At 35.6% G+C, this 72,089-nt stretch overlaps 4 protein-coding genes and 1 long non-coding RNA gene across 9 annotated transcripts in view; 2 read left to right on the top strand and 3 right to left on the bottom strand.

Annotated features, from left to right (window-relative positions):
• The window catches only part of wu:fj42b12, a 37,304-nt gene extending 33,433 nt beyond the window's left edge, over positions 1-3,871 (bottom strand). Inside the window, 1 exon segment of the mRNA NM_001366697.1 lies at positions 3,068-3,871. Within this exon segment, the coding sequence (NP_001353626.1) occupies positions 3,068-3,197 (130 nt within the window). The 5' untranslated portion in view covers positions 3,198-3,871.
• A 170-nt stretch (positions 3,872-4,041) lies between these two features.
• On the bottom strand, positions 4,042-17,250 carry rab38c (RAB38c, member of RAS oncogene family). 4 transcript variants are annotated; one of them, XM_685900.8, is made up of 4 exons: positions 16,879-17,250; positions 16,608-16,805; positions 12,866-13,146; positions 4,042-5,989 (listed from the first exon to the last, which is right to left on the bottom strand). In XM_685900.8, exons 2-4 carry the CDS (start codon positions 16,798-16,800, stop codon positions 5,822-5,824), a joined length of 642 nt encoding a protein of 213 aa, XP_690992.3. In that variant the 5' UTR covers positions 16,801-16,805; positions 16,879-17,250; the 3' UTR covers positions 4,042-5,821. The 4 variants fall into 4 exon arrangements, 3 of the variants coding, with proteins under 3 accessions (XP_690992.3, XP_068072211.1, XP_005161365.1); XM_068216110.1 differs by having other exon boundaries at positions 17,040-17,250; XM_005161308.5 differs by having other exon boundaries at positions 16,608-17,250.
• A 3,983-nt stretch (positions 17,251-21,233) lies between these two features.
• Positions 21,234-25,847, top strand: rab39ba (RAB39B, member RAS oncogene family a). Its single transcript, NM_001098741.1, is given in 3 exon segments — positions 21,234-21,533; positions 22,139-22,365; positions 25,051-25,847. Coding segments are annotated over 2 exon segments (642 nt in total). The 5' UTR covers positions 21,234-21,533; positions 22,139-22,150; the 3' UTR covers positions 25,478-25,847.
• A 3,053-nt stretch (positions 25,848-28,900) lies between these two features.
• Positions 28,901-64,448, bottom strand: slc7a3a (solute carrier family 7 member 3a). 2 transcript variants are annotated; one of them, NM_001007329.2, is made up of 12 exons: positions 64,369-64,448; positions 49,440-49,856; positions 46,394-46,555; positions 44,822-44,993; positions 44,580-44,698; positions 44,231-44,453; positions 40,693-40,832; positions 39,880-39,982; positions 36,301-36,527; positions 33,902-34,068; positions 33,201-33,309; positions 28,901-31,438 (listed from the first exon to the last, which is right to left on the bottom strand). In NM_001007329.2, the coding sequence occupies exons 2-12, from the start codon at positions 49,804-49,806 to the stop codon at positions 31,293-31,295; spliced, it is 1,935 nt and encodes a 644-aa protein (NP_001007330.2). In that variant the 5' UTR covers positions 49,807-49,856; positions 64,369-64,448; the 3' UTR covers positions 28,901-31,292. The 2 variants fall into 2 exon arrangements, with proteins under 2 accessions (NP_001007330.2, XP_073790588.1); XM_073934487.1 differs by having other exon boundaries at positions 46,394-48,362; positions 48,772-49,856; positions 64,369-64,436.
• On the top strand, positions 56,151-59,129 carry LOC141380017 (uncharacterized). Its single transcript, XR_012397244.1, has 2 exons — positions 56,151-56,921; positions 57,235-59,129. It is a non-coding gene; the product is annotated as an uncharacterized lncRNA (long non-coding RNA).
• Positions 64,449-72,089: the final 7,641 nt, after the last annotated feature.

The raw sequence follows: 72,089 nt of genomic DNA, 5'->3' as shown, positions 1-72,089 counted from the left end.
TAGGCTGATGAGCTGAATCAGTTGTGTATGTTTAAGGAGACATTGTAAATATGCAGTGCTGGTGGTCATAGAGGAACGTGGTTGAGAAACACTGCCCAAGACATTTCCAAAAACAACATAGACTAAACAAAAGCTTTTATTCACGTATAAAACTGGATCGCCAAACAATGTTCACAGCATTCACTTCTGATCAGAGAAGCTTAGCCATGCTTGCTTGATACGCAAGAACCAATGAAGTTCATTCTTGCATGTCAGGCAGGTTTGGATGAGCATCTGTTTATGTTCACTGATTAATGTTTATGTGAATAAAAGCCTAAATGAAAAGCTATAGTTTGTAATTTCAGCTGTCATGTCTCCTCAGAATTTGTTGTATGTAGATATTTTTTGTATCCTCTTACGCATGTTTTGTAGAGTGTATATATTTCAGTATAGGAACAGAAGTGTTTCAGATTTGATTAATAATATGGACAGAAGAGTTTATCATTGGAACCATGTGACAGTGAGTCAATAATGACAAAAAAGCAAAACATATTTCATTCCATTAATCTAGAAATGAATTATAATGCTTATCAGTTGTCTACTTCAGTGGCTTACCATTATATTAAGATAAAATGTGCAGTTTCACTGTGAGAGAACAATCCGAAATGATTCCGGTCTCTTATCAGACATGACATTGCTTTGAATAGCAGTTACTCAAAAGTTACACTTGATTTCTCACTAATTAACAGATAATATTCACTGTGTCGGTGAATGCTAGCACATATTTCGCGAACACCTGCTACCTTTATTACTGTGGATGAGCCTGGCAGTTTATTAGATCTGCAGGCTGCTTTCTTTATGTCCCCCACAGGACATCTGCTCCGGACTCATTAACTGACAGCTCAATTGATAACCAGCTACATTAATCAACTTTACGCTTTAGTTATTAATAGTGATGTTACTTGTTTTTGACCTGCACAGAATACAAAAGTGAATCCTAAAATTGTGTGCAATGTTTCGAAACACATACGAGATGAATTCTGCCAAAGCTCACATTCGATAAATTAATTAATTAAATAAATGAATAAATAAAATCAGTTAATCCGCTAACCCTATTGAGATTAGTGTGTTCTTTTGACAAAAGTCTTATTCATAAGGCAAGACCCTGCAGATTAATAGTGTAAAAACATCTTATAATTATCACCCAGTTACATTAAGAACATATTTGGTATTATACGATTTCTATAATGTTGTTTATGTTGGCTAATTATAATTTTTTTTAATATATATTTGTATGATTATATATGTGTTGATGTGTTGAGCAAAGATGCTATTTTAAATTGTAAAGATCAAGAGAGCAGCCTGACATACTGCTTCAAAATATTTTAAATGTTTCTCAAAATAAAATATATTGAGTTTAAAGGTGGGAAACTTTTTCGTTTTTTCAGGGTGTCTGCGGGGTCTCAAAATGTCCAAAAATTCAAAAATACAATTTAAGGCCTCTGAAATATGCTGTTGTTGGTCTTAAATACTTTTAAACAGGTTTTAATTTATTTTTGTAAAATTGTCCATGTAAAGCTGTAGCCAATCAGTAAAACCAACTAATCCATCTAAAAAAACGTTTAAAACATTAACATTTATTAACTATTTAGCAGTATGGTTTAATAGTCTTCCTTACATCCTTACAACAACATTTGTTTAAAAGTTCTCCATGTTTTCATGGATAAATTTATGTTGTGCATAAATGTTGTTTATTATAGCTTTTAAACTTTGAGACATTCTGGTCGTCTTTAATTTAATATTGTTTAAGTTAAATTGCATTTTTGAAAAATATTCTGTTTTGCTTTGATTTTCAGAAGACTTTTAGAATAGTATCTCATTGTGAATGTCGATTCAATAAATGACACCAAAAAATTACTGTTTGTTTATAAAGCATTTTAAAATAATCTAGAAGTTAAAGGAGTAGTTACACTCAAAATAAATATTAACCTTGATTTAGACAATCACAAAACCATCAAACCGTTTAATTTTTACTCAAGGTTATGATGCCATCAGAATCTTATACCGACCCATGTCTAAAATGCATGCACTTCTTTGCTTTAAAAATTCTAAAAATTGAATGGTCTAAAATTCTTGGTCCATGTTAGATTTCAACAAAGGGGATTTTAGGAATCTTATTTTATCAGCTCCATAAATCATAAAATATACACAATTTGGTGTAGGTAAGTGCTGCAGAAGTGACTTATGGAGGTCATTAAAAAAAAACGGCCTTTAAAAATAGACTATAAATGACATCCACTGACATTTAAAGATAGAGTGCAGTAAATAAAAGTATTGTATTGCATTCAGGGTGGCTTTCCCCATTAGACTAAATATATATATTTTTTTGAAATTGCTAAAATTGTCAATAATGACAGGTTCATGAGCAAAAGTGTTTTTGTCTGCAGTGTCTCGCCCTAACAAATGCAACGTAGCAAATATCTTCAAAATAACCCATATGAAACACCTAAGCTACAAAACATCACTGCATTGATATTGCTGTCACCTTCAGTGACTCAGACCAGAACAGTGGAAGTCAACAGAGAAGAAAAGCATGAATACCGGGTCCACTCACAAGCAATCTGAGCCTATGTTTCGTCATGCGATGCCCTTGACATAGCATGTTTCCTATAATAATGATGATCGACATAATAATCTGAGTTATAATGATTCTCTGTTGTGGAATGCATCATCTAGACAGAATGCATTGCGAGCAAATGTGTAATTAAATAAATAAATAAAAATGTGTAACGCCTGCGAGTGTGAGCTCCCTGTCGTATGCAAATTGGTCAGCGTGTCAATCACGCATTCAAATTAGCATTAACCGTGAACGTGCCACGGTGACCTTCAGTTAATTGATGAAATGAACTCTATAATGGCAGTCCAGAAGTCATCTGCTGTAATCATCTGAATTAGGTAGTAAATACCAGCAAACGAGCGGCCAAGCAGAGAGAGAGAGAAAGAGACAGACAGAGAGAGAGAGAATCTAAATGACAAGTGCACAACACAACGGGTGACATTTCGCAGCGTTTTTTCTGCTTTAACCTACAATCAAGGTGCTTCTTCTTGGGCGCGCTGACTTCGTGCGTCGTGGCCTTGCACACGGCTTTGCTGATCGCAGATCCGGTCATGCTGTGCTGAGCCGCGGCGATCCGGTCCGTGATGGACTGTCCCGACATATTACGATTTTCAATAAATCGTCTCTCAAAACAGATCTATTCACTGCAGGGGTGTGTGGGAGCCTGCTCCGTGGCTTGAGTCGGTCTTGCGGAGAGCGCTACCCTGATGCGAACCGGACACGGGCGAGGATGCTCTGACATTCAGATAACGGCAATCACCGCGCGCTGAAACGATGGCAATATAATGACAGATCGTTATTTAAATAGGCCTACCGTTCAGCACGCGCAAAAGAAAAGGGACACCGTGTTACTCGCTAGCCTCCGGTGTTGCCGGTTAACCATGTAATTGCTGCTTGAACGGACGAAAACGGAGCGAACCCGGTTCGATTGGAGTGAAATCGATAATTCTAGCCGCGGAAAATCTCGCCTTGATTCATTGCATGCGCGGAGTCGGTGCATCACGGAATTTGATACCGAGCATCATTTTCCAAATTCCTTCAGCGCGTCAACGTGAATGAATGCATGCGCCACGGACAGGGGGAATATTCAGACGGATATCCCAGATGGAGCGGAGGTCCTCCTAGACGTGGAAATTCAGCATCTCGTCGATGACATCTTTGATGAAGCAACAATTCCAATTTCCTATAGTTAACAGTCGGACGCTCCGCGCAAAATGGCAGTATCAGAATCAGGTGACTGGAGAGGGGGGCGATTGGCCTGTGTCAGAATATCTGGGGTGGGCACCTTAAGGTGGAATTTCCGCACTGCTTTAAAACCCCCTCTGTATGTACATGAGAATGCATCAGACGGCCATTTCAGAGTCTTTAATGGTGCGTCTTGCTTCTTTTAATCGCACAGCCACCGAATTGCGCAGGGCTACAATAACATATTCAAGAGCTTACATGGAGGAAAAATACTGCATGCTTTATTTTTAATGCAAGAGGTTGCATGGAAACGTTCTAGCTCGGAGCTGCGTTTTACAAGATTACAAATGACACTTTTAATCCATTCAATGCATCTTTGCTAAACACAATTATTGTCAAATGAATATGAAGAGATCAGAAGCTAAAAACTCTAAGAAAGTTGCTCCTAAAATGAGCATTTTTCTCAGCCTCCTGTGTTTATTTTCCGTTCTTTTACATTAAAGGTAATGAAAATAACATATTCTTAGCCACAAAAGTGACACTACTGAACCTAAACATACGGAGACTGAGAAAAATGCACATTTTAGTAGAAAAATCCAGATGGCACTTCTAGGCTTTTGCACTCTGCATATGTATATTTTGAATCAGAATCTCAGTTTTGTGTTAAATATTATAATGTGCATACCCTCAGTGGACACTTTATTAGTAGACACATTGTAGCTTCTTGTTTACACAAAAATATAATCAGCCATTTAGGCTGCTGAACTTTAAACCGAGCGTTAGATTTTTGCAAAGAAAGATGATTTAATTCAGTGTTTTTCAACCATGTTCCTGGAGGCACACAAACACTCCATGTTTTGGATGTCTCCTTTGTCTGTCACACCCATTACAGGGCTTTCTGTCTTTGCTGATGATCTGAATCAGATGTGTTTGATTAAGGAGAATTGGAAAATGTGCAGAGCTGGTGGTCCTCCAGGAACGTGGTTAAGAAACACTGATTTAAGTGATTTTCAATGTGATGTTGGTTTCAGAAACTGCAGATCTACTGGGATTTTCACGCACAACCATCTCCAGGGTTTACAGAACCAAATATCCAGCAGTTATCTGGGGGGCAATGATCCCAAGCTGATATAAGCCAACAGCAGTAACACAAAATAACCACACTTACAACTGAGGTCTGCAATAAAGCATGAACATGACACTGACACACAATGTCCTCCACAGTCAGCAGATCTCAGCTCAATAGAGCATGCCGTGGAACAAAAGATTCACATCATGTGTGTACAGCCAACAAATTTGCAGCATCTGTGTGACATCATCATGTCAATAATGGACCTAAATGTCTGAGGAATGGATCAGTGCCACATATAATTTACGAGTTCTGAAGGGGTTGAATGTGATCTCAGCTAAGGGTACCTAATAAAGTGGCCAGTGAGTGTAATTTGAGGAATAAGCCACTTAGTGGTGTAATACTGTGCATACTTTTTCAGAAAAACTCAACATAGCACAGAAGAAAGAACAGTGTATACAGCTTAGATCATGTGACGGGCTAAATACCATATTTAGGAGCATGGAGGGGAAAATACTGCATTTTATTTTTAATGCAAGAGATTGCAGAATAACATTCCTACATACTGGAGCTGTGCAAGCCATGCATTTTAATAGCTTTGAATCTTACTTAAAACTGGATCAGAGTTCACTTTTCATACAAGCTTTCAAACTGTCTGTACACGAAATACATTTTAACCTAGATTAGTGTCATAATATAGCTGATACCAGGCTAAAATCAACACGGTTCACCTGTAAACAAAACACTGATGAATCAAATCAACGCTCCGCCAGCACAGTGTATCTAATTATGTGAGATTTCACGCTACATATAATCAGCACAGTTCTTCTTCACAGTCCCCGCCATTTTGTTACATGGCTCATCTCTGGAAGATGAATCTCAATGTTTTGGGTGCCATATTGGATGGCTGAGTCCCCTTGAACCTATGATAACCTGTTATTTGTTTCTTAGTGATTTATATCTTTCTGTGTTCATGACTTGGAACACGTCATGCATCTGGATCGAACCCGCTCTTTGGTGTTGTTGTTGTACCCGGGCAGGGCCACCACATCTGGGTCTGTGTTGTTGACGATGTTTTCCTCGTGGGCCAAAATGTGATCCACCAGACATTTTGCTGCCGCCTCAATGTTTGAGTTCTCCTTAAGTCGGGCATAAAATGAAACAGAATAAAGGTGTCATTCAGATATTATTATTGCAAAGCATAAAAATTTAATTATTGCCACACACACGCTAAATAAACTCTCCGGCCACTTCATTAGGTACACCTGTCTAACTGCTTGTTAATGCAAATTTCTAATCAACCAGTCACATGGCAGCAACTCAATGCATTTTGGCATGTAGACATGTTCAAAATGATCTGATGCAGTTCAAACCGAGCATCAAAATGGGGGAGAAAGAGTGTTTAAGTCACTTTAAACATGGCATGGTTGACAGTGCCAGATGGGCAGGTCTGAGAATTTCAGAAACTGCTGATCTACTGGGATTTTTATGCACAACCATCTCTAGGGTTTACAGAGAATGGTCTGAAAAAGAGAAAGTATCCATTGTGTGCGAAAATGCCTTGTTGATGCAGGAAACTGGGGCTACAATTTGCACAGGCTTACCAAAATTGGACAATAGTACATTGGACAAGCGTTGCCTGGTCTGGTGAGTCTCGATTTCTGCTTTGACATTCGGATGGTCAGAATTTGGCGTTAATATGAAAGCATGGATCCATCCTGCCTTGTTTCAATGGTTCAAGCTGGTGGTGGTGTAATGGTTTGGGCATATTTTCTTGGCACACTTTGGGCCTATTAGCATCATGTCAACGCCACAGCCTACCTGAGTATTGTTGCTGACCATGTCCATCCCATAATGACCACAGTGTATCCATCTTCTGATGGCTACTTCCAGTAGAATAACGAGCCATGACACAAAGTGGGAATCACCTCAGACTGGTTTCTTGAACATGACAATGAGTTCAGAGCAAAATCTCTGAGGAATATTTCCTGTATCTTGTTAAATCTATGCCCACAAAGTATTTAGGCAGTTCTGAAGGCAAAAGGGGGTCCAACCCGGTACTAGTAAGGTGTGCCTAATAAAGTGGCTGTTGAGTGTATATAATAGTAAGAAATGTACATGTTTTTTTAAGTCTCATAAAAGTGAATTGAAAATGATTTGAAAATTGTCAGCTTTCCAATGACATACAATTTAAATGCAGTCTATTTCTTTAATGCCATTTCCAGAAATAACTAAAAAACCTGCTGGATAAGTTGGTGGTTCATTCCGCTGTGGCGACCCCGGATTAATAAAGGGACTAAGCCGACAAAAAAAAGAATGAATGAATGAATAAATTTTTCATAAGTAATGTTTCTTCATTTATTCATTTTCTTTTCGGCTTTGTCCCTATATTAATCTGAGGTCGCCACAGCGGAATGAACCACTAACTTATCTGGCATATGTTTTACACAGCGGATGCCCTTCCAGCTACAACACATCAATGGGAAACACAAACTCTCATTCTCACTCATACACTACTGAAAATTTAAGCTTACCCAATTCACCTATAGCGCATGTCTTTAAACTTGTGGGGGAAGCACTCGAGCACTCGGAGGAAACCCAAGCTAACACGGGAGGGGCATGCAAACTCAACACAGAAACGTCAACTAAAGCAGCCGAGGCTCGATCCAGCGACCTTCTTGCTGTGAGGCGACAGTGCTACCCACTGCGCCACCATGTTGCCAAGTAACTTTTAACAGAGCTAAATTTTCACAATGTCTCCTATCATACTTTTCTTCTTTTCAAGAGTTCACACTTTGCTGATGATTAATTATAAGCTACTTTGGCATGCTGTCCCGGGAGAGAGCCCTGAGCTCATAAGATCCTCGAGCCCGGGGCTCCCTCCCATTGCAAGTCGATAGGGGAGTTTGAGCTCAGGTAGATCTCAAGAACTCCCCTGCTGTACTAACAAATGAACAGATAGTGCTTGCTCTTAAGAGATAACTAGTTACTAGGAGCATGTCTATGGTGACGATTTGAATTAGTCATGTTGTTGCATGTTTTTGGATGGTGGGAGGAAACCAGGGAACCCATGTGAGCAAGGGGAGAAAGTGCAAACTCCGCACTGAAATGTCTGCTGGTTTGGTAAAGCCTGGAACCAGAGACGTTCTTGCTGTGAGGCAACAATCCAAGCACTGGGCCACCGTGTCACCCATCTAGGAAGAAGGAGGAGTAGGGGTGGAAGGGGAGATACTTCAAAACGAAGGTAGCAGTGGTACGTAACCCAGGGTATTTGTAGTAGCTTAGGAATCGTCTGATAGGTGCATTGGAATTGGATAATGCGGATCCAGACGCTAGCAATCATAAGCACGCGATCCTCTTGAAATTAATTTATAAATAAACTTCACTTAGTTTGGCTTGAATAAAAACATATATATATATATATGTATATAAATAATTTTTTTTAGTTGGCTACACAACAAACCACTGTTGTCCAATTACTTTTCAAATTAAGTTAACTGTCCTAGTAAACCATTAAAAATACACTTTAAGCTGAATAATTGCAAATTAGCTAGTAAAATATCATGTACTGTCATTGTGGAAAATATCGAATAAATCAGTTATTTTGAACTACAGTGTAAAAAAGTTAAATTTAAATTTTAAGGCAACAAATGTCAGGACATTTTTGAGTTTACTCAACCTAAATTGAGTCAAGTGAAGTAATTGAAAGTTGAGTCAACTCAAAAATGTCCTGAAGTTTGTTGCCTCAAAATTTTACATTTTCAACTTAGTTTTTTTACAGATTACATACTGTTTACAGAAGTATTGCTCAACTTAAAATGTATTATTGTTGCTCATACTAAAACAAATAAACCGTAGGATATCCTTGTGGAATCTGTGATGCATTTTGGTGAAGATTATTACCAGAAAGAACAATTTCAAAGTGTCTTGCAAGATCATAAATGTTCTTACTGTCACTTTTGATCAGTGCATATTTGTGGAATAAAATAATTAATTTACTTTAAAGAAATCTTACTACAAAACAAAAGTCCAATATTATTCTAATACTTATCTAACTAGAAACTCCATTCACTGCACACATACCTACCATCAGCATTTTGTCACATCAATTCAATATGGCACATTTTTGTTCAGTCTACATATAAAGAAACACTGTCTAAACAGCTCAGATCATGTGACATATTCTCTGTTATGAATGCAACAGTTGTATGGCACAACTCTATGCCAGATTAGGGTTATAAAAATGTATAGAGTCAGCTGAAAACTTCAATAGAGGATTTTGACTATGATAGCTAAATAAAAACTGAGTGATATGGAAATCAAAAAGCATACTCATAAAGTAGAGAAACCACTTTACAGCCCTATCAGCCACATGCACATCATTCCCCTTTCACACATAACTGTGTAATTTGTTAAAGCAGGCATGTAGATCATAAACAATGGCCTTCCTGCTAACGAGCACAATGCATTCTTGTTGTATTTGTGCTAAATGCAAACACAGCTAAACATACAATACCCCCTACATACAACTGAATCATAATTGTTAGCCCTGTATTTTTTATCCCCAATTTCTGTTTATTGGAGAGATGATTTTTCCAACACATTTCTAAATATAATACATTTTAATAACTCATTTTTAATAACTGATTTCTTTTATCTTTGCCATGATGACAGTACACAGTATTTGACTAGATACAAGACTCAGCTTACAGTGCATTTTAAAGACTTAGTAGGTTAACAAGATCAATTAGGCAAGTTAGGGTAATTAGGAAAGTCATGGTATAACAATGGTTTGTTCTGTAGACATATCAAAAATAAATACTGATTAAGGGGGATAATAATGTTGACCTTAAAAGAGCAACCCAGGCTCATTCTGATTACGTAGCCCTATATACTTTCATAAAGAGTGCAAAAATATGTCCCAGGAGCTTTGTTTTTTTTTTTTTTGTTTTTTGAGTTCTGTTTTCGCGAATCCACCAGAGGCAGCTGTGTATGCTTTTTGAGATCTCAAAGTTCTCTCGCGAGTGCTATTCGCGCCTGCTGTTCACGCATAAATCAACCAGAGGCCACTGTGTACGCTTTTTGAAATGTCAAATTTGCACCTTCTCTTCTTGTGTAAATTCCTCAAAAGCCACAGCATACCTGTCAACATTGGCATGTGGAAAAACAGATAGCTTATAAGGGTTAACAGTGTCCACTTTCGCTCTGCTTTAAATGGCGTGTACAGAATCCGTTTGGGAAACGGCATCTATTTATCAAACACAGGCTCATTCTAAAAAAGTAGTCCGATAGACGTTTCTGGAGTCTGCGAAATACGTCCCATATTTTTACGTATTTTTGCACAATATGTAATTTTGCAGTTTTTGATTTTGCAAAACCACGAGAAGTTGCTGTGGCACGGTCGTCTGTGTCTTACTCTGTGGGCCCTATCATACACCCGGCGCAATGTGGCACAATAGTCTTTTACTACTTTAAGCTTGGCACAAGGGTCAATTTGAGGTGTTGCGACACACTGTTTAAATAGCAAATGCATTTGCGCTCAAATGTTTTTCAGTTCATTCAATTTGCTTTTGTATAATGTTATTATTATTAGCAGTATTGATTGGTTTATTCTCAAAACACACCTATAACTCATTAAGAAAATTAACTAAACCCTTTTAGACCATGCGCCATGGCGCAAAGCGGATTTTCCCGTTCTTAAGTTAGCAAAAATGCGTTCTGACACGCCCTGAAAGCGTTTGCGCCCTGCGTTTTGCGCTCTGCGCATGGACCATCAAAATAGAGCCCTGTGTCTCAAGTCTCCCGGCGTACATGACGGGACAAACTGGTTGCAGGGGGTGAGCGAGAAAAGGAACGCCGTCATACTGGCCCATTGCATGCGTTTAAAAAACCCAAATGCAGCCATACGTACATCCGGCTATATAATTTACGTTCTCCAGAGATGTTCATGGGACTACATTTTCAGAATGAGCCTGTGTTGTATTTATCACTATGGAGCACGTCTGACAGTCACGCACTGCTACTTTAAATGAAGTTTATTCATAAACTAATTTCGAGAGGATCACGTGCTTATGATTTATCATGTCCAGTCTCGCATTTGCTAATCACTAATCTTCCAATCATATGAGCCCTAAGGCACCATAAATAGCCTAAGTTTTCAGTTCACTTTATCTTCGTTTGGAAGAAACCCCCCTCCTCCCCTATTCTCCTCCTTTACCTGCAATTGGGCGGCACGGCGGTCCAGTGGTTAGCACTGCGAACCACACAGCAAGAATACTGCCGGTCCTAGTTCGATAGGACCGGTGAGTGTTTCTGTGGGGAGTTTGTATGTCCTTCCCGTGTCCGCGTGGGTTTTCCCCGGGTTCTCCGGATTCCTCCCACCATCCAAAGACATTCAACATACTTAACAATCAAGCTTGTCTAATTCCTTACGTTCCCTTAGCTACAGCGGCAGGGGAGTTCTGAGATCCACCGAGCTCAGGCTCCCTTCTTGCTCTGCCAACGGGAGGAAGCCCCGGGCTCAAGGAGCCCTTGAGCTCGGGGCTCTCTCCCGGGACAGCATGCCAAATAAGCTTTGTAAATCATCAGCTAAGTGTGAACTCTTGAACTGATTGTTTAAGGACTGCATAAGAGGGGTGACAGCGCCTGTAATCGAAAGGAAGGAAATCCCACTGTTTTAACATTTATTTTAAAGTGTTTTTATGCCTATATATATGTATGGGTTGCATATAGGTAGGATCGGCTCATTAATGTTCATTGACATCCTTTATAGAAAGATGGAAAATATGGGAAAAAAACAGGAAAATACCTTTACAGTATGATAGCAGGATGCAAATAACAGTGTCCACTTTCGCTCTGCTTCAAATGCCGTGTAAAGAATCCATACAGAATCTGACAATCACACACCTCTACATGACTACACTGCACTACAACTAATTGTTTTGAGAATTGCATAGGAGGGGGGACGGCGCCTGTAATGAAAAGGAAGGAAACCCTGCTGTTTTTTGTTTATTTATTTTAAAGTGTCTATTTATTTTCATGCCTAAATAAAATGAAAGCACAAAACAGGTTCACATTTTTAAGAGCAAGGTGTGTCCCCTGGTGTTTGGCGGTATGGGATCGGCTCTTTAATGTTTTTTGCCATCTTTCATAGAAAGATTGAAAATATGCGAGAAAAACAGGAAAATACCTTTACAGGATGATAGCAGGATAGAATTGTAGGGGTAGGGTTGACAGGTATGGGCCGCTGACCAACTGACCGATCCCCACATGCATTCATCCCCTTCACTAAATTCAACCAATAGTGTTTTAAAAAGTGCCGATTGACCAGCGCCCACCCACTTCCCTAAACTGAAACCAACAGTGTTTTCAAAAGCAATCGAGAAAAAAAAGCCCTTGCGGCAGCCTGATTTTTACCATGTTTTCAGATTTTACCACATTCTCACTCTGTTATTAACTTGTGTATTTTAAGTTTTTGTCTTATCTGCTTTCTGAAACCGTTCTTTGCTCAACTTTACTCCGCGTCACAAGTTTGCCGACGTATGAGATAAGTCAAACTGGTAACAGTGGAAAAGCCGTACGGAGAAAAGTGGTCAGCTGGTAAGCGTGAAAAGGAACAGCGTTGCACCGCCCTGTATTGTTCCTCTTAAAGACAAAATGCAGCCATACGTTCCTCTGGCTACATAATTTGTGATCTCCAGAAATGTATATAGGGCTACGTTTTCAGAATGAGCCTGTGTTGCAACATGGTTTAAAAAAAAATTATTCAAGTCAAAATAAAATAAATAAGACTTTCTCCAGAAGCAAAAATATTATAGGAAATACTGTAAAAAGAAATCCTCATTTGGGAAATATTTGAAACAGAAATTCACAGGAGGGCTAATAATTCTAACTTCAACATGTGAAAACAGAGCAGAACTAATCTATCATGCTGAACACATTCAGCACCCACAAAATTCTAATTTCTCCAAAAAAACAACAACATGATACTCAAGGTCACAAAATAACCGGCTCACCTTTGCAGAGGTCTCAAACCAGCCCACAAATCCATTCTCTTTGCAGAAGGTATCAAGCTTTGGGATCTGGGAACACAGGCCTTCGCGTGATTGGTCAGATTTGTTGGCTAGAAGGACAGCTGGGACAGGCTTGCCGTTATTGAGGGAGACTTTCAAGTCGAGGTCGTCTTTCCATTTCAGCACTGCGTCAAACGTGGAGGATCGGGTCACGTCAAACACTATGAGGGCTCCCACGGCCTCCCGATAGTAAACCCGCGTCATGTTCCCATAGCGCTCCTGTCCTGTGACGAATGTGGGACGGAAAGCTGAAGGTTAAACATCATTTAGATATGAATAGAATTTATAAATAGCAACATGTTTTAACCCTCGAGTGTTAAAGCTTTATGTGAGCTACATTACCATCTACTGTATGTAAATATTTATATTAGCACCCACACCAATGCACAATACTGTTCTTTTTATAATTAACGCATGCTGTAATTTTGTTGTCTGCCACTTTAAATGCTATTTTTTTAAACTGGATGGATTCTGATTGATATTATTCATTGCTGAAAATGTTTTCTGGAGTGCATGATAATGATTGGTCAATCAAGCCATCCCTGATGATAATAAATGATCAAAAACTGACAACACAGGCTCATCCGGGCAAGTGATATGCAAATTTGAACGTAGTTTAACTTCTTCCTTATTATCTGTTATAGTTTTTGATTATACTTAAAATTAAAGCAGAGAACATTACAAGTAACAGTATTGTAATCTCTCAATATACAACGGATTATAAGATAAAAAACAGGTTAAATCAAGGTAATTTCAGCTGAATTTCAAATGTCTTTTGTCCCCCTAATGAGTTATGTGGTAAAACACAGCATAATCAGTGGTGTAGCAGTACCATTTTCATGAAATGTTTTGTTTAGTTTGAATTTGTCACTTGCTAGCAACTTCTTTTTTTGTGAAATAAAATATTTTGTCTCAAATCAAAAATTTTCATCAGTTTCGTTTCAGAATCCAGATGGCTGTTACTACAAAACAAACCCTTTCAGGGTGATTGAAGACACCTCTGCTTTTCATTCTTAATTGAAAACTAAACAAATACCACTTGTTTCCAACAATGTAGTTAGTCTGTGCTGTTAAAGAGGCAGTTCACGCAAAAACTGAAAACGTCCTCATCATTTACTCACACTCAAGTAGTCATGGGTAGGCCCACACGGAATCTGTGCGCGCAGAATTCGCAGATTTCTGCAGATTTTTAGGCTATTGTTGATTCTGTTTATTTACTTGGGTAAATGTGTGTAAATTCATATTTATTCAGTTTTTAATTTAATTTCAGTAATATTATTGACTAATATGAACATATTTATATGATTTATTTACAATATAGTTTGTAAAGTAATATTTTCTATCTTTTAGTAGAGATATTAAATGAGAGGCTTGCTTTGTTTACCAAATAAAGTGGATCTAATTGGATTTGCATTGTAAAAACTAAATACAATTTTAAAAGGTATTACTTTTTATTTCATACATTTAGTTATGATACTCCCAAAATCCTTCCACATAAATCTGCAGATTTTTACCAAAATTCTGTGCAGAAATAGCAACAAATGTCCACAGATTCCCTCTGGCCCTAGTCATGGGCCAGTATACGTTTCTAATAGTGTAGCCTTGGATAAAAATATCACGGTTTCACAGTATTTTGATTACTGCTCTAAAATATATTCTTTTTAAGTGTCCGGGTAAAAATTAAAACTTCTTTTCTCCCCTTTGAACACAATATATTTTATTTTGAGAAACATTTAAAATATTTTGTAACAGGAAAAATGTCAGGTTAAATAATTCAATGAATCCTTGACTTCTGCTGCCTTCATTAGTTTCAAAAACACAGATTTCATTACAATTTAAAACAGAATCTTGGTATATAGTTCCTGTTGGAGATTCTGTTGTCCTAAAAAAACAACTAAATAAATTTAAATAAAAATTCTTACATATACTGTAGGAAACGCGTTGGCAAAAAATCGCCCCATGCCTAGAAACACTCAAGTGTTTCTAAACTTGTTCTTTCTTGTGCAAAAGAAAATATTTTGAAGAATGTTGGAAACAAATAGCCATGGACATCGAAGTAGGAGTAACAAATACTCTGGAGGTTAATTGCTTTGCAACATCCCTCAAAATATCTTGTTTGGTGTTTACCACAAGACAGAACAAGGGAAGCGTGAGTAGTGTCCTTGTTGTAGTGTAACTACACATTTATGTACTGAGTAGTATTAACCCTTTGACTGCCCGCTGGTTGACCATATTTTGACTGTTTTAAATAATGACTGGGCGTCACTGTGGCACAGTGGGTAGCACGATCGCCTTACTAAGTTGGCCGTAATGTATGTGTGAATGCAAGAGTGTATGGGTGTTTCCCAGTGTTGGGTTGCAGCTGGAAGGGCACCCGCTGTGTAAAATATATGCTGAATAAGTGGGTGGTTCACTCTGCTGTGGCGAACTCCTGTTTAATAAAGGGACTAAACTGAAAAGAAAATGAACGAATAAATGAATTACAACTGTTAAAGTCATGTAAAGAATGACTGAATGTTTTAATAATGGCTTACACACACAGCATTGTTGGTTTACAAAAAATCAAACAAACATAATCCTGTTGCACTACTACACCTTGATTTTGGTTTTATTGTAAAGAAACAAGAAAACATTTTAATTGAGAATCTGAAATATTTTATGCCATACTACAATAAATAAAGATCATTTAGTATACAGTATACTATATATATGTATAGTATATTTAGTACATGATCATATTATTTGTATTAATTCCAGTACTTTTACCATAAACCGACATATCAACCATTTGGTAGAGTTTGATATTCCAGAAATTATGGGATGTGTTGCAAAAAATGCATTGAGTGTGTTAACTAGCGACATTGGGAGTTAAGAAATGCAATTCAATTTTTTTTTCTTGGTTCGGCGGTTAAAAGATTAATTAACTATTTACTTGATCCAGATTAGGTTTAGAGATAATTGCATGTCATTTTGCATCCTATATTGGTATTATTTTAAGTAAATGCAACATGCTAACAAGGACATTGTTTTTTCTGTTGATTAAAGTAAAAAGATTAATAGTTCACCTCAAGAATAGAAAGGTTCAATAAGTAAATAGTGCAAGATTAATTTAAGTATTAGTGCGTTCATTTTTGTCTGTGTGTGTGTTTGTGTTTCTGTCTGAGTGAGTGTGTGTGTGTGTGTTTATGGTCTGAAGCTCTCATGTGACTTTAGCACGAGTATGAGACCAGCTGAGATTAACTCAAGACATTCCTTCACATTCACTCAAGGGAAATTAGAGAGAAGAACTTTCAGGCAATACACTGAAAAAAGTGTTGCATGCAGAACTGTTGCAAACAATTTATTTGTGTTGAATTTAAACAAACAAATTAAATTGAACAAACTTCAACTTAATTTGTTTGTTTAAATTCAACACAAATAAATTGTTTACAACCACTTAACGTAAAAAGATTGAGTAAATCCAAGGAATCATCTTTAAATAATTTTTTTCAGTGTAGCATAAATATTATTATCATATTAGAATTACCCTCAAAATAATAACTGTTCCCTTATAGAGATATTTAATACTTCAATACCTTTTGGCCAGCAAAAATAACACCAGTAATGTAGATCTCCTAAATTCAGCAACTTGTAAGAAAATACACACAATTTGGATAAAAAAAAAGACATATACTGAATGACATACCTGCTATGTCCCATAACTGAAGCCGGACCACCGTCTGACTGTCCCAGTGAAGCACTTTCAGAGCAAAATCCACTCCTATAGTCGCGCGATAGTGTTGAGAGAATATCTGATGAACGTATCGTTTGATTATTGACGTTTTTCCAACTCCGAGGTCTCCGATGACCAGAACTTTGAACAGATGCTCTTTCTGCATGACGACTTAAAGAAAAAAGAAAAATAAAATAAAAATAGTAATAAGGTAAACACCCGGATCATAAACGCACTGACCTACTTTTTTACAGTTTGTAGCACATGAGTGTTCTTATGTATCACAGCTTATCCATTGAGCATTGTTGAAGGATTACAGTTTATAAGGCACGCGCTCTTGAAAAGTTTATATAATGGCGAAAGTTAAGTCAGATCGCTGTGTCAACATGTTACTGAGACTCTTACTAAATACAAGCACAGGTTGTGTAGTACATTCCCATTTCCATATAAGAAAAAAAAACTAAGTGGAGTATTTTAAAAATGCATAATAAATAAGATAATAATGAATTAAAGTCAGAAAAAACGAAAACCATGCAAACAAAACGAAAAGACTATAGTTTAAGCAAAAGGATGAACTCTGCTTCTTCAGTTTGCTGTCGTTGCCTACAGAAATGATGATGGAATTCGACGGCCACGCCCTTTAACTCGTGTCATAACCACGCCCCGTCCGAAAAAGTAAACGTCAAGAATTCATTCACTCAATCATTTCCTTTTCGGCTTAGTGCCTTTATTAATAAGGGTTCGCCACAGCTGAATGAACCGCCAACTTATCCAGCAAATGTTTTACGCAGCAGATGCTCTTTCAGCTGCTACCCATCACTGGGAAACATACGCTTACTCACACACATACACTACGGACAATTTAGCTTACCCAATTCGCCTATAGCACATTTCAAGAATCTAAAATAATATTGTATGATATAAATAAGTAAATATTGTATGATATAAATAAATAAGTATGATGTAAATAAAAGTATTTGACCTTAATTTCAAGAAATAACAAGGCTAAGAATAAATTAAAAAATAAATGTGTCTGCTATTTAATACTTCAGATTTGATGTACTAAGATTACCACATGGTAACTCCCTTTTTTAATTTTTTTATTTTATTTGTTTATCTAGCCTATGTTCTGTATCAAGATGTCTTATTTTTTTAACAAAATTATAAAAAATCAAGAATTGTTTGTCTTTCTTGGTAACAGAAGAAGTCATAATTGATGTAATTGTTGCAACATAGATGCCTTGTTATAAAATGCTGTGTTTAGTGAGGAAACTTTGACTCGCATTGTTTTTACATGTAAAATCTCACAAAAGTCTTGGTTGGATTCACATAATTATTTAATTAAATCACAATCAATGAAAGAACTCTTCAAATTAAAATATATTGTTTGTTATTATTCTAATCCCAAAACTAAGAATGAAGAACATATAAGTTTTTGTATGCTAAATTCTTTATCCACAAACATTTCCTTGTTCCTCTTCCTCATTTGCTTATTTCTTATTTGAAATTGATTCTTTGCTTAAAGCGTCTATCCAACAAAAAATATTCTGCAAGTTAATAGAAACTTATAGAAAATATAATGCTTCCAGTGAGTTATTCTTTAATGCTTTGTGCGTTTTTTACTTTTTTTGTTCTTTCCCTCTTTATTTTGTTTCTTTCCTTTCTATTTTTCATTTGTTACTTGTTATTCTTATGACTTTGTAATTGTATGTACTTGTATTCAAGTCTCTTACAGATTACTTCCTGATTTATATTGTAAATTTCTTCTTTTCTGAATAAAGGTTTTCACAAAAAAATTAATAAATAAGAATCTGTTTTTGTGGACCACTATAGACCATTTTGAGGGATGTAAATGATAACAATGGTCTAAACATATTTCCTGTTTAACATTTTTTTTTATTTCTGTAGCTTCAGAGAATCCAAAAAGAGACACATATCGATATATAATGTTATGATAGCTGTTTTACATCAAATTATAATTGAACTGACTCTTGTTAAAGTTATGAAATACTTTGATAATAAGCAGAAAAGGTTCCTGGCCAATGAAATGACCACATTGAAATGGTCTATAAAGTGCATTAGTGCCAAACCCCTTTTTTAGCAGCACTGGACCTGCAAGTCTTTTTTACATGTGGGTTTTTAAAAAAGTCGTAAGTCATTATAAGCCACGAACCAAACCAACCAGCTTTCATTTGCAAAAGAGCTGCAATGCAATGAAGCACTGTGAATGACACAATCAAATTAAAGATGACAAAAAAACAAAAAAAAAACTATTCAATTGATATTGCTTTTTGCACTCAGTGAAACTCAAATGAGCACAGGGAGAACATGTAAATTCCATACAGAAATGCCAACTGACCCAGCCGGGACTCGAACCAGTGACGTTCTTGCTGTAAGGGCAACAGTACTAATTAACTATTAAACAAGATTATTATAAAAAATATATTTAATTAATGTGAACTGATGAATTTAGAAAAGATATATACACTTGATTAATAAATATTTAGTGATTAATCAATTATTGATTTTACTTTCAGATATGTTGCACTCTATATGTGAGTTGTCCCATAGCCAGATATTGAAAGAGGTGGTTCTTTTTTCGATGTTTTTGCAGTTAATTGCCTTATTTTTCTTTTAAATTATGAGGTTTAAATACTGAATTCTAGTGACATTTTAAGCACTAATTTTAGCTGGATTAGTTTGTTAGATGGTGATCATAACCACACTCCTTTTTTTCATTTGCTTACAATACTATTTGAGCACGAAGTGTAATTTACAAAAAGCATTTTAAACTGTACGTTATTACCGTTTTATAAAAAATTTAATGAGATTAGAATTTAAAATTCACATTTTTAAACAAAGAAATACTCTGTTTAAAGTACAAATTTATTTTCATTTAAAACTTTAAATGAAAAACTGTAGCCTATAGGTAAATAACAAACTAGCCAGCTCCTTTCCTCAGTCAGATTTTTTCCATTTGAACAATTTAAAGTTAGATTTGTCTTAAAGCCTTCTTCTATTTGGTTATTTTCACAGTTTATGAAGGCATACTTTCAAAAATGAGCTCTAATAAGGGGCTAAATTCTGGACTTTGTCAGTAGGGGGTGGGTCTTTGGATCCACCAAACCCCAGCCCCCTGGTTTAAATTATAGACTAAAATAAATTTTCCTAGAACAGCATTAAAAAAAACTCTGCCAGTCTCTGTCACAGTCACACAAGAAAGACAAAGAAGGATAAAGTTTCAAGGGTATTTATTCAACCAATACAACAACAATAGCACTGTCTATTTTAGGTTTTTAGGATTTTGTTTATGTTTTGAGCTTGAATAAAGATTTAAAACATTTACAAACTGTTTTTTAATCCCACATTTTATCCATAATAAGTATTTTTGACAGTTCGTATGAAATTCACTGATGCTAAGCAAAAGGGATGGGCAGTATTTACAATACATGTATTTCAAATACATATTTCAAATACAAAATAGTATTTTGTAATTTTGATGAAATTGATAAAAATGGGTCAATATCTTGTATAAAATACCTTAATGTCTTGTATTTTTTTGTACTTTTTATCATACTGTAAAATACTTTGTAAGAAGTCTACATGATGACATCATAAAAATGAAGCCTGATTGGTGCTTTCTCATTATTTGCCTAAGCTTGAGATCAGAACAAGAAAACTAATTTGTTTTTAAGAAGGTGGTCAATGATTCAAGTGGTTCCAATGATTGGGTGGATGAAAATTACGCTTAAAGAAAGTAACAGACAAACGATGAGGGTATATTCAGGAGCAACAACCATTGAAAAAACAGCTGCTGAGCAATGTTAAGACCAGAAATTTATAATGGCTGTAGTGTACAACTCAGCATCTTTGATAAAGAAATGAGATATGGATGATGGGAATTCTATTGGCCACACAATGTGTGGAAACATAATCAACATATAGTACTATGTTTTGACTCCTTAGCGGCATTAAATGATTTAAAAACCAAAGCATATCATCTTCAAGACAGCACTTTCTGTGTGAAATTTGTGCAAAATTAATAGCAAACCCAAAGAGAAACCCACTTTAAGTTATAAGTTCAACTCTCTAACCATTAGACCACAACTGTTATAAAAACGTTGTTTACTTTACTATGTCAGTTTAATGGTGAAGGAACTGATTGAATATGTTTATTGATGGAAGGTTTGCTAAAAAATCATGCTACCTTTAAAAAGTATTTTGTAGTATTTTTAAAATACAAAAATGTATTTACAGTATTTTGTAGTTTGTTTTGGCACACTTAAAATGTACGTATTATGTATTTAGTATTTTATTTAAAAATACATTTCAATGTATTTTGCCCATCCCTGCTTAGCAAGGCTCTCAGCTGTTGTTGTTGTAATTGTTGTTTTTAGCTTTTTCTATATTATTATTATTTTTTTTTTTTATTATTATTATTTATTTATTAGTTGGTTGGCCCGCAGTGGTTTTCCCGGAAGTGTCCAGTGAGAAACGCGGAGATTTGGGCCACGTCCAACAGCGCGTCGCTCCATCGGCCTTTACGGTAATGGTACTGATGAGGGATGAGTCAGGCTATATGATGCTGATGATACTGCCATTTCATCAGCACATTTCCACAAACATCTCGTTATCTCTAATGATGAGACTGACAATATGAATTTACAAAGAATCTACGGGCATTCCGACACTAGCAGGTCTTGATGCAGGCGCCCCAGACCGACCATGGTCATTCGTTTGGTCATTTAGTGCACATTCAAAGCGGGACTAGTTGCACAATTATCCTCAAAAACGCTTAGGTGACTTGCCTGGGATCGTCTCCGTGTTAATGCTTCCTGATTCAAAGAAAGCGAAGAATATGGGGCTTGCCATCCACATACATTGAGAAGCACAACGAAGGTAATAACGTGTATAATAAACGTTCATAAAGCGATTTATCTAAATAAATGCAATGCTCGACTCGTAGGCCTGCAAGCATTTTATGTTTAGCTAGCTTAAGGAACTAGCTTTACCAAAAAGACTCGATTTTTGTTCATCGGTCATCGTTTTAATACTTAAGAGGGAGCATGAAACTGTTTATAATTGATTAATACATCATAATTTATGAACATTTAGTTATTAAACAAAATGTATGTACTCATATAAGCACATACAATTTATATAGGCCTACCACTTTTGAACAATTTCACCTCAGACATGCTAATTTGCAAAATATTTCGAATATAAAATGTATTTTTTGGTTTGGGCTGCAAATTAGGAGTCGCGAGTTATATGTGTATTAAGGTAATTCGACAAAACACGAATAATAACCGTTCATTTATAAAACAAGGCTCAATTTATAGTCTATTTTAACGACTTTTAAGATCATAATTATAATTTTCAGTTCAGTAAATCAAAACAGAAAGCTTAAGAATGAGTAACTCTGGCATATTCCAGTGATATACTGTAGCTACATTAAGTATTGTTTTACTATGTAATCTAATCACACTGTTATCTCTTGACAGATCAAGTAAGATATGGAAGCTATATGGCTGTACCAGTTCAGACTGATTGTCATTGGCGACTCGACAGTGGGGAAGTCTTGTTTGATCAGACGCTTCACAGAAGGACGTTTTGCACAGGTGTCTGACCCGACTGTTGGCGTGGATTTCTTCTCCCGGCTGGTGGAGATTGAACCTGGCAAGCGCATCAAGCTTCAGATCTGGGACACAGCAGGCCAGGAGAGGTTCAGGTACATCTGGTGGTATTTGATGATATTTACATGCAGACATCAAAGCTTTGTGGACTGTTTAATGGCTTAAAGAAATCAAAATGAGAGATTTATTCATTTTTGAGTGCTAGTGTACACCTTAACAAAGGTTTTTAGCAGATATATGCGTCTAAAATAGGCTATAGTTTTCTTTTCAATGGAAACCAAGATAAAACTATTGATGACTCATCCTGCACAAGTCAGATTTTCAGCCAATCAAAATCAAATATGAAAATGCTAAGCTAGTGTATAACAGTTTGCACAGAGGTAAAACTGGTATAGTTTTACAAATATTCAGAAATTTACTGTGAATTCAGAAATTACTTAAGCCTATTAGCTATTTTTAAAAAGACAAGTTATTTGATATGTCCTGTTCAGTTAGAAAACACAGCTGTTCAATTACTTTAGTAAGACTTTATTGAGAAACACAAAGACATTGTGTTTATAAAGATACTTATTGATTAAAATGAATGTAATAATGGTCGTACATGCTAGTTTGTGGATGTTATATAATTTTCCAGATATTAGATTAAAATAAAAAAAGAAACACACTAAACAGAACATTAACAAAAATCTTAGCAAATGATAAATACATCAATAGAAGTAAAAATTAATTATTACACTTTTAAATACAAAAACAATGTGAGGACTTTTCTCATAATCTTCATAATACCCTGGATATTTTAAAACTGTTTTCATCTTTCACACCTTTTATGATTCCAACAATTTTTATAGTTTTTAAAAATATTATACTAGGTCAGGTCTTGATATAAGAACCCTAAAAACTTGCTATATTTTCTTTGCAACATTTTTGAGTACATTTTTGAGCGTTTCCCAGCACTGGGTTGCAGCTGAAAGGGCATCTGCTGTGTAAAACATGCTAGATAAGTTAGCAGTTCATTCCTCTGCGGCGACCCCTGATGAAAAAAGGGACTAAGCTGAAGGGAAATGAATGAATGATTGGGTGTGCGTTATTTATCCAATGATTCGAAAAGTCAAAGCTTATATTATGTTTACCAGACATAAAAAACATTGTTTAGGTGTTTTATTTTGTGTCACTAAAATGTAATATCTTTGTTAAACATGAAAATTGGTTAGTAATATATTACTCACGTATTTTAATAAATTTATCCATTCAAAACCTCAGAATCGTGTTGGTAAATGATAAATGGTACATTTTTTGATAGTTTGTATTACATTTTTAAATGTTCATTATCACTTAAAACGTATTATTGTTTTTTAATTATCGATTACCATGATTTTGAAAACTCGTAGTAAATACTGTAACATTTCAATCATCTAATCAGTCGGCTGTAATGGTGTAGTGTGGTTGATGCGTTAACACAAGCACTCTGGTGCTCACGGTGATCAGAGTTTAATTCCTCGAGGTCCTATGTCAATACTTCCTCTCTCAGCACCCCATGCTTTCCTTTCAATTCTCTCTACTTCGAATGTTATCACTCGATTGAATAGATGTTATCAGTGGTTATCAGCTGATAAATATGGGCCAGTAGGAGCCTTCTATGCCTACTAGTATTCTCAGAAGAATGTTATCATCAATCCACATGGTTAATCAGCTATACTAATAGAGAAGACTCCAGATCCAGATCTGTTTTTACATTACTGTGATGGTTGGGGTAGAGGTAAAATAAAATTAAAGGGAAATAAATAATATAAATAATTCTTGTTAACTTCTGCCCGCAGCCGTATGTGATCTATAGCTGATCTATAGCTGATTAATAATGTGTATGGATGGCCCATTCAATAGAGTGATAACATTCCAATTGGCTGTTTTATCCATGAAAGGAGAAACTTCCCAAAATATATTAATTTTATTTTTTATATATAGAAATATATATATATGGTATGTATGTATGTATGTATGTATGTATGTGTGTGTGTGTATATATATATATATATATATATATATATTTTTTTTTTTTTTTTGTAATTATCTAATCGCAAAACGCTTGTTGTTAAATGCATGTCTTTACAGGCAGTTAATAAATCTATATTTATATATGTAGTATATAGAGTTAAAGTATGTTGTATTTATTTTATTTAAAGTGTGTGCTGCACACTATTGACAATACTGAGCTGAAGCTTGACTTCACAAAACAAAATCGCAAATCAATCAATCCGTCAAAACAATTGCAATTAGATATTTTCGTCAAAACACACAGCCCTTTTTAGATTATATAAAGCAGCTTTATGCAATTTTGTGAAAAACTGTGTGGTAGATTTGCAGTGCAGGTTTTAACAAACAATACCTTGAATAACAATAGTTATTTAAATGTACTTATAGTCAAATGTACTAATAAAATAAAACAAGGGACATAAAATAATACAAACATAAGTAAAATATTCTAAAATGCAGGGATCCACATTTAAGTAATTATACCTTAAGTGTGAGTATATGACATTTATTTTCTTTACTTTTTTACATTTTTTACAAGTCATTTAAACAAAAGCGTGATAATATTAGTAATTGTGGTCATTATAATTATGAGCCAATCAAAATCAAGCATTCAACAGCACCATAGTATAATATTCAGTAATAATAATAATCATCTGTACATAAAATACAGCTCAAAGGTTGTGTAATACACAACCTGATCCAGCGGCTGTCTAAAAATCATCTGCTCTTCTTCTCTGCATGCGCTCTAGATCTATCACAAGGGCTTATTATCGCAATTCAGTGGGTGGCCTTTTGCTTTTCGACATCACCAACCGGCGCTCCTTCCAGAATGTGCACGAGTGGCTGGAGGAGGCGCGCAGTCACGTACAGCCGCACAGCATTGTCTTCATCCTGGTGGGACACAAGTGCGACCTGGAGCAGCAGAGGCAGGTCAGCCAGCAGGAGGCCGAAAAGCTGGCAGCCGCTTACGGCATGCGCTACGTGGAGACCTCTGCCCGCGACGCCATAAACGTGGAGAAGGCCTTCACCGAGCTCACACGCGACATCTTCGAGCTGGTCAAATGTGGGGATATTACCATTCAGGAGGGCTGGGAGGGGGTCAAGAGCGGCTTCGTGCCCAATGTGGTGCATTCGTCCGAGGAGGTGACCAAGAGTGACCGCCGCTGCCTCTGTTGATCACCAGACTCTCGTTTCACCATACTTCACTGCAACTCCTTCTCCCTCCCACTATCGCCATGCCCACATATACTCTCCAACCTCTCAACCAGTGTCTCCTGCTTCCATAGTTACTTTAAACACACTTCCTGTTCGCTGAAATAGATTGAGCTGCAAACTTTAGTATACCTGGAGAACTCACTGAAGCTTTGATTAGTCTGGAGGACTGAGTTGTGGGAAAGGTCGGAGTGAACGATTGCAGGAACACAACGATCCTTTGTTTACACAAAATGTTCAGGCAGTGATTTCAGAACATGAGAAGATCAAGGCAAATGTCACACCGGACTGAATAGCCCTTTATGTGTTCACTAAAGTTAGCCTTTTAAAATGATTTTCGGTGATTGCTCTTTTTGTTTGTTGGATATTAAAGAGTTTGTTTGATGAGGGGAAAACGGAGAACATTCTGTCATCATTTACTCACGCTCGTGTTGTTTCAAATACACAAGACTTTTGTTTGTATTTTACCTCAAATATGTGGGATTTCTGTCTCTCCACTGAAAGATTGTTTACTCGAAAATCTGATGCTTCACATCATTCGTAAAGAGATAAAAAAGTAAATCGATACGAATCAAGTTGGTTCAATTCAATCGATCTGAAGAGAAATAATCAGTTTACATGATGAACAGAGTTAAGGTTTTATTCATAATTAAACATTAAAGGGATAGTTCACCCCAAAACTGAAATTTACTCACACTCAAGTGGTTCAAAACGTTTATTTATTCTGTTGAACATCCATTGTATCAATGAAGCCACTGATATCATAGTAGGAATTTAAAAAATACTAGTTATGTCACAATTAGATTTTTTGCAATCAAGTCTAAATCCGAGTCATTTGGCTTTGAGTATCTACCGATTCTGAAACCCGATCCGATACTTCTATAATACATATAAAAAAAAAGAATAAAGGAGAGCAAAGAAACAGGTCCAGGATGTTCCTTATTTTTTTATTTAGTTCATCTTATTTTAACATTCAACAACTCTGTTAACAAACAGAGCACTTCTGTGAGGTAGATTGAACAACCGAGTAATAACTAACATCAATTCTTCACTTTTGGACTTTAGTGCAACAGTAAATATAAAAAATTCTAATATAAAAACAAATAGCAGCTCAACTTAAAATACCTGGCAGGCAAGGCCAAGTTTACTTATCTCACAGTTTGCTATGGAAATGTTGTTCATCACCTTTAAAATACCTCCAGACCGCAGACATCGCGCTTCCCGCTTCAAGCTGCTTCCATGTTCTACTTTGCCGGCATTTAACCAATAGCGTCTCTGCAACAAAGTGATGTCATTCCGCACGTGTTGCTGTTTCTGTGTGAAGTCAAGAAAGAGGTCTAACTCTGTGCCACCACATAACTATAGATGTGTTAAAAAATATCAAGAATAAAAATATATTTACATGTTTATTCAAGACCTGATCGGGAGATAATGTCTGATTCCGATCGAATCTGAAACCGCGTGATCAGACCCGGTTTCCAATTTCCAATCATGTGATCAGATCTGGACATTCCTAAAAAATACTATACTATAGAAGTCAGTGGATGTTTTCTACAACATTCTTTACTTACTTACTCCCAGGGCCGTTTATAACCAAGTTGATATTTAGCCACACCATGTTGATGTTTCATAAGTCTCATTTTTACGAGCCCAAAGCTCAACCACCAACCTGGAGGACCAGGACATACACATATACACTACGGCTAATTTAGCTTACCCAATTCACCTATACCATATGTCTTTGGACTTGTGGAAGACACTAGATCACCCAGAGGAAACCCACATGAACACGGGGAGAACATGCAAACTCTACACGGAAATGCCAACTGACACAGTCGGGACTCGAACCAGCGACCTTCTTGCTGTGAGGTGACATCATGCCGCCCCAACATTCTTTAGAATATCTTATTTTATGTTCAGCAGAAGAAAGAAACTCAAAACGGTGGAGGAGTAAATGATGACAGAATCTTCATTTTTGTGTGAACTGTCCCTTTAAGCTCAACCTGCCTGACATATTAAAACAAATAGGTGCAGATTTAGATTACATACTCAACTTGTTTGGGTGTTTGTAAATATAAATATGTAATATAGCACCTGCATTCTGGCTTGCTTCAAGGTGTACAGGTTTGTTTTCTTTGGAGGAATAGTAACTAACCCCAGTGAAAGAAACATGTCTGCTGATTTTTGGCAGATGCTGAACTGTTTATTTGTTTCATGAAAGCACAGGACATGAACAAATTTGGTTTTGGAAAGCAAAAATGAGTATAGGTGAATGATGACAATGTTCATTTTGTGGTGAGCGAACAAACCCTTTAACACATTTACTGGAAACGGATGCATTAAATTGATCAAAAGTGACAGTTAATACGTTTAAACTATGTAGAAGATCTTTGAAATGAATTACTTAAATGTTTATCACGATTTCCCCCAAAAATATAAAGCAGCACAAAAAATTTGGTTTCATCACTGTAGATTGGAGAACTAAATAGCATTTAAAATTATAATAACAACATTTTAATCATTTAAATGCAGCTCTTATGAAAAAGGACTTTAAAAGTAATCAAACCCAAACATAAATAGTGGTGTATTTGAGACCTGTGAATTCATGAATTCAACAGAAGGGGGAGACATTCACAGGGTATATGATAACTGTTATTTTCCCTTCAGACCGCACACTTAAATTTGTTTCAGTACAATTAAAAATCAATGTCTAACATTAAAAGCTCGTCCAACAAAATCACAATTAAAACTTTGCTCACCCTTTGTGTTTCCAAATCTTGGAATTTATTAGCTAAAAGTTTCCAGCATCCTTCTAAATATTTTTTATTATTTCTTTTGCATTCTACATGAGAAAGAAACTAAGAATTTTGCTACAAGTGAATGGTGCAAATGTATTATCAAATTTAAACTATTTGGGTGAACTTTAATGACCAAAGGGATCTTTAATGACCAAACAAAAGTGATGCATTTTGCTAAATTAAGCTAGCAACGTGCTAAACTGAAAACTATTAATCTTTTCCGAACATTTACATTAATATGGAAGCACATATGAGTTTCCTGCCTTTTTCTTCTTTAAAGTCAGTCATGATATCTCTACAGAACTGATGTCCCCTTTTCCTGTTTTGGTTCTTCTTAATAAACTTCACTTTCAAAACTGTTACCCGTCACTCGACATTATAGTAGCTGCTGAAATGTACTTTTTTTTTTACTTACAGACTAATACCATGTCATTTAGCCGACTGAAATGACTATTAACTGCGTATTTATTCATCTTGTGTGAGAGATGAGATGAACTATCAATAAAATGTGTGACACAAAAGATTTTGTATCTAAAAATGATTTCCCTCGCATATATTTTTGCTGAAAATCCACGGCACAAATCCACAGTTGTTTTGCGAAACATTTTATTTTAAAAAAGAAAAACAGAAATGTTTATAATACAGGTCATTTTCTTTGTACATGGCATGACTATTTACAGTTTTAAAAAACCCAAGGACAAACAATATATATATATTCATATGCTGATAAACAGACACATGTAACACTACAAGTGTATCTCAAAGGCATATAACAGGACTTGGTATTTATTTTGATACCTACCAACCAACTTTGAGGTACATTTGAAACATCAGGCACTGATCTACAGGAGACACAAGCCTCCATATTGAATCAAAAGTTTGTAATGCCTGGAATCAGACAGTGTTTGGACATGTTTACATGCTAAACTTTACATGTCTGGTACATGTAAACAACAACTCAGTTGATTGCGAAACAGATAGTAAAGCTATACAAAAATAGGCTTCTAATCATGTTAATTCATTAAAGAGAGCAATGGGTTTCAAAACAACAGTGGTTTTAAATTAAACAATAGTGTTTAAAAAGTGATTTTAAACCTCCATCTTGTCTTAAAGACAAGCCTTCATTTCTATCTGATTATCTGAACACACTAACAAAAATAAACAACACAACCCACCAAAACTGGCTGAAACAGAGCTGAAACTCAGCTCCTCAAAGGGTTAAATAGTCATACTATATAAACAAATCAAAAAGATATGATGTGTGAACAAGATAAGTGACAATAGTAATACACTACATTACAATATTGAACAAAAGTAGAGAACGGTACATGAGCTCAACAGCCAAGCTGCCAAGAACAAGTTTCAATGAAAAACAACAACAATAATAATACAAATAAAAGCAATAGAGACACTTATTTCTCAAGTATCTACACCTTCAGATATGAAAGAAAGGCCATTCGAAGCCTGTTTCATTAGATCTTCATTCCTTAGGCAAGTTTAGGTTTAACCCTTGACCTGTGAGTTGGTTATTATTGCAGACTAGCCTTGCTAACAAAGCTAGAGCGGTAACTACAGTTTCTGCTCAGCTAATACTGTTCAAAGTCCTTCTAACCATATAGCTTTTCAGAATCTTTCAAGTCAGCAGTAGTTTTTATCGGCAATTAAACAGTTAACCGTTAATATGTGTCTGCTTTCTTTACAAAAACAGTGAATTATTATAATTTAGGGCATATTTGAAATTCCAAAAGTCAAAGTATACCTTAGATGTAATGTGAATGAATGATGGTCTGTGTATAAGTATATTCTAGTAAGTTTCATCACTATTTGGGCTTCTGTAATTATGACATGGTGTGATTGCACACTTAACTGAAGTATACACATCTGCGTAAACAAATTCAGCCAATTTTTCAGCAGCCGTTACTTCAGTGTTGATATTTCAGAAGTCAGAGTATGCTGATTTACAGCTCATCTTGTTTTCAGTGTTGAAATCAGTTGTGTTGCTTAATACTTTTGCGAAAAAAATATATATATAACGTCTTCCACAATTGAATGTTTTCTGGAAGAAAACATATTTGGTCAAAACACAACCACTTTTGAACGGTAATGCAAGTAGTTTCAGCAGAAACTATAGTTACATAGCAACTTTTTTAAGCAGCGTCTGGAAATATGATAGCTGTTATACAGTTTTCTGAAGTATAATCAAGTCTAAGGAACTTGTGTGAATGGGTAAACTATAAATATTCATATAAAACAGGTTTTTCCCAAAAAAATATTTTAGTTTTTTCTGTAAAATGGAACATTTTCTGGCTTGACCTCTTATGAGCCATTCAAAAACTCTCATACACGCTTAAAAATACATCATTTTAATGGCTGATCCCAACATACAGCACACAGCTGTCATATTTAGGAAAATGGAAACGATTATGTTATTTTCCACGCACTCTTTGGACGACTCTCATACACATGGGACCTCAGCCATGCTAAAATATTTAAAAAAGCTTTGTCAGTTTTAATTCTTCAATTCCTCCGCCTAACTGTAACCAATGACCTCAAATACTGCCTGAAGGCATTGCCGTTTTCACATTCTGAACACTAGGGGCCTCTGTTGTACTTCACAACCTTGAAAAACCACAAGGTTGACAATAAACAGTTTGGACTCGGGAGGCTTTTCGCGCACGAATAAAAAAATGTGCTTGGACCTCGATGATGAAAACATAATACCCTGTACACAGTCAGCTCATTGTCTGCCAGACAATATGGCTGTTACAGTACTTATGAATTACAGCAGCAGCCGAACGGACATTAAACCAACATCTACAGCACTGAGGGGCCAAGGCTGCACTTCTAACGGGAAACACTTAACGCTTCTGCTAAAAGCAACCTGAATTAAGAGGTTCGGGGCAGTCTCTACAATAAAATTAAATCTGTAGACTTGAACGGAAACATGCCTGTCGGGGTTTTCTTTCATTCCTTTTTCTTCATCAAGGAGAAATGCCCTCAATTTCACTCTCCTCACCGCCTAAATAGATGGGGCTTTTGTTCTGAAGGGCCGGCTCGTATTTTCGGACCGAGCTATTCATGGCTTCAGTGCTGTGCCAAATGCCGTAGCCGAAGTAGATGGCAAAACCTGGAAATAGAGAACAGGAATGGGAGGGTTGAAATTAAGGAAACAAACAAACAAACAAACAAACAGGAGGCTTTTGCAGTCGAGAAATTGGTTCACTTCCAGTATGAATATCTCCTGATTACTCTTCATTCGGCTGAAGATTACATTTATTTTTACATTTATTTAGATTTACAATTTTATCCGAAGCGGCTTACAAGTATAAAAGTACTCCAGAGTGTAGCAGTATATTAATGCCATGACAAGTCTAAGTTAGGTAGCATACTGAGCGGAAAAGTGTGTCCTAAAGCTGGTTTGTCACGCCCACTCACCAGTGTAGAGCACACTCATAATGGGGTATATGCACAGCTAGTGTTTTCAGCCAATTATAAACTCCCGGTGAAAGCTTAAATGTGACTATTTTCAATTTTACAAGGTTGTTTTTACAGCATTGATGTTGTAATGTAATCACAATACAGTCAGTTAAATAGACTTAGGGTGCTTTCACACCTACACTTTTGTTTTAGAACGTGTCTCGATTGCCCAGTTAGCGCGGTTCGCTGGCATATGTGAACAGGGCAATCGTGCTCTGTTCCGCGCCAAAGTAATCGCTCCGAGACCGCCTGAGTGAGGTGGTCTCGGCTCGATTGAAACAAACCCTGGATCGGTTCGATTGCAGTGAGAAAGCGATCCGAGCATGGTTATATCACAGTGTTTTATGGATATGTAATAGGCATACGGCTATATGAAGAGAATTATGATTAGGGCGGGAAGTTTCGCGAGTCTCCGGATGCCCGCAAACAAGTGATGGTAATCTTGCGTCTCCCTCCCGGTCCTCAAATATGCATCATCGCGCACCCTTCTCACCCCTCCCCACCGCATCTCTCCTCAGACATGTCGCACGCTCGCGCACCTTGTCAATCACCAAACCACCACCTCTCCTGACAGCTGAGTGGGACGCTCCAAAATAAACCCTGACACTCTGACCAATGTGAGGAGAGTTAACTCACACCTGACTTGTTTTAGCTCTTTTGGTCCGATTAGAAACTTTGCAGTGTGAAAGCGAACCGCTCCAAGACCAAAGTGCTACAATGTAACATTTGTAATCTCTGTTTCGAAACAACTGAATCGATTCACAGGTGCGAAAGCACCCTTAAGCATTCATTTAGTTGTTCAAGTGTAAAATGAGATTAAAGACTGTGTAACTGCTAGCACCATCAAGATCAACTGGCAGGCGCAGAAACTCCATTGAAAATGCTGGGGTAAAACAAAATGAGTGGCGCTTCACTGTAAGCCATTAGCGTTCAGCTGTGCGTCTAGCTTCACCTTTTGTTATGCTAGGTACCCTTTTAAAGGATCCCAAAAAGTGGTACGGTACTCTTTGCTTTTAGGCACCTTTTGATGCACTGAACCAAGCTAAACTGAACTTAAACTCTGAAAAACTGAACTGACACTGTCTCTATTTACTATAATATTCTATGCGAAGCTGCTTTGACACAATCTACATTGTAAAAGCGCTATAGAAATAAAGATGAATTGAATTGACGGTGGAAACGGTCATAAAAGCGTACCAAACCGAACCATTTTATACCGTACCACTCTGGTAAAACGGGCCATTACAAAACTTAAAATCTCATTGAAAACTTCTTTTTTGAAAGTAAAAGTAGTTTTTTTTTCTGTTGAAAGTAAGAAATGAGCATTTTATATAATAAAAGGGTGAGGAAATGATCAGGAAATGTTGATTCTGGAAGCAAACTAACGCTCTGAGAGAAACAGATGTGCTCACCGATGGCCATCCACACGGTGAAGCGGCACCAGGTGGCCACGTCCAGCTGCATCATCAGATAAATGTTGACGAAGATGCTGAACAGAGGAAGCCAAGGCAACAGAGGCACCTGCATAAAGGAACAGATCCTGTTTAGGATGGTATATATTACCTGAGTTGGGAACAGAATTGTAATAAAAACTAGGGCAAGGAAGATTTTTTTATAACAAACATCCAGAGCAAACTCTTTTGGTGCTAAAAAACGACTATTAAGATTTATTAGTGATATACAATTAACAATAAGTTCCTTTAGCTGATCTTATATATCTTATATACAGCTATGGAAAAAATTAAGAGAACATTTGACAGTGTTTCTATCGATTTACTGGATTTTTTATTTATTCTTCTTCAGTAAAATGCTGATATTTGTTTTATGTACATTTAGTTGTTTTTTTTATTTCAGTTTGTTTTTTAAATTAAATTATAATTTAGTTTTGTTTATTTCAGATTCTTACTTAAGACATTTATATTTCTCTGTGTTTACAAAAATGTTTTAGACAAACAATATTAATTACAGTTTTAAACTATAGTTAATTTCTAAAATAACCTTGGATCTAATAATGCATTCTTGTTTACTTCACTTTACTTGCGCTCAGACTTGAGGTGAATAATTGTAGCATAACTAAAAGGCAAAAATCAATAATATCGGGGACATCGGGTACCTTGAAGGTGAGAGCTTCTTTACTCTCCGGCTGCCTGAAGATCACAATCACACACAGGACACACAGCAGGACCAGAATGACACACGCCGTCACCCACACGATCTCCAGATTTATGATGGACTCCAGACGCTGAGCCAAAACCACGCACAGCACCGTGATCAGCACAGCTACACACAACACAAGATGCTGGAGTTAGAAAGCACTGCCAGCTCCATCAGTCAATCTCAGCACTCGTCAAGATCAACAACATTCATGCAGAAACAAGCCTCTAAGAGGATAAATAGAAGCAACTTTTCCATGTCAATCTTAAATGAAAGACATGGTTGTGTTTTATGTACTTGAAATGCATATTGTATGTATATTTATATATATTTAAAAAAAATAAAATAAAAAACAGTAATATCGAGGTCTGTGGCTTTTCATTCCTTGACGTCATTTCACTTGACTGATTTTCACTGTTAATTCTTACAAATATGAAAGAGTATTTAGTCGGGGTATATACAGGAATCAGAGAGTGAAATTCAACACCTTTTAAGACCCTTTTTAAGACACAAATCTTTTAAAACCTCTTTAGGTTTCAATCAGTAACATTGGCGAGATTTTAATTTACAGTATAATATATAAATACTAAATTGTAAGAAACAAATCCTAAACTAAAATGTTATTCAAATACTGAATAAAAATACTAATCCACAGCAAGAAAAATGGTGTTTCCTTACTGCAGTAAAGCAGGATTTCAACTCCAGCGAGATCCCAATAGTTGCAGATTAAATTCAGGCAAACTTTCGCATGCTGATGCAAAATTTAATACCTTGCATTATCATTTAAGACTTTTTATTAACTTTTAAGGGCCTTAAATTTCTTTAAATACTTTTTAAGACCCAGCGGACACCCTGTTACTAAATCAGAAATAGGAGCTTGTGAACATATATTTATTGATCAAGATTTCCCAATCATCATTGTAAATAAATAGTATTTTTTATTCAGCATCACTGGATTTATTTGATAAAGAGAGTGAGACCATGATGTGAAGTATTTAGTTTTAACTCAATTCAGTGGTATAACTGATATTAAGATATCATGTGCTGATTTTACAAAACCAATATATAGACCATTTCAATGTGGTCATGTCATTGGACTATGAATATTTCATACTCGTTATCAAACTATTTCATGACTAATAAGAGACAATTCAATCATATCTTAATGTTAACATTATTTATCGATATGTGGCTGTTTTTGGATTGTCGGACGCTATAGAAATTAACAATGCAGAATAGCAAATACATTTAGTAATGTTCTTACTTATGTCCCTCAAAATGGTCTATACACTCTAGATATCCATATCCATATCCATATATATATATACACACAGTAGTCAGAATTCGAAATAAATCAAAAATAGTTTTCACAATTGTCCTAAGACAAGAATGGGTATTGTTCAATAGTTTTAGGACAATTTTGATGAAAGGTGGTGATCCACTTCAAATGTTAACTACTGTATACTAGAAATGCACTACAAATTACAATTCTGAGCTGAAATGAAAAATCCTGGATGCATTTGGCCAAAAACCCAAACTGAAAATGCTTTGTAATAATATTAGTAATAGTTATTATTATTATTATTTAAGTAATATTTAAAATAGCTAAAATAATAGTTGTTATTTTAATAAATAAAATATTTATTGTAAGACTTTAAAAACAAATATGTGTACACTACCGGTCAAAAGTTTGGGTTCATTGTGGTTTTTAAATGTTTTAAGCTTCTCCTGCTCACCAAGGCTGCATTTATTTCAGCAAATCAAAAAATTACGGGTAATAGTGATAAAATAAATAATGACTGGAGTAATTTTTCCTTTAAAATTGGAAAACAATAGAACAATAAATTTACATTTAATAAATGCTGCCTTTATGAACAAAATTGTTTACTCAAAAAAAAAAAAAAAATAATATATATATATATATATATATATATATATATATATATATATATATATATATATATATATATATATAAATAAATAACTAAATATACATATATACATATATATATATATATATATATATATATATATATATATATATATATATATATATATATATATATATATATATATATATATACAGCATTGCCATGGCAGCACTGTAGCTTTATTGCAAGCAGCTGGAACAAGCATACAAAATAGAAACATACATTATTTTTGGTGAGCATGTATGGTTAAATTTTGGATAAGTATTCCTGTACAAGTGTGGGATATTGAGCTTTTGTGTACTTTGACTGCGATGCATGCACTTTTTTGGCTAATATTTTCAGACATTTTTCTTTATAAATAAAGAAATAAGCTCTCTCTTCTTCAACTTGCATTCATTAAGAAGTGAAAAAGCAATCTTCAACTCACAGATAATTGCAGTTGTGCCATAGACGATAGTTCCTGACATTTCCGTTGGCGAGTCTTTAGAGGGAACCAGGAGGAGTTTGGCAGTGAATTTCTCCTTGCGAGGACTGTCATCCAGCTCTACGCCATATTCATCTCCACTGTCTCCACAAACGGCCACCTTCTCCCCACCAACCAGCTCCACCAGCTTCTCAGTCTGACTGGAGGAGCTCAGGTTCCCTGGCTGATATCTGGAAACAAGAAATGCACATGTTAAACAGACTGATCTCACAAAAAAAAAGGTCCTTTTTTTAATGCTATTTTGTTTAGCCAGTTTAGTGACTAATTCGTACAAAGTTGTACGAGTTTAGTCATACAAAAAATACAAAGGAGGTATGTCACCAAACCCCACCGCCAAACTCAACCGTCAGTGAGGGATGAGCAAATCATACTAAATTGTACGAATGAGATTGTACCAATTCATACGAATTAGCCACAAAATCAGTTACGAATTACGGTAAGATAGCATTGACAAAACATTGGTATTCAATTCACACACAACGTTTACATGCACATTCTTAACCCGAGTGTGCTGAATAAGCAGTCAATGTACATGGTCTGGTAAAATTGTCCTTAATCAAAGTTAGGTTATAAATGATGAATATAAACTGATAGTCACAGGAAGAATATGTAAATATATTAACCTGCTTTCTGTTGGTTAACTACAATGTAAAATGTAACAGGAACACATCCTTACTGCAGAGCCACAAGAGAAAATGTTTTAAATTAAGTGTGGAAGAAATGTACCATAAACTGTTTAACTGTAAAAAAAAAAAAAAAATCAGGATTTCACACAATTCATTAACATAACCAACTTAAATGGATTGAGTATAAAACAACGAAGTTGTCCCAAAACAAATCTCAAGAATTGAGGTCATTCAATTCGAAGTAGTTTGAACAAGCAACAAAAATCACTTTTGAGTGCTGACCCAAAGTGCTATAAAATTGAATTCTCATCTCATGCATCAAAAGTAGGCATGGGATGATAACCGTTTTCAAGATATACCGCGGTTTGGAAAAGTCAAGGTTATAAAACCGCCAACATTTTCTGTAATACCGTTCGTAGGGTATGTGTAGGATTTTTGTTTTTATATACATTTTTTTTTAGAAAATATCTCCAGCAGAAAAGATATACAAAAATAGAGGTTTAAATGGTAAAGAAATCTGTGTTTTTCAGTCAATAATCCTTTAAATTATTTAGCCTGACATGTGTACCGCTCCAAAATGTTATAAATGGGGAAAAAGGTTTTGTTTTTTACTCAGACATTTAAAAGAATATATTTTACAGTGATAATCACAACACCGTGATACAGTAAAACGTGATAGTTCTATCCAAGGTTATCATACCGTCAGAATCTTATACCGGCCTATGCCTAATCAGAAGTGCTAGAATCAAAATGCTGCATCTTGAGGGGATCATAATCTTGCAGTAAGTTTCCAGTTGGTGTGTAGCAATGCTCTCCTTTCGTAAACATGACAACTGACAAATCAAATACTTGGGAGTCTGATTTGCATATTAGCAAATTTTAACAACACCACTGGGTGACAAACTGATTGATTACTAAGGCCTTTATTTATTAATAGATTTAACAAAGTTTATCAAAAAACTTTTGCTGCTTTTTCAAACTATTTAATTTAAATGAGTTGAAACAATACAACTCTTAAGTTGTTTTTGGGATAACAGAATTGTTTTATGTTGAATCCACTTAGATTTGTTATATGATGAAGTTAACTTCATTGATTTGAGTTGGGACAGGTGGAAGTAATTGTGGAACCCAGCATTTTTTACAGTGTATACTTACATCGTTGTGCTAGTGGCTTGATTGTAAACTGGGACAACAGGTTATTTCATTAAGTTGATTTTTAAAGGTTTTCAGAGTATTAGGGTGCTTTCACACCTAGACTTTTGTTTTGGAACCTGTCTCGTTTCCCCAGTTAGCGCGACCATTTGGCATATGTGAATCCAGCAATCGTGCTTGGATCCGCGCCAAATCAATCGCTCCGAGATCACCTGAATGAGGTGGACTCGGCTCGATTAAAACAAACTCTGAAGCAGACCAATTGTAGTGAAAAAGCGATACGATCCGAGCCCAGCTATATCACAGTGTATTATGGATATATAATAGGCATATATGCGACTATATGAAAAGAGAATGATGAGTAGGGCGGGATGTCATTCCTACTGGTAATTGGTAAACTGGTAAAATACGAAAGTGAAAGCATGCTGAATTATTAACAAGAGCTGTTTATCCGAAAATTGACTGAACTGCAGTAGTTTATCTGGTATTTCTTTCTATAATGTAAAGCCTATAATGCATGAGCCATCTGCTTTGTATACTTACCTCTGATCTATAGTGACCATTTAATAGTGGGTGTCACCATTTAAAATGAAAGAGCAGATTTTCGCTTATAATGTCTTATTGCTCATCGTCATAAATTAAAATAAGGACGCATGACAGCTCAGCGGGACTCTGTATAATAAACCCTGAAACTCTGACTAATGTGAGGAGAATTTACTCGCACATGATTTGTTTTAGCTATTTTGGTCTGTTTAGAAACTTTTCTGTGTGAAAGCGAACCGCACCAAGAACAAAGAGCAACATTGTAACTATTTTAATCCCGTTTCAGAACAAATGAATCGATTCACAGGTGTATAAGCATCCTTAGGGTGATTTCACATCTGTGTTTCAGTTCATTTGGTCTGGACCAAGGGAAACAAATGATACATTGTAACATTTTGTCTGCCGTTTTTGCATTCTTTTCACACCAAATTGATTTTTTGGTCTGAACCAGTTGAAAAAACCCAAAATGCAGTCATGTGACAAAATCCACATCACTGATTGGCCCGATATTATTGAACATATTTCCTAAACTGCTTTTTGATTGGTCAGAATTCACGTGTGGGAAAATGCCAAAGGAGTTCCTGCAAGTAAACAAACCGGCAGACAAAAAATGTCGCTTTTTATTATGGAGGGAGGACTGCTCTGGTATTGTATCCCTGGTCATAGTATACTATACAGTTTATATACATCACTTTAGACAAACTATACATTTTGAGAATGAAGTGCGACTAGAGCTGGAAAACAATCTTTTAATGCATTGCAAACAGCAAAGGCGCATCGTATGTCACTTCACGTGGAGGTGTGAATTAATTTTGTTTAATTGCGACATGGTCATCTTCCCGAAATATTACCAACGATTTATCAGCTGATGTTTTTCCCTCTTCAATAAGGTCTCTGTAAGCTGTTTAAGTCCGCTTTTGGAGTGCACTCGGAGCGATTACTACATTCACACCTGCCCAAGCGAACGGCACCAAGAGGGAAAACGAACTCTAGTGCGATTCAACCAAACTAAATAAGGCAGGTATAAAAACACCCCTTGTGTGCATGTAAATGTGCTTAATAACACTCAAAAGTCATGTAAAATGAAATGATCACAATTGGATTACATTAAACATCTATGAAAAAAAAGTGTATTTATGGCTTTTTAAAACAAACAAGGCAAACTAATTTTTTAGTGTTTGTGATGCTGGTTTAAACCCACCTGAGGATGAGAACGCAAACGGCCACAAGAGAGTACGCAAGCAACGTCCCAATGGACATGAGGTCAACCAACGCAGCCAGATCAAATAGAAACGCCATGAGAGCTGAAAGAAGACAAAATAAACATGTTTGAAATCTTATCCAGTCATAACACGATGACAAACCTTACAAACATTAGCTTAAGATATCGCCAGCTATTAGAGGTCAAACATCATGTGATAAAAGCAATGTGATAAGCGAAAACAATATTTTTATTCTTAAGGGCCACAACAACACGCTTCATTGGTTGTATGCTTTATATATTTGGGGTATCTGCAGGTTTTTACAATCAAATTTTAAGAACATTTGAATCACGTGGAGTGCCGTTGCAAGCTCCATGCTCAAATATTAGAACAACAGGAAGGCTTACTTCAAGATTATAGCTGAATTCGAATATATAATTATATTGAAATGTATAAGTATTCTAAAAGGATAGAGAAGCTTCAGTTGGTGGAGTTAAACACCTATTGTGCCGCACTTTCTGACTGGTGGATTTTCCTCACAGAATCATGGGTAATTTTTAGCACAAACTAAATAAAAAATAAAATAAAATAAATTAACAACATCAAAACATGTCTGCCTTTAAATGTTTATCAGTTTTGTCTATCAAAAATCAGTTTGCTTATGTAGAAAAGGAACAAAGTTATTAATGCTACTCTCTATTAAAGAAGCAATAATGTCCTGATTGGTTACTCTTTGTCCCATTTACATTTTCAATTCGGACTAGACCACATGATGCATGCTGTGCAAAATCAGAACAAGCTGTAACACAAACCTGCCACTATTCCAGACGCAATAGTCGCCAGCAGAGGAGTTTTGGTTCTCTTGTTCATCCTGGAAAGTGAACGAAAGAGTAGCCCGTCCTCAGCCATGGCGTAAATCACTCGAGGCATAGGGAACATGGAGCCCAGCAAACTAAGCGGAAAAACAAACAAACATCACATTCAGATTAATGTTAAACACAAACACATAATCCCATCTACTCTTATATGTGTATTTTATGAAGAACAAGGTGTTAAGTGTGTAACAGAGGAGTACACAGGCTTTGGGACAAACTACTTTGTCATCAACAATTTATTCTCGCTTATGCTGAGTTCAGACTGCATGATTTTAGCCCCAATTTTAAATCGCCAACAGGTTTTAAGAAATCACAGACAAATCTCTCACGTCAGTACACTGTAAAAATCAAGAGTTAACTATATCACATGACATGAGTGTAGTTACCTCAAAATTGACTGAAAGTTTATTCTACTCATATGAAAAGAGTTTTGAACTTAGTGTTGAAGGTAATGAGTTCATTGAATACCTCATTACTTCATCTTAAATGGAGTAAGTTCACAGTACTCATATAGATTAGTTTAGCTCAAATTGTTTGTAGCAATCAGTTTCCTGAAACGGTTTGAGTTGCCTTAACATATTGGGTTTTACAGTACAGTACAGTAAATGTAGAGTTCTCTTCACTTATTGGGTTTTACTGTGCTCAAATTGCTTCATTTACTCAAAAGTTTTAAGTTCACACTACTCATTAGAATTAGTTTATGAACTTAAATGGTTTGGTGCAATCGGTTTCCTCAAATGGTTTGAGTTACCTTAACTTATTGGGTCACAGTGTGAACTATCAAAGAAGTGATCTGAGAGAATAGCCGATGAGTTGCCTGTGAGATATTTGGCATGCTAAATATCTGTAACTGTCGGCAATTCAAAATCATTTCCTATAAAATGTGTTTTGATTGAAAATCCGACGAAACGCTATGCCAGATAGTCATGTAGTGTGAAGATCTGTGACACAACTACTTTGAAAATCGTACTGTCTGAACTCAATTAGTTAGTTTTACACTGACAATCTTCCGTCAAATCCTCAACATTTGTAATATATCAGTTTCTACCACATTGTAGATGAAGCAACATATTAATCTCCTTCATAATTCAAATATTGCTAACTAGCTTTTCGAACGTTCACAATGTTGTTGCGGATGAACATAATGGAATAATATGAAATGAGTATATTTCATCAGGTTAGATATTAATCTTTTAAACCTCTACCTAAAAGGGATTAATCACATTAGCTTATCGGCTGCCATGTTTGTCGTTTTTAAACCCTTTATACCCTCAATTAAAACTATGTCCAATCCTAATGTCATGTTGGGTTCACACCAAAAGCTAAATTAAGCATTCATGCGAATAGATTACATACAAAGTCAATGCAATTGCATGAATATTGGTGTATTTCTAACAGGCGGCATGAATAGCACATAATTTGATTTTGGCGTTTCTTGCAAAAGTGCGGAAATCATGTCAACTGCATCTTCAGTGAAAGGTTAAATGCTTCAACTGCAGTGGGAAATTATTTTGATAAGAAAAACATCCTCTGAGTAAACTAGAGCAAGTGCTGTACGGCGCCACATTCCTAATGCACCCAGCATTATGGGAAATATTAGCCAATTCAGTATTTTTTGTGCGGTACTCTACTCAATAATATTATTCAGAAGGTCTCGATTCGCACTTATTAAGCAAATGCTTTGCATAGCTTTATTTTACATTCTTAGGTGATACAAAACACGGTTTTGTATACATTAGCAAATACAATAGTTTACTGATCATACAATTCAAGATTGTTTGTCTGTGCAGAAATTGTGCCACATGTCAGAATTCAGTAAAGGAATTTTTGAATCCAGTGGAATGGAATTTCTGAATCGAGTAACAGGTACAAATGGTAAAATAAAAACCTGTATTACCTGCTCTACTCGTAATGTGATTTATATGTTAAAATAAAAAACCTGTATTACCTGCTCTACTCGTAATGTGCTTTATATGTTAAAATGTCAATGTTAATTTTATTTATATATCACTATTATACACAACCAAAGGTTAAAATATGCGCTGAACAATACAAATCACAAAGAACAAATTATAGCTAAAACAAACAAATCTCACCAATAGTTATTATACCTGAAAACAAACAATTCTTACTGATAAAATTCCAAATCAAAAAGGTAAGTTTTCAACCTAGATTTTAAAAAAGACAGGGATGATATAGACCAACTACAGAGGGGCAGAGCATTCCACAAGGTAGGACCAGCTACTGCAAAAGCCCGGTCATCCCTGCATTTCAGCCTCGACTTTGGGATGTATAATAGTCTCTGGTTAGAAGACCGAAGAGACCGACCAGGCTGATGTTCAGTCAACAGGTCTGACAGGCCATTTAGTAATTTAAAAACCAGGAGAACAATTTTAATAGTGACACGATAGTGCACAGGAAACCAGTGCAAAGACCGCAAAACTGGTGTGATGTGGTCATATTTTTTGGTACCTTTTGGTACCGGTTAAAAGCCTTGCAGCAGCATTTTGAACAAACTGTAGGCGAGTTAGAGCTGTCTGACTGATCCCAAAATATAGTGAATTACAGTAGTCCAATCTAGAAGTAATGAAAGCATAAATTCTTTTTTCAAATTCTTTACTAGATAAAATTGGTTTGACTGTTTTTAAAAGTCGAAGCTGAAAAAAGCGGGATTTGACCACTGCGTTAATCTGTTTATCAAATCTCAAGCTTTAAATATCCATGCCAAAAGATACATATATTTAGGGAAGTCATTACGTCAGTTGAAGTTCCGAATTAGTCAACATAAATCAAGTATACGGCGACAAGATATAACTTCGGCAGTTCCAAGACAGATTTTGGACATGATGTAAACAAATGTATAGGAACTGAGGAAGTAATTGGGTCACATAGAGGAGGTAATCTGAATAAAAGATTACTACAAAGAGACGAGTTCTGCATTCTTAAATAAAAATCACTTACACCAAGAGGAATAAACAAGGAATTGGACCTTTCTGTGTTTCTTTAACAGTTTGTAGTTTCGCTATAATATTGTGAATCACGGATTTTGAGCAAGCAATGATGCAAATAATAAAATGAAAACAGAAACTTGTGTGGTGAATTACAGCATATTGATTTGAAAATGTTTTTAACTATTGAGTGGCTGTCTAACTAGTAATGTAGTGTGATTGATTGTGGGATAAAAGGGTGGAGTGAGAGGACTGTGCCGTGCAATGAGAAAGGCATTGTGCTGAAACATCTATGTTTTGAATAACTTAAGAATGTAAAATAAATCTATACAAAGTAAATATTTAATGATTGCGAATCATGACCTTTGAAGTCTGCACTTTGAATGTCTACCAGAAAAAGCTGCTCACCCTGGTAATTTTGAAAAACACATTGAAACATACTAAAACTTTTCGAGTACTACTCAGAAATAATAATATGTGATTTGGGAAACAGCACACAAGACAGACAGAAAAAGTCTTGGATTTACCTTGTGGAAAGAGCACAGAGTGAACCCACGGCTACAATATATCGTGCCGGTGCCCAGCCTACGTAACTGAAGGCCTCAGGCAGAGGACTCTGAGTGTTGAGCTTGTAATAGGGCATCATGAGCGTAAGAGCAGCTGAGACACCAAAGTAAGCAAAGAAGCAAATGAGCAACGAGGCCACGATGCCCACAGGGATGGAGCGCATTGGGTTTTTGGCTTCCTCACCTATTTATATATATAGAAAAAAACAAAAACAAGGTTAAAGTCAACCACGCACACACATTTATGACTCATCTGACAAAAACAAAATCAGTATTCGTGCTCTATGACTGTGACATTTCAGAGACGTACTTGTCGTAGCAATGCAATCAAAGCCCACGAAGGCGTAGAAACAGGTGGCTGCGCCTGATAAGATGCCGCCAAGGCCGAACGGAGCAAAGCCTCCACTTCCAAATGTGCTTTCTATCCGTCTGTGAGGACAAACGGATGTGTTAAATCTTGTGGAGGAAAATCTCATTATCCACTTCACAACTCTTGGAGATCTGCATTTGCTCTGCTAAATGAGCAGTCTGTGGCTCAAAGTTTGGATTTACTCTGGTTCGGTGATGTTTGTATCGTTGATGAAGTACTCGTAGGTCAGGTTCCAGTTTGCCGTGTTGCCTTTGACGAAGCCGGAGATGATGATGAAGCCCAGCACGATCAGATTGATCCCGGTGAAGATCTTGTTGACCAGAGCAGACTCGCTCACACCGAAAGCGAGCAATCCTGAGTGAAAAGCACATGAAGAAGCTTTTTTAGCTCACAGATTTATTAGATCTAAACATAAATAAACTGTAGATAGCAATAAAAAATGATAACAACTTAAACTTGCTATTTCTGAGGTTTCTTTTCTCTAAATCAGTTTTTAGCATAACAAAACTGTTAAAGCTGTAGGTTTAATTGGGTTGAGGACAAGAACAATGACAGAGTTTGTACATTGGTAAAGTGTTTTTAATAAAGAACAAAAATCTAAGAACAAATTGAATGACATAATGCTTTACAGAACAACTCACAGAAATCAACCATCAGTCCATTTTAGACATTTCTGAGATGAAATACGTTTTATTCGCTGTATTTATGTTTTTATTTCAGGGACAGATAATGTGCGTTTCTGAAAGAATGAATGTCCCTTACGCTTGCTCATTTTCTGTTCATGTTATCGATTCTTCATCATGTAACTGTAACCAAATTTAATAATGCATATTCATTTAAATGTAATATTTCACCAATATCAAATTGTATGTATTGATATTAAAATGTATTTTTTTTATTATTCATTTAATCAAACTGGTGTAGTTCTTGATTCAGTGGTTCTTACTTAAAAAACATCATGTCGGACTTCTTAATTTAAGATCTTTGTGTTTACAATCTGTTCTGTTTCAGGATTATATTTTATATGGCAGTTTTTATTCACAACAATACAGTATAATTTTTAGGGTTTTTTCACCTTTAATTTGGACAGAATATTGAAAGTTACAGACAGCAAAGTAATGGGAAGAGAGAAAAGGGAAGGGTCAGCAAAGGACTTTGAGCCTGCAATCGAACTCAGGTCGCCATGAGCACCACAGTGCTATATGTCGGCACACTTAACCACTAGGCTATTATTTAGAGTTTGTTTTTATTTGTATTTTTATGAGTTTTTTTATTGCACAACAAAAATATTGAACATTTTATCTATCTATCTATCTATCTATCTATCTATCTATCTATCTATCTATCTATCTATCTATCTATCTATCTATCTATCTATCTATCTATCTATCTATCTATCTATCTATCAATCTATCAATCTATCTGTCTATCTGTCTATCTGCCTGTCTATCTATCTGTCTATCTATCTGTCTCTCTATCTGTCTCTCTATCTGTCTCTCTGTCTGTCTCTCTGTCTGTCTATCTATCTATCTATCTATCTATCTATCTATCTATCTATCTATCTATCTATCTATCTATCTATCTATCTATCTATCTATCTATCTATCTATCTATCTATCTATCTATCTATCTATCTATCTATCTATCTGTCTGTCTATCTGTCTATCTATCCCTTTGTAAATATATACTTTCCTTTCATCATTTGTTCATTCAAAACACATTTAACTGATAATGTCTGTTCTCCGACTGCTCACCAGTCAGTAGCAAGATGAGAATGAGGGCAAACAAGTCTGGATATTCAGCAAGGACTTTCCCAGGAACTTTCATGGCCATCGATGCCCTGAAGAAGTTGGAGATCTTCTGCTCAATCAAGTTATCAAACGTAGAGCTCCAAGCTCGAGCCACGCTAGCTGTACCTAAAAAAAAAAAGCACACACACCAGCAATTTTCATTTAAACTCTGAATATCTTTCAAATGTGCATCAAATACACTGTCCTTAAAATGTAATAAAAACTAAAACTACTCATACTCAACAACTCAACTGTACATCTCACTATTGCAAACTTAGTTTTATCAAGGATCAAATATTTGTGTGCCATGATTATTAGAATACCTATCAATTAATATATTAGTCAACAAAATATTAGTTTAACAGGGGTATACATATGAGGTAACTTAACAGCTAAACTCACTCAGTTTAATTATTAAGTGGCTTTAAATAAATAGCAAAAACACTATCAGGATCATCACCATCATGACGATAATGAAATGAAATTCCAAAAATCTGTAAGTGTTGGTAAGTGAATGTGTGACTGTGTGTGTCTGTCTTTGTCACTGGTGGTGTGAGTGGCAAATCTCTGCTGAATTGCAGCTGGAGATTTGCAGTTTGGTTTTAAACAGTTCACAAAACCTTTGTTCAAAAACAACTGAAGCACCTCAAGATAAAAAAGAAAGATCAAAAGCCTAAAAGTTTAGTGGAAACAGCTTACTTGAAGGGGTGTCCATGAGACTGTCATGAAACATTCATAACATGAGATGTAATGAATATGAATGAGTTTTTATGTATTATTCAGTGTCATTTATTTATTCATTCATTCATCATATTAAATGCAAAGTTGGCATTAGTTTGAGATGTCTTCGTGACAACTTGACATAAGCAAAGACAACTTATCATAAATCTGTCATAAACATGACTGTCATGATGGAAATATAATTGTGTCATGGCTTTTATAACAGCAATGTTTTTCTCAGTGTTGGGCAGTAGCGTCGCTACAAGTAGTGAAGCTACTAACTTAACTACATTTCTCAGTAGCGTGGTGGTAGCGCTGATACATTCTATATCAAATAACTTTACAGTAGCGAAGCTATTTTATTAGTCAAGTAGCGCAGTAGCATCCACACAAGCTACATTTACCGATCACGGATCAAAAAGTGACGGCACCGACATTCACGGAGCTGTGAGGCAGGAATATATATATATACCGTATCATATACACTGTAATGTTTATTTCAAAACATTTCCCTTTACTATAAACGACTATAGTATTTTAAATGTGTAACACCTGGTTTTAATGTTTTTTTTTTGTTTTTGCTGTTATATGCTATAATTTGTTTCTGTTTGGTACAGCATATTATTTACAGTAAATAACTGAACTGAACTATAATGCCTCATATGTTTCATTGATCACCAAGATATGATTGACTTGAGATTTAAGTTGCTTCGATTTAAAAATGAAAACTGTAAAAATAGCTTAGATGTAACTAAGCTACTTTTGCCATGTAGTTTTTAGCTTAGCTTGCTACATTTCCCAGGGGGTAGATTTTAGTGTAGTTGAGCTACATTTTAAGTCAAGTAGCTAATAGCTAGCTTACTACATTTTTAAAGTAGCTAGCTCAATACTGGATTTTCTTTACCTAACAGTAGAACAAATTTCATTAGTGATTAAATGTCATTAAGTATCAATGATCCTGTTATAACATTATTTGACAAAACTTTCGGGTATGTCGCCTTCGGTATAGACGTAAGTGCAACCAGCTCCCATTAACTTATCATTCCATCTTTACAAACCTCATTGTTTTAGAACCTTTTGGCCACCTACATTTATTTACCCGACTTTCTTAGAGTGCGTAGTATTATATTGTCACTTAACATGTCTAAAAAAAAGGGTAAATATATGGAAAAAGACCGTGAAGCGTCTTCCTCACCTAGCTTAAGCATCAACCCTGCTGAAAAATCCAGCTTAAACCAGCCTAGGCTGGTTGGCTGGTTTTAGCTGGTTGACCAGGCTGGTTTTAGAGGGGTTTTGGTCATTTCCAGGGTGGTTTCCAGCCATTTCCAGCCTGGTCTTAGCTGGTCAGGCTGGAAAATTACCAGCCAAATCCAGCTAAAACCAGCTTGACCAGCCTGGTTTAAGCTGGATATAGCTGGTTTTGGCTGGACTCCCAGCTTGGCTAGGCTGGTCAAGCTGGTTTTAGCTGGTCATCTCCCAGCCTGACCAGCTAAGACCAGGCTGGAAATGGCTGGAAACCAGCCTGGAAATGGCCAAAACCCCTCTAAAACCAGCCTGGTCGACCAGCTAAAACCAGCCAACCAGCCTAGGCTGGTTTAAGCTGGATTTTTCAGCAGGGAAGCTAGCTGAAATTAGCGCCATTAGAGCTCAGAGCCTCTCTTGCTGTGGATTTTAAAGCCTCTTTTGAGAGCCTGGACACATTATTGATTTAAATGTGATCAGAAATGCCTTCGTAATTATTATGGCCTCATGAAAATCATGTTTATGACGAATTTATGAAAAATCATGCTGTTGTGGTAATGTCAAGTTTTCATCAAGACAAACACAGATTATTTTGTATTTGATTATGTCAAGTCATCCTAACAAAGACAACTCAAACAGTGTCACCATTGCTTTTAAAAAGACATAACTGAGCGAATGACACTTAATAAAATGTGTCATAAATAAAAATGAGATTTTATAGGTGCTTATGACAAGTGTCATGTCATAATTCTAAATTTGTTGTGACAGTCTAACGATCACCCCTTTCAAGCAAAGCATAACTCTTCTGTTGAATATAAAAGAAGATATATTAATTATAGCAAAAATGCTGACAACCCCCCGACAACCGGTGTTCTTCAGAATCTTGTTTTCTTCAGAAGACACTCATAAAGGTTTAAAACAACATGAGGAGGAGAAAATAAGGTAATTTACATTCATTCAATCAATAAACACACTAATCAATAAACACTTTGCTCATTTTAACCAAAAGTACCAATATCAATGGAGGGCACTCTAGTACTAAACTTACCTATAACATATGAGAGGATGAGGTTCCAACCAGTGATGAAGGCCCAGATTTCGCCAACTGTTACGTAGCTATACAAGTATGCAGATCCAGTCTTCGGGACTCGAGCGCCGAATTCTGCATAGCACAATCCAGCCAGCATGGAGGAAAGAGCGGCCACGAGGAAGCATAACACTATAGCAGGACCAGCCTTCTCTCTTGCAACTTCTCCAGCCAGAACGTAAACTCCAGCACCCAGTGTTGATCCCACGCCGAGAGCCACCAGGTCCAGTGTGGACAAACACCGAGCAAACCGCGTCTCCTCTCCTGAAAAATCTAGCGCCCGCCGCCGCAGCAGGATGTGTCCGAAAGAGGCCATCTTGTCCACCATGGTTAATTCCAGATCTGGTGAGGTTGTTGGTTGTGCTGGTTTTTATTTGCCTAGAAGAGCCCAGAAAAGAGGAAGGAAGAATTAGACACATCTGGGTGTGTAAAAGTCGGTTACACAAGACAGTACGTCTAGTTTTAATCTAACTGATCTAGTTAGGACTTGTTTTTTCACAGTGTTTTTTTTTTTACTGCTGAACATAGTGTTCACTACAAATCATTTCCAGACTTCAGTAAATGCACCATTTTGTGATTTTCCAAAGTAGTAAGTAAATACAAAGATGGCCCTAATTCCTGGAGGACAAGGAGCGCAGTGTCCTAAATCTCCAGATTCTTGGCCTTCAATTAAATAGTGGTTATGGGTGGATGTAGAAATGGAATGTAATACACGATGAGCCAGAAGAAGAAGAAGAAGGAAAACTGGCTGGAGAAAAAAAAATCAGGCAATAAACTGTATGTGATGAACCAAACCGACACACTTTTCCAGGATTCTTGAATGGAAAGAAAGTCGATTAGAAAGAGAAATATTTACTTTAATAGTTTTATTGTTTTTAAATTGTACTGCTGTCATTTGTAAATCCTACTGTATAAACAAAATTCAGCTGAAAAGGGGTAGTGATTTCAATACATTTGCCCCAAAAATTTGTCATATTTTTCATGTTTCTCATCAATTTAGAGTAAAAATAAGCTGAGACTTAAAATTGTGATTTTTTTTAAGTGATTCAATATTTATGGAGTAGAGTAATGAACGATTCTTTGAAAAAAGACATTGAAGTTAGTTTCCAACAATTTCCTACCATTTATGCAAGCACAAGTAGTTCTGAAGAATTTTAAAGAGATTTATTTTTTTTTGTTGACCACAAATCCAAGATTCAAGATATATTGAAAACATGTTGGAAACCGGTAACATCCATTCACTACCTGACAAAAGTCTTGTCGCCTATCCTAGTTTTAGGAACAACAAATAAAAACCTGACTTAGTTGATCACTTAGTATCAGAAGTGGTTAATATGAAAGGCAAAGGCCTCTAGATTACACATATCCGACCAAAATAATTTATGATCATGCCATGATTTTTAATTATTTATTAAGGACAGTAAGGTCTGACTTTGCTTAGACAAAAGTCTTGTCACAATAGAAATAATGTACAGTATAGAATATAAAGTCATGGTGCAGTGAAAAAATAATTAATATTATGTATGACTGCCATGAGCTTGGAGGACTGCATCCATACATCTCTGCAATGACTCAAATAACTTATTAATAAAGGCATCTGAATGGCAAAGAAAGCTCTGTTGCAGGACTCCATTAATTAAGATTATTTGGATTCTTCTTCAAAGCCTCCTCCATCTTACTCTACACATGCTCAATAATGTTCATATTTGCTGTCTAGGCTGGCCAATTCTGGAGCACCTTGACCTTCTTTGCTTTTAGGAACTTTGATGTGGAGGCCGAAGTATGAGGAGCGCTATCCTGCTGAAGAATTTGCCCTCTCCTGTGGTTTGTAATCTAATGGGCAACAACAATTCTTTTTTCTTTACCAAACTTGACTGATTTCTGTGAGAATCTTGTGTCCATGCAGATTCCAATAGGTATTCTGTAGTATTTGTGATGATTGGGATGCAGTTCAACAGACGATTCATCTGAAAAATCTACTTTCTGACACTTTTCCAAATGATCAACTACAAGTCAAGTTATTATTTGTTGCTCTTACAACTGGAATAGACGACAAGACATTTGTCAGGTGGTCTATAGTAGGAAATAAAATAATATGAAAGTCAATGGATATTTCCAAAATTCTGCTAAATATATTGTTTTGTGTTCAACATGGGAAACATTTTTAAACATGTTTGAAATGACTAACACGGACGAGTAAACGACAGAATTTTCATTTTTGTGTGAACAATCTCTTCAACCAAAAAAAAGAAGAAAAGTCTGAACCAAGATTTGGGAAATATACTTGTAATTGACACAAAGAAAGTCCTAGTTTCATATTCAGTGGCAGAAACAAGTTTCCATGGACTTCTGATTATACTGTGCGTCATATATCCCTCCTATGTACCTAACACAATTGCCAGCATTTCTCTAATGTGACCTAGAAGCCTGATTTGAAGCATTCTTAAATTATTAAGTTGTCACAGTCTGACTGAAACCGTACAAGTCTGAAAGAATCCTTCAAACACGATTTAGTCTCCTGTATATTTAGACAGATGGCTGAAGACTTCGACTCGCCCACGCAAAAACCTGCTGCAGCTCAATTATAACAGCTCATGCAAGCGCTCTGAAAACCAACAAGCTCCGCAATGTTCTGTGTGAACTTTTCAGTATCTCATTGACCCGCTCAACCCCTTATCGGCGTTTTCTGATTCCAAAGCGCTCCTGCCTGCTCTTCGGGTTACATGGTCATGTTTACGTCTGAGCAAACAGCAGTACACCGATGTTGACATTTTGTGCAGTTCTCGCTGGTGACGTTTACAGCTGAGCCAAACACAAATGATTTGGAAACATGCGCAGGCGAGGTCACAACTGAACATTGAGTTGCAGCACAGCTATCAAAACCACAAAACCGCTGACGCAACAACAGTGAAGAAACGTGAACATAGATTACTGATTTCCACTGCATGGCGTTCAGTGGTTTACTGCATCTGACTTATTCATCACAATTTTCAGACTATTGGACAGACAACAGACAACAATTGGATAATTGTAAAGGCAGAGGATGTCTTTTTTTACCACTAGAGGGGATGTACTCACAACAAACAAAATAGTATTTTGATGACGTCCACAAGTGTGGAATCATGGAAGTTGTGGTCTTCATTACATCCTACGAGACTCCTCAAAAAATCATGTTCGTGGATGAGATAAACCACAGGTCTTAAACTCGATTCCTGGAGGGCCGTAGCTCTGCACACTTTTGCTTCAACCCTAATCAAAAACAGCTGATCCAACTAATCAAGCTCTTCAAAACTAGAGACTATTAAGCAGATGTGAGTTAGAGCTAAATTATGCGGAGCTGCAGTCCTCCAGAAATTGAGTTTGAGACCATTGAGATAAAGTATTAAAAATGTATTGTAGTAATGTTGAAATCTGCCAACGCGAGACAAGACTTATAAAGAATTTGCAGATGATCGACAAATGCAACATGAAAACACAAAAGTAGTGCAGCTTTTATTATGCCACAGCCGACCTCTTTTAGTTTTTTTGGTCATGAGCGTGGGACAGAATTTTTGCTGTTTTATCACACTAAATAAATTTACGGTTCTCTTATAATGCAGTCCAGTGTTTCCCCTACCACTATGTAAGAAGGGCGCTTTCTGACTTTCCATACCAAGAGGCTCAGGAAATGTTCTTCCAGAAGCCCAAAAAGATACATTGAAAAGACAAAAGCTGCACAGTTTATGAAGAAAAAAAGATATAAAATAAATGTTAATTTATCATTTACAAACGGTTGTGCAGTTCAAATAGTTGCTCAGTTATTTACTGCTGTCTGAACAGACATGCTGCTTTGGGCCGTGTCACGCTGCAGCCCCAATCCAACCCCCAAACGCTGTAATGTAATGTTTTTTGATGTATTACTCGTACTTTGTGAGCAAAAATGACGGATAACTTTAAATTGCTCCCACTGAAAAAATGCAAGTGATTGCTCTGGCGCCTCGATGTCCTGCAAGCTTTTTATAAGCAAACAATGCGCCTAATAGCACACATTCTTTAACGTTTAAGCTACCATTGTTTTATACTTGAACTGTTTTATATCTTTTATTTTAGGCAAGTCGTGATGATCTGAGAAGGCAAACTGATCAAACATACAATGATGGTCTTCCGCTGGGCGCTGTTCGTTAAAAAAACTTATTTTTAACGAATAAAAAATGCTCCAAACGTTTTTCTAAATAAGCGTTTTTCTAAATAATAAAAAACGAAACTAAATATAAACACTTTGCTATTAGGATACATACAAAACTGAACTATTTCATAGCTGAAACACTAAGTTGTTTAAAGAGAAGGGGGAAATATATTTTTGTCCCGTCTGTTGCTTCACCGTTATTTCGAGAATTATCCCAGCGTAAATATGCAGATGTCATTCCCAAAACATGTCAGCGTATATGTGCCGAAAACGAAAGTTTCATACAAATTCTGAATGGATTATAGCCTGGAAAGTGCAAAGCACGCTCCTCTTATTATCACTAAAAAGCGTCACTAATCTTAGTTCATAGAGATCTCACAAAGATCCGTTATAATTTAAAAAAGCTCTCTAAATTACACAATTAATCTTTTATTTACATGGCGTCTACACTCAAAAGATGATTCACGAGCACACAAAATGGCACTTAATAAAAACCAATCCGCCGCTTTCAGCAGTGAGTGAATTCTGTGAATCTAGAGAAATGACAGATCAATATCCGTGAACCTGATTTTTTTCCCCCCGCAGCCACAGTACGCCGGAAATCCGGCGTGGTGCCGGAACGCTATCACCCCTGCGAGTCAAAGAAAACAAAATCGTCACTTCCTGCTCAACTCCAAATATCAAAAGTAAAAGCAAAATTTGCTTTGGTCAGATAAGCTGTGTGAATCTTTTACTCATTTAATAAATGACTTGAGCCTCAAAAGACAATGTCGACAATGAACGCGAGGTGGAGCTTGAGGGCGTGAGAAGTGGAGCACAGACACTCTTGACTATTTTAGAGGTAATTCATAATGTAATAACACTAACTGCTGAAACACTTACGGTGTCTAAAAACGACCAAAACAACATTTCAGATGTTTTACATGTGGCTTGCCTGCTGGTTTGTACATTCACACACATTTTTATCATCAGACACTGGAATTTGTTCGGAAAATGTTTCCATCATAGTTTAAGCAAATTTTTTCTTATCGAATAAAAAGTTCCTACTCAGTAATGGGCATTTTTAGGATTTATGCGCATCTTGGTGTGTATTTTTTTATGCGCATGTCCAAAATGCACACTTTATTGTATTTCTGCATTAACTTGCTGGGAACAGTGCTGCCATATTAACTAACAATTCAAAACATGCACAGTCAAAATTGTGAGATACAAAGTTTCAAATAAAATAAAAAATAAAATAAAATTTGTGATTTCTTTAACTCAGTATTGCAAGATGTAAAGATTATTTCTCATAAAAATGATGATTTGTAAACGTGCACAAATGAGGTCACACTCAACCTTCAGCAATCAAAAACCACACAAACACAGATGCAGCGACAAGTGAAGAAAGCAGGAACATGATGGAGCGCTACATCGTGACGATTTGACTTCCCGTCCTATAATTATTTAACACTTATAAATAACACTTATAGCAAAAAACAACAAAGCCAGAACAATGAAAATGGCTAAAAATGTCTTCATGAAAGTTGTGGAAATGCTTGCAGAGAACTCTGTGTGCTGGATCAAAGACAGGTTTGACAAAGAGGACTGAGGAGGGGGTGAGAAAAACAAAAACATCCCTGTAACTCACCGTACAATAGAGGAGCTGAAATAGACTCTTTTTATCTGCAAGATGGTTTGTTTCACTTGGCACAGCAGCTGGCAAGATTCTTAGCGGTTTGAATCGAGCTCAGTCTGGGCAAGGGCTCAGGACTTTAAGCCTTACACAACGCACACAATGGATGCTTTCTTTCCCTACTCACATCTTTTTGTTATCGAGAAATGAATACGCATATATGACATATTAATTGCGGCACTGATATATCTAGCAGCCGAGAGCGTCCAGAATTATCCCTTCCTTTGGACGTGTTGACCGGCTAAATGAGGTTACAGAGTGCAAAGATATCAGTAGCCTTGAAAATGTTTCTTTTCGGACTGTACAGTGCACACATGTACGATAGGCCGCGGCGAGGGCGGCAGTGCTAATCTCTTTCTTGTGGTCTCCACGAGGATGGCTGGGTGACACGTAGGCGAAATTAAATCTGGAAGGCTTTTGATCTGGCCATGAGAAATTCATGAATACCATGACGCCTGTTCTTCCTGAGGGAAACTGGCACAGCGACGAGACCTACACATTTTGCCGTAGCACTTTGATTCGGATGTGGGAGAATTAAGAAGAATCTCTTTGCAAAATCGTAGTATTAAACACACCTGTTGCAAGTTGGTTTCGTTTGGTTGTGCTAAAATGCTCAACAATTTTCTTGAAAAGGAGCATTGTGCCATGTGGATTAACCAAGTACAATTAATTGTAATAATAATTTTAGTACTTGAAAGAAATCCCATTTATTATAATGTTATATTTAACCATTTTTTTTACTTAAAGTTTTTGTCCATCATTTAATTATTTCATAGTATTTTGGAGTATTTATTTAGTAATATTGAAATATTTAATAGTATTTTTTTTTTTTACATTTTGGTCAATAAAACATAAATTTCTAAAATATATCTTAAAAAAAAAACAGACAAATTATATTTGCTCAGAGCCCCCCGCCCCACTACACCATTCCTTTACGATATGTTATGCCCACTTTTAATCTGTTTTACATCATGTCATGATATATACATGCATACAAGACAAGAAGATAAAAAAAACAGTATATGTTTTTGTATGTTTTGTATTGTATACGCACAACTAGAGTCACAATAGGCTTTACAAATGTAAAATCAAGAAATAAAATAATTTAGATAGAAATAAAATGGAGGGAAGTAAACAAAAATGTGAGAAACAAATAAACAACAATCAAACTGAAAATATTAAGTTTGGATCTATTTGTTTTATAAATGTCAGCACAGGCCAAATAAGAAAATTATTTTTACTGCAACCTTTGGTGGAGTACCGACTCTTCTCCATTGTGAGATGGTACATACGGTCCCTAATCCAATGATTAAAAGTTGGAGGAAATTTGTCCTTCCATTTGAGCAGTATAAGACGTCTAGCAATTTTTGTTGAAAAAGAAATCATATTTTTGCTGTGTAAACTGGGATCTTTAATTGAACCAAATATTCCTACAATAGGACAAGTGTCAATTGATACATGCAAAACATTTGAAAAGAAATTAAACAATAAATGCCAGAACTTGGTAATTTTAGAACATGACCAAACGTGTGTGTGTGTGATTAGCTATCTCTACATCTATTACATAGGGTTAATAGTATTTTTGGTAACACTTTACAATAAGGTTCATTAGTTAATGCATTTACTAACATGAACAACACATGTACATCATTTATTAATCATAACTGAACATTTACTAATGCATTATTAACATCCAAGTCCATGCTTGTTAACATTAGTTAATGCACCATTAGTTAACATGAACTAACAATGAACTACTGTATTTTCATTAACAAACATGAACAAATACTGTAGTAAATGTACTGTTCATTGTTTGTTCATGTTAGTAAATGCATTAATTAACATTAACTAATGAACCTTATTGTAAAGTGTGACCGTATTTTTTAATAACAACGTTAAAATAATTTCAATAAAAGGTGTTCTTGTGGCCTTAACGTTTTTGTTGAATCAAATGATTGTGTAGTACAAAAATGTGACAGTTAATGAAAGAATTCGTCACTTGTTTAGAAATTATTCAATAGTAAATTCTAATAATAAAGGTTTTGTACTGCTAATGTAAAATTTTAATAAACTACAGTAAAATACTGTAAAAATTGTCATGTACTGAAAAATTAAAATGTGATAAATGATGTTTTATCCTAAAAAGAAGTTTTGTTAGGGCTATCTTGCTGTAAAATGAAATTGCAGCCCTGCTACTGTAAAACACATTTACTGTACTTTACACTACTGTAAAGGGACAATTTTGACCTTGATTGTGCCTGTTTTGACACGTCAGTTAATATCTTACATCTTTAATTTTGAGTTCTAGAGATGGCTCAAACAAATCTGAAAACTGTGCCATCATTAGCTAAGTTTGCATCCAAAAGTGCAAATTAACTTGTGCAAATAATTAAATGCGAATTAACTAAATGTACAAAACCGGAATATTGCATGAAAGACGTGCAAATAAAGCAGCGCTTCCATTCGAACAAAATAGTCACTTCCTGGTTAACTGGTGCCAAATATCAAAATCAATTTTTACTTTTGAAGTTTTTGTCTAAAATTGAATTATTTAATAGTATTTTGCATCCATCTACGATCTACTGGATCTAGTATCTATTTAGTAATAGTAATATTGAAGCATTTAATAGTATTTGTTAATACCAACATTAAAAAAAATGTTAATAAATGTTTTCTTGTGGCCTTAAAGTTTTTGGTTGAATCAAATGGACTTTTCTAGTCATCTCAACTTACATTTTTTATGTCCTTTACTTTTTAGTGTTTATATAAATGATTTTCCAGCTATATGCATTGATGCCAATTTATTACTGTATACTGATGAGGCTGTACGTTACAGTGAAAAAAAGGAAAAAAAAAATCAAACAGAATTTGCTACTGGCAACGCAGCGGCGCAGTAGGCAAGTGCTGTCGCCTCAAAGCAAGAAGGTCGTTGGTTCGATCCTCAGCTCAGCTGGCATTCCTATGTGGAGTTTGCATGTTCTCCCTGCATTCGCGTGGGTTTCCTCTGGGTACTCCAGTTTCCCCCACAGTGCAAAGACATGCAGTACAGGTGAATTGGGTAAGCTAAATTGTCCGTAGTGTATGAGTGTGTGAATGGGTTGCGGCTGGAAGGGCATCCGCTGTGTAAAAACGTGCTGGATAAGTTGGCGGTTCATTCCGCTGTGGCAATGCCGGATTAATAAAGGGACTAAGCCAACAAGAAAATGAATGAATGAATGAAGTTGCTACCAAATTAACAAATGAAATGCTAAATGTTTTATAATGGTATCAAAATTCTAATCTCACCTTAAATGTTGGAAAAAAACTGTATCCATGTGTTTCTCAAATATATATAAAGTTGGAAATGTTTTTAAAAAATTTGTAAATGGGGCAAAGTATTAAAAATGTCACTGAATTCAATTAATTAGGCATCACTTTAGAGTGAAACCTTAATAAAAAACTGCTACCACACTAGGGCTGTGAGATTTTTGGAAAATATTGCGCTTTCTTTTTTTTTTTTTTTACAGATATTGCAATCACGGTTTAATTTACGATTTAATTCAAGCTTCAGCTTAATAATCTGTAAGCAGTGTCAACAATTATGTGACAGCTTTTTAAAATGACCTATTTTTGTTCGGTGTTTGTGACTTTGAAACCGAAATATTCCCAATTTCCCATATTACCAACATGCTGTTTTTCTTTGATATTAATTAGTCTATTAATGCTTTTGTAGCAGCAGGCGCCATAATCCCACTTCTCAGCGCTTTCCTGTTTTTTTTCTTTTCATTGTGGGCGTAGTTCAGTTGCGCAATTCTGATTGGGCAAAACAAAAGTGTGCTCACTCGATTGGCTAGTTATAAAGCCCTGGTCAGATCACACGATTTCGGCACGATTTCCTTGACATAGGGTGTTGTGGGGAGCTGTAAACAACAAATGGATGTCATGACAAGATTCAATCATTTCTTCTCGTGTAATCGCGACAACTAATACCATGTCTGTGATGCCTCAGGACACCATCACAGAAATTCTAGCATTTTTAATTTCCTGAAGCATAGTTATAGCATAAAAGCACTGATTTCGAAGCAACTCACCTCAGATGTCATTCATTATTTTTGCTTACATATATATTTTATATTGCAGTCTCTTGCTATTAACTAATCGATTTCGATTAAATCGCTCAGCCCTATACCACACTGAGATTCAATTTAAGAATTTTTTTTACGTATTAGAGATTCTCTGACTAATGAGGCTTCAGGTATGTATTTAAATATAGGATTGAGCCATATTTGTTGCACTGTATAACGAGCTGGTCTCAGGCATATAAATCATCTTTAACACTGTTGGAATCATTATACAAAAAGAGTACTTAAAACTTTAAATAATAAGCCACGGTTGTACCATCACTGTTATATATTAAAAAACATAGTCTCTTAAGTTTGATATTATTAAATATTTGTATTGTTTTTTTAAATTATTCACAATCTTTCGGCTCCCTCGTTAAAAAAAAATGTTAAGTTCCACATTAGAGAAAACATCGCAAATGATAAAATTATTTTATCTATAAAGCCACAAATCTATGGATTTTTTTCCCAACAGAAATGATCACATGTACGAAATATAAGATGTTTTCATGCCTGACTAGGAGGTGGTTTCTGTCAAGTCAAATTTGTACACACTGAGTGAGATGTTTTGGATTTGTCAGCGTTTTAGTTTATATGTGATTATAACTGTATGTTTTAAACTGACTTTTAATGAATTGATTGATTGTTTTACTTTTTACTTGTCCAGTCACTGCAGGTGGAAAATAAAAAAACCTGCTACAACCTGGCACAATGCATCTTTCCTTTTTGAGGTTAATGTAATTTTTGTGCATGTCCCTGTTAAATAAATAAATTCATTAATCAAACTAAATAAAAGTATTAGGTTAACTGAAAATGTTTAAACCTGATTAACTTTAAGTTAAGTTAAATCAACATAAAAATATGTGTTGTCTTGACTTTCTGCCAATTCATTTTTAACAAGTGTACAAACTTACATTTAATTGCCATTTACTCACCCTTAAGTGGTTCCAAACCTTTATGATTTTCTTTTCTTTCCTGTTAAACCAACAGTAAGATAGAAGAAAGCTGGAAACCGATAACCATTGACATATAGGATGGAGGACAAATACTTTAGAGGTCAATGGTTAGAGGTGTCCAACTTTCTTTAAAATATATTCTTGTGTTCAACATAAAAAAACAAACAGGTTGGTGTAAAGGGTAAGTTAATGATGATAATGTAATAATAATTATTATTAATTATAATAATAATAATCATTATTATTATTACTATTAATAAATGTAATTATTCCTATTTTATAATATTGTTGGTATATTGACTAGAAATTTCAGTTTTTACAGCTCCTTTTTCAAAGTTCAAATCTATTGACAGCACAGTGGGAGGAAAAATGTAATTTAAATGATTCTATTATCAATGCGCAAATAAAAGAACACTGACTGATGCAACAGCTCATTTACATAATATTTTATGCAGTGCATTACCAAAGCAAATCAAAAGGCAAACAAGCAGCTGCGATATCCCATGATGCGCCGTGAGAGAATTCAAGAATGGGAGTGAAGCGACACAACTCACGCAGGTAGGTCACGTGACTATTACAAAATGGCGGATGTAGTACATCCGAATTCCATTCATACTTTTCACATTCATACTTTATAGAACGTACTTTTCTAACAGCCGGGTAGTGCGTTTAAATTCAAATGCAGTACCTACTAAGTAGTAAGCGGTTTCGAATGCAGCCAAGGTGTTTTACTAAATACCATCATGGTAACACCTTTGACACTAAAGTAATGCAATACACATTATTTATCAACTTTTGATGTAACATAAAACTCTAACGTACATCACAGATGAAGTGAAGTATCATGCAGGGAATTCTGGGAAAGACAATTCATGGTTATTCGCTAGATATAAACTACGAATGAAACTTACTGTTAACCAGATAAAAGATTTTTATAGTAGTGATTCAATGTTACACTGCATCTTTAGTAAATCCAGATAGTTATGACACTAACAAAATGTTTGTAAAGTAAGAGGAAGTAAATCTGGTTCAAGGTGTGTTAACCGATATCAAAAATGCTACCAGCTAAAAGCTAAGATAAAGCACAGGCTAATTACTATCTTTAAACAGTCATCGTGTACATTAAAGATTCAACTACCCATTAACAGTGTGTGTATGTGTGATGCTAGTGTTTTGAAGTGACTCACTGGGCTTTTCTCAAAATAAATACCTCAATGAATTCTAAGAGGCTTACACAAAGACCCGCCAACCGGTTAACCTTCTTAACGGGAGAGCGAGGCTTTCGATTGGCTTACATTAGGTGTTGTTTTTGTTTTGGTTCTGCTTTCTGCACAATGGATTTTGTATTGCAGGTCAATGAATGTGTTAGTCCATCATCGGAACTTTCAAAACAAACACCATGAACCCAATATCCAAAGCATAATCAGTTTGTTTTCTCCTCAAACAATGGGCATGCAGCAATATACTGTAAACTATTCGTGATACGATCGATGCTACGTTTGACAACTCGAGAAACATTTAGATGTATTACTGTTACCCCTCATAACAGGATTTGCTAAATCCTTAAAGGAAAAACTCTCTCATGCTCTGCTTCTGACTAAGCCAGGGCTAGTATTACTTCTGATAAGCAGAGCCTAGAAGCATGATATCTGTGGGTAAATGGACATTTAGGTGTCTGCATGTGGTGAACATTAACACAGAACAGGAATACGTGTCTTCTCATAGCAAACAATGACAAGGAGATACTGCAAAGCTCTTTAGGTGTCCACAGCCCACTGGTGCCATATTACAAGCAGAAACCAGCATGAGAGCTTCTTTCTGGGAGAACTCTAGTGTTCGTGGTTATGAAAGGTTCTTATTCAGGCCTCAGGGTGGCACATGCTGCTGTGAATGAACCTGGCAACCTCTCGAATAGTTGGCGAGATGCCATCACACAGACCCCTTTTAAAGGGGCTCCAAAGATTGTGCAAAATACCAACCAGAGACGCTTCAAGCTTGAGGGCTGAAGCTTGAGATTTTTTATCTGTGGTTTACTTTTTTTTAAATTAGGAATGTGTGAACAGCTTGTTATAAAACAAGGAATATTTATACATTTAAATGTCGCTTAGGCAAAAACAAAACAATATTTTTACTTGATTTTAGATATTTGAACAAGAGACAAGACAAAGCAAAGTAAGAAATGCATTTTTTTGCATTGAGATTATTCCATTTCTGTACCTGATTACTGTTAGACCCCAACCCGTAGACGCGAACAAAAGGAGAACATGCAAACTCCACACAGAAATGCCAACTGACCCAGTCAGGACTTGAACCAGCAACCTTCTTGCTGTGAGGCGACAGTGCTTACCACTGAAGCACTGTATTGCCTTTTACTAAAAAAAAATTTTCACATTGAATGTTTACATTTGTAATTTATTACTTCCACAATACTGTTTGCAAAAATCAAGTGACAAGGGTTCCCAATTGATAACATCAACTTTACTGGACGTGATTAAAAATTAACTAAGAAATTAACTAGTTTTTAATCGACAGACTAGATTAACATTGACAAATGCAACCTTACTGTTAAGTGTTACCAAACAATAGAGTGCTATAATATAAAAATCTGTTATAGGTCGATTATTGTGAAATTGTTTAATTTAAAATAATAGTCAATCAAGTCTTCAAGCATTTAGTTCTGTGATGAAAACCACTGCAAAGACAAGAGTCTGAATGTTCTTAAAATATTATAATAAAACTTTAAATAATTAGGTAAAGAGTTGGTAATTACATTTTTTAATTCCTACATTCACAATCCTAGTGACAAGTCACAAAAAATGAACTGTATACGTAATATACAAACCACATTTCATGTGCTAAAGCAGTCCAAAAAGTTGTAAAATGTATGAAAACAAATAAAAACAACACGTGAAGCAAATTAAACAAATGTGTTGGTTACCAAAACAAAGCCACTATCTTAAAGTTACATTTTCAGCTTGTGTAAAACACATGACAACAAAAACACATACAAACACAACGAACGTCACGGGGTGAATCAAATATTACTTTTGACGTAATACTCAAACTCATTATTTGTAAAGGGGTGGGCATGAGACCCGGCCAGTCAGAACCGGTACCAGTCAGTTCTGGGCTGATGCAATTGTTACAGCATATAACGTTACAACTTCCGGGTAAGTGACGTCAACTACAATACAAAATGTGCCCAGCGAGCGGGAACTCGGGTGAATGAATGAATCGCGCCGAAAATAAAAACACGGCGTTTTGCGAACAATTTGAATCAAATATAGAGCAAATTTAGACATAACAACGAGACATGCAAGACAGGCTTTGAATTTATATAGAAGTGAATGCTGTACGTTCTCTGTCTTAGCGAGCTAGACACACATATGTTTGAACCTCCGATAAATAATCCTGCAAAATAAAAGTATAACAGACAGACGAATTGTTGTGACTATTATATCACGGTTATATATGTAAATTGCATTTTAAAATAGCCAATGTCATAACTGTTTAATCATAATAACGTTATGTTCATAGCACGGAGTATAACATGTAAATATTTCAATACTGGTAATGTTACATGTAAACAATTTTGCAGGAAGGAGTAAGAATAAATGATTTAATTAATTATGAATTTGATCATATTGACAGCAAATCCACATATATTCTTCCTTATTCTGTTGACAAGAGTGCATTGGTCCACTTTACAATTTTACACATATTTTTGCATATCGTTTTTATTCACAATAATGTAGCTAACATATGTAATATGCAGACATTAAAAGCTAGCGTTAACGTTGTAGCTGTAAATGAGCACGAGTAACGTTATATGATTACATGAAGCGATTCGATTGCATCAGAAAATTCAGCGTACAGTGCAATAAAGGATCCACGTTGATCCATTGTGGATGTGGAGTCATAGTGGATTTTTACCAAACCGTCTTATTTATCTCAATAGCTGACGTCGAATGAATGTAAAAGAGTAAATAGTTACCTCTTGGCTTGTGATGCAGGGAACTTCGGTTTGTTGTATTTACTTTGTCTGCCCGAGTGCAAATGATCAGCCTCGGCTCCGGTTTCTACGTTTTGACGCTGGCCACTGTGGCTAGGGGGGATTATGACGTAGGCACATAAACAAATAGTAACACGCATACTTTATCCACCCATTCAGCTGAAGGACCAACCAGCTTCCAGGGCGTTTCCATTCACTGCTTCTACGTTAAAGGTGACGTTAATGGTATAGTATTTTAGTAAATGATTCATTTTCATATCGACAGATCTACACTAAACAAGTAAAAGCTGTACAGCTCAACAAATATAACTGGTAAATGGAGATTTAATGTTTAATCCTGTCGCCTTGCCAAATACTTACACTAAAACTGTTGATGGAATGGTAAAAACAAAAGACAGATGACTTTTTAACTGTTACTTTTGATGACAATGATAGTGGCATCTTGTTATGAATAACAAGGCTCAGGAATTTTAGAATGCATTTTTAAGATACAATCTAGAAATTTAAATGGCTGCTAGTTTTATATTTTAATGTAAAACAATACAATGTATTTTATCTAAATATGCATATATTATTAATCTATCTAAAATATGATTTACTCTGTAAAATTTGCTGTTAGTAGCTTTTTTTTATCCTGTTTCTCTCTTTAAAGTATATTTTTTTGAATTGTTATGTTTAGTTTGCCGTGTCCATGTGGGTTTCCTGCGGGTGCTTAGCTTTCCTCCACAGTCCAAAGGTATGCGCCACAGGTGAATTGAATAAACTAAATTGGCCGTAGTGTAGGCCTATGTGCGTGAATGAATGTGTGTGGATGTTTCCAAGTACTGGGTTGCAGCTGGAAGGTCATCTGCTGTGTAAAACATATGCTGGATAAGTTGGCGGTTCATTCAACTGTGGCGACCCCTGATGAATAAAGGGACTACGCTGATAGAAATTTAATGAATGAATGTTTAGTTTGTCAATTTAGCCACAGCTTTGAAATCAGATTAGATTAAACATTTGCAGAGTCGGTGAGTACATATAGGGATTGTAAAGTTAGGTCTAATCTAATCTGATGTTAGTGTTCTTTTGTAGTTTGTCCAAAACTACAAATTAACTACATTGGTATCAATATGTTTACTTTGAAGTTTTGAATCACTTGTTGGAGTACACAAGGGAAAAAAATCTGTCTTATCAAATCAACTGTGTATGCACTATGTTGCACTCTCAGTGTTCACTATATTAGGTCCACATTCCCAGTAATGGATTGGGTTTCCTTTAGCATTCAGAACTGCATTAGTTTTAGGACGTTTATATCATCTGAATGTAACACCAGAAATTAAGACTCATCCGTTTGCACAGTCAGTTTTGATCTTTTTGTCCAATTTTGATGAGCCTGTGTAAATTGTAACTTTTGTTTTGCTGTTGTTGCCATACAGGAGTTTCCCCCCGTGTGCTGTTCTTCCTCTGCTGCTGCTGTAGCTCATCTGATTCAAGGTTTGATGTGTGTGTGCTTGGAGATGCTGTTCTCCAAACCTCTGGTTATTTGACTTACTGTTGTCTTCATATCAGATTGTTCTTCATCTTAGCTAGCCAGACAAGCATATGTTTGACTTCTCTGATTAGTGATTGTGCAAAAAAAAAGCAAAACCAGAAATGGACCAGACAATTTTAGCCTACCCAGTTCACCTGTACTGCATGTCTTTGGACTGTGGGGGAAACCGGAGCACCTGGAGGAAACCCACGTGAACGCAGGGAGAACATGCAAACTTCTTGTTGTGAGGCGACAGCACTACCTACTGCACCATTGCGTCGCTTGTGTTAGTATCCTCATCATGAAATGTGAGTTACTTAAAACAAACACATTTTGTGTTTATTTAGTAATCTTCTCATGTAAAACATTATTTTATTTAAGAAGGCTAATATTAAAAGTAATTAAACACATGACTTGAGCTTGAGCTTCACTTGGGGTCTGTCGGTAGTCGTGACTGCCTACCCAATTTTTGTCAAAAGGCAGTGGTGGTACAAAATTTGATGTTTTTTTTTTTCTTTTCTGTTGTTGACTTACAGGAGTTTCCCCGGTGTGCTCTTCTTCTACTTCTGCTGCTGCTTTAGCTCATCTGCTTTAAGGTTAGATCTGTTGTGTATTAGGAGATGCTTTTCTCCAAACCTTTGGTTATTTAAATTACTGTTGTCTGTGTTTGTTTTTCATCTTAGCCAGCCGGACAAGCATATGTTTGACTTCTCTGATGTGCAAAAATAGCAGAACGAGATATGGCCAAATAGTTGAGACCATTAAATGTTACCTGTTATTCAGGCTTTTTCCAGTAAAACATCATAAAAACAAACTACTTAAAACAAACACTTTTTGTGTTCATTTTCTCAAGTAATTTTATTTAAGAAGGCTAACATTAAAAGTAATTAAACACATGAGCAGTGCTTGTTGTGACTGCCTGCCTGATTTGTGTCAAAAGGCAGAGGTGGTACAAAATTTGATGGTTTTTGCAGAAAAAGCTCAGTCATTTAAGTTATAGTTATATTAAACAATATTATAAATCATGTTAGGTAAATTGCACAGTCAGTAGGAAAACACTATAGCTAATACTAGATCCAGTTGATGATGTAACTGTATGTTAATATGAGAATATGATTACATATAGCAGCTCGATTGCATCAGAAATTTTATCGTGCAGTGCCATAAAGGATCCACGTTGTATTGTGAAGTCAGAATATACTGTTATCAAACCATCGCATTATCATTATCCGCTGACCTCTGCCATAAACAAGCCATTTTCACACACAGTACTAAATATTCCTCTGAATTCTCAGAACTGAATAACTCACTGAACATTTTCTCATTTTCATCCCATTATCTGTAACTCTAGAGTTGGTTGTGCATGAAAATATCAGTAGATTTTCAATATCTGAAATAGTTAGCCTGTCTCTCTCCAACAACCACAACACATTCAAAATCATATTTCTTTCCCATTTTGATACTGAGTTTGAATTTTAGCAGATCATCAATAAGTCATAAGTGCATTGAGTTTCTACTGTGTGATTGAAAAGCTGAATGGTTTATGTTTAACTGTTGACCCCTTAGCATTCCTGTTGCCTATTTGTGTTTAGCACTCAGTGTATCATAAAAACTAACAGGTTAAATTTCACAAACAATTTCAAAGCAGTGACAAGTAAGACTGAGTTAAACATGAGAAAAAGCAGAAAGACTGAAATAATGTTTGTTTTGCTCATAAACTTGGACATTGATACTTTAACCTTCTACAGCACTATTATATTTTTGGTGCATCCAATGCTATCTCATGCCAAATCGTAACTTTTTGATATAGTGGCTTATTCACATGAATTTGTATGATCTAATTAGTACATTTAAGTTCAATTTGCTCATCCCCGAATTACTTTTGAGTTTAGGGGGGAGGTTTATTATTGCCACAGCTTCTTTCAAAAATCTTACATTTTTATATGACTGAACATCGTATGAATTAACCACTTACTGACAAAGCATCAGATAGTTTATGTTTTCTTATGAGATCAGGTTGGAGCATCCCAAATCACATACTTGTATACTATTCTATGCCATTTTGTAGTTTAAATAGTGTACACTATCTATTTTTCTGATGAATCACCTAATGAACTGCATCAAAATAATCGCAAATACTGCAGAAGACCTATTAGAACCCACATGGACACAAGATTCTCACTAAAATCAGTCAAGTTTGGTAAAGAAGAAATCATGGTTTGGGGTTACATTCAGTATGAGGGCACGTGAGAGATCTGCAGAGTAGCAACATCAACAGCATGAGGTATCAAGACATTTGTGCTGCCCATTACATTACAAACCACAGGAGAGGGTAAATTCTTCAGCAGGATAGTGCTCTTTCACATACTTCAGCCTTCACATCAAAGTTCCTAAAAGCAAAGAAGGTCAAGGTGCTCCAGGATTGGCCAGCCCAGTCACCAGCGATGAACATTATTGAGAATGTCTGGGGTGAGATGGAGGCATTGAAGATGAATCCAATGAATCTTGATGAACTCTGGGAGTCCTGCAAGAAAACTTTCTTTGCCGTTCCAGATGACTTTATTGATAAGTTATTTGAGTCATTGCAGTGATGTGTGGATGCAGTCCTCCAAGCTCATGGGAGTCATACACAATATTCATTATTTTTCCACTGCACCATGACTTTATATTCTATAGTGTACATTATTTATGTTAGGTGACAAGACTTAAATAAATAATTAAAAATCAAGGCATGAACATTTTTTATTTTGGTCAAATAAGCGTAATTTAAAAGCCTTTGCCTTTCATATTAGCCACTTCTGATACCAAAAGATAAACTAGAAGTTATTATTTGCAGTTCCTAAAACTTGGATAGACAACAAGACTTTTGTCAGGTAGTGTAGTGTGTTTACAATGAAAATGAAAAAAAAAAATAATAAAAGTGAGTGCACCTGAAATACCCAGATGAAGTGTGGTGGAATGGTGGAACACTCCAGGTTGGATTACAAAATTATCCAATGGAAACGATTGTGCCAGTTCAGATGTGTTTGTACTTTTTGACAAGGACTGTTTGTTTATTTTGGTAATTTATTTCCCTAATTTATCAACTGTTTAAAGCCTGTGTGAAACCTAATTTAAAGTTTTTATATAGCTAGCGCACATTGTCATTCTTTAGCAGTTAATCAGTGCAAGATAATTAAGTTTGTCCATTTACTTATGCGTTTGTAGCTTCTCTGTTTACATCAGTTTGACATCTTTAACCACAATATTCGTAACCACACCTCTTTTACCGTTAGTTTGCTATGATTGAATGATGCGCAAAGAAAGCCCCGCCCCCTACTCAATATTCTGATTCAGTTGGAATGACATCAACACACTGAAATTAAAGTCTCAGCAACTTCTGGTTCACGTACACTTTAAGGTCGCCTTGGACACTTTGTATTTGCGAAAACAACTATTGTCTGAGTTTCCATTGATATATATTATATCATTAAGTAAACTACTCTTTGTATATGATGAGGCTTTAGGTGATCCCATGGGAAAAGTGTTGTATTAACAGTGCAGATGTTCTTATCGGTTTGATTGGGACAGAAGACACAGAACTTTACTATGTGGGTAAAGGAGTGTTAGGCAGAGATCCAGCGGGAGAGGAACATTACATTGTTGACATTGTCTTAGCCCAGCAGGTTTACTGTAGTATCTGCTTCGGTTTGGCGGTTAAATCAAATAAACATGAATGTGAGATGTCTGTACCCACAGTAGTGTGGGAGGAGGTTCTGCTGCTGTTATAAAATATTCTTGGCCTTGGTAAAGTTCAGATTGCTCTCCTAAGCAGGGGGCCCATTATCCTCAGAAACGAAGACTTAATCTCAAACTTTTCCAAGAATTGAACTTGGACCTTGGAGTTTTTTTTTCTCTATTTAAAGAGAGATTATTGGTGCTCTGTAACAAGAACATTCAACAAAGAAGAACAGAACTGGTCAAAACATTAGTTTAGTTCGTTTTAACAAAACATATTTAGTAAAATAAAGTATTTATCTGATCAATAATACTTTTAACACTGTAAATAACTGGTTTTATTCCAATTCGTAATCGTTGTCAACAAGCTCCAGCTAGTCTTATTCATACTTTCTGGCTTTGTACAGCAGTTAGCACTTTTTTAGCATTAATATTGAAATTAATATCTAAAAGTTTTCTGTTAAACATTGAGCCATTCCCCCTATAGCATTACTTGGACTTAGCCCTACAAATATTTCCTTGTCATCTTCACAGTTAAATGCACTCGCCTTCTGTTTTATAAGTGCTAAAACCCGTATAACACTAAACTAAAAAAAATCCTTCTCCACCCAGTTTTGTACATTGGATGCATGATCTGATGCAGTCTATTCCAATACAGCTTGTTGTAATACTGAAACATTTAACATTATTTGGCAATCCTTCCTCCCACATTTTAAAAATGAAAAAAATTAAAATAAAATAAATAAATAAAAATCTTTAGCTGACCTATTTTGCCTGCCCCTGGCTTAGTTATGCTAGAGCACAGAGAAAACATGCATGTTTAAATGCATTTCGTTTTTCTTTCTTTTTTTTAATTTTCTTTTTTATTTTATTTTATCTATCTTATTATATATATACAGTTGAAGTCAGAATTATTAGCCCCCCTAAATTATTAGCCACCCTGATTATTTTCTCCCAATTTCTGTTTAACAGAGAGAAGATTTTTTTCAACACATTTCCAAACATAATAGTTTAAATAACTCATTTGTTTTATCTTTGCCACAGTGACAATAAATAATATTTTACTAGATATTTTTAAGACACTTCTATACAGTTTAAAGTGACATTTAAAGGGTTAACTTGGTAATTAGGTTAACTGGGCAGGATAGGGTAATTAAGCAAGTTATTGTATGATCATGGTTTGTTCTGTAGATTATCGAAAGAAAAATTTTTCCTGAAAATGTGTTTTAAAAAAATTAAAAACTGATTTTACTCTAGCCACAATAAAACAAAAAAGAGACTTTCTCTGGAAGAAAAAATATTATCAGACATACTGTGAAAATTTTCTTGCCCTGTTAAACGTAATTTTTGTGTGTGTGTGTGTTTTGTGTTTTTTTATTGTTCTTGATGCAAGAATAAATAATTGTATTGTTTAATTCAGAGAGTAAAAAAATCTGCCGAAAGATTTTAACAGTTGATGTCTTGTGATTTTTTATTTTTTTTGTATTTAATACTATATCTCTCTAGCAAATACGCATGAATAAAACAGAGTTAAGCTAAACTTTTACTTTTATTTTAATATATCTGAAATATTTAATTTTATTATGAAAAAAACAGATTTTTACACACACTCCATACTATTTTACTTGTTCAAACTACTTATTTAAAATTAGCTGAAACATCACAATTCTTAAGATTTCATTGAGGCAACCTAATTTTTTGTTCAATCCACATAAATGTGTTTAAAGTCTTAGTTAACTTAATCTGTGTTGAGACAACATGAATGAATTGTGTGGAACCCTGCACTTTTTACAGTGTAATTACAGTTTTCAGTTTCACATGATCCCTCTAAAAATCATTCTAATGTGCTGATTTAATGCTTGTTTATTTATCAGTTATCGTTAGTTATTAAGTTATTAATAATGTGAAAAAATATTTTAAATAATTTTGACTATAATTTCTCCAGTCTTTAATGTCACACGTTTTTTCAGAAATGATTTAGATATGTTGATTTGATGTTCAATTTTAAAGAAACTATTGTTGGTGCATTCAGGATCAGCATTATTTGATGAACATTACTTTTTTCAGCATAGATCATAGAACAAATCAGCATTCGTGACTTCTTTCAAAAACAAATCTTCTGACACGCAATGCAGATCTTTTATGCTAAGTAACATAATAAACACTGTCCAGTTTTAACGCATCTATAGATGGTTTTGTTGGTTCCCGTCCAGACCAAATGTCTGCTGCATATCCTCAATTCTCGTTTAATCTTTTTCCATCCCGTCAAGTTGACTGAACCGTCATCAAACAATGGTAAAGTGGGGAAACCAGGTCACAGCCTTGCGTTCTGTGATCTCATCCAGCGCAGTTGCAGAGTTAACAAAGACCTTGTAATCTCGCTTCTGTCCATTTGGCTGCTCCTTTTAGCATGTTTTCATAGGGAGGGTTAAAGTCTGTGCATCAAAGAAAGCCTTGTGCTTTCTGACATCCG

The sequence above is a fragment of the Danio rerio genome, chromosome 21, assembly GCF_049306965.1.
Source record: "Danio rerio strain Tuebingen ecotype United States chromosome 21, GRCz12tu, whole genome shotgun sequence".
In the NCBI taxonomy this organism is placed as follows: Eukaryota; Metazoa; Chordata; class Actinopteri; order Cypriniformes; family Danionidae; genus Danio; species Danio rerio.
The sequence above is the reverse complement of the archived record's forward strand: the minus strand, read 5'-3'. Positions and strand labels throughout refer to the sequence as shown.

What these genes read in the sequence shown, in the direction of transcription:
- slc7a3a (NM_001007329.2), bottom strand. Translation starts at nt 49,806, where the DNA reads ATGGTGGACAAGATGGCCTCTTTCGGACACATCCTGCTGCGGCGGCGG. An exon ending in TGATTGCATTGCTACGACAA is followed by an intron (nt 44,454 to 44,579) that starts GTACGTCTCTGA and finishes ATATATAAATAG; the next exon opens with GTGAGGAAGCCAAAAACCCA. An exon ending in CTCTGTGCTCTTTCCACAAG is followed by an intron (nt 40,833 to 44,230) that starts GTAAATCCAAGA and finishes TTTTCCGCTTAG; the next exon opens with TTTGCTGGGCTCCATGTTCC.
- rab38c (XM_005161308.5), bottom strand. Translation starts at nt 16,800, where the DNA reads ATGCAGAAAGAGCATCTGTTCAAAGTTCTGGTCATCGGAGACCTCGGA. An exon ending in TCAGTTATGGGACATAGCAG is followed by an intron (nt 13,147 to 16,607) that starts GTATGTCATTCA and finishes CATTCGTCACAG; the next exon opens with GACAGGAGCGCTATGGGAAC. An exon ending in GGTTTGAGACCTCTGCAAAG is followed by an intron (nt 5,990 to 12,865) that starts GTGAGCCGGTTA and finishes GCCCGACTTAAG; the next exon opens with GAGAACTCAAACATTGAGGC.